At 36.9% G+C, this 72,089-nt stretch overlaps 1 long non-coding RNA gene across 2 annotated transcripts; it reads left to right on the top strand.

Moving 5' to 3' along the window:
* Positions 1 to 36,299: 36,299 nt before the first annotated feature.
* On the top strand, positions 36,300 to 52,991 carry LOC139725394 (uncharacterized). Of its 2 annotated transcripts, none has more exons than XR_011710545.1 (6): positions 36,300 to 36,536; positions 37,841 to 37,885; positions 39,875 to 39,985; positions 40,654 to 40,787; positions 41,828 to 51,697; positions 52,429 to 52,991. It is a non-coding gene; the product is annotated as an uncharacterized lncRNA (long non-coding RNA). The 2 variants fall into 2 exon arrangements; XR_011710546.1 differs by having other exon boundaries at positions 52,426 to 52,991.
* Positions 52,992 to 72,089: the final 19,098 nt, after the last annotated feature.

Raw genomic sequence — 72,089 nt, 5'->3', positions numbered from 1 at the left:
GCCATGTTAGGTACAAAATTCTGTATACACTATAACGAAAAAACAGCAACAAGTACATATGACCTTTGACCCACCTTTCCACTCCCAAGATTGCATCTGATGAAATAGTGGTTATTTTGTGAAATGATTCTCGCGACATCGTCTATACGTGTGAAAAATATGGGAAAGATAGGACAGGTATTCACTAAGATACAAGATGAAACATTTATGACCTTTGACCCTAATTTACATACCCAAGATGTTGTCCGATCTAGTAGTTGTTATTTTATGAAATAATGTACGAGACATGAACTAAACATGTGCAAAATATGGGGGTGATAGGGCGTGTTTTTCTTGAGTTATTGCAAAGAAAGTTGCAGAATGAAAGAAATATCTCAATACATAGAAGATAAGCTTTAATTTCAACCAAGTTTTTTTATCATAATCCCGACATTGTATGAAAAAACGAAGGTAACAAAACGATAGCGCAAAGTCTCAGCTACAACATATTAAAATCTGGGAGAAATTCACCGAAGGGTAAGTGAGCTAGTGCTCTATAAAGACAATCATGTCAATTTTCACATTTAAAAAAAATCCCTCCCTTAGAGATAACACGTCATAACGAAGATACAAAAAGAAGTACATATGACCTTTGACCTCAATTTGCACACCCAAGATGGCATCTGAGTAAAAAGTAGTTATTTTGTGAAATGATCCTTGTAACATAGTCTTTGCGTGTGCAAAATATGGGAAAGATAGGACATGTATTCACTAAGATACAGGGTGAAACACTTATGACCTTTGACCCTAATTTACATACCCAAGATGGTGTCCGATCAAGTAGTTGTTATTTTATGAAATAATTCACGTGACATGAACTAAACAGGTGCAAAATATGGAAGTGATAGAGTCCGTTTTTCTTGAGTTATTGCAAAGAAAGTTGCAGAAAGAAAGAAATATCTCAATACATCGAAGATAAGCTTGAATTTCAACCAAAATCTTTGACGTGATCCCGACAGCGTATGAAAAAATGAAGGGCACACTTACGGTAGCGTAAAGTCTAAGCTACAACATATTAAAATCTGGGAGAAATTTACCGAAGGGTAAGTGAGCTAGTGCTCGATAAAGATAGTCATGTCAATTTTCATTTCCAGAAAAACTGCACTCCCGTAGAGATAACACGTAAACTGGTCAAATTTGACAAGATTACTTTCAATCCATTTTTACGAGGTGATACCGTTATCCAATCAAAACTTTGTAATTTTGTGTTTGTAAGAACATTAAATAAGCTACAATATACTGAAATATGGGTGAAAATTGACAAAGGACTAGTGAGATATGCTCGAATAAACTTGAAATTTGATGACGTCATTTTGAAAATTTACTTTTTTTACTTTATTAAGAAATTTGATATCTTTTGATCATTTTGTCAGCATTACCACCCCATGAAATGACATGTACAACTCATCAGCTTTCAAAATATGTAAAGAAAATGGGGGGTCACCGTCCATCCTGACGAGTAAAATCGGATTTAAAATTGGCGGTTTTTTGGCATAGTTGCACTGTATATCGCCATTGACGCGCGCGCGGAATTTAAACTTTGATTGGCCCGTATGACGTCATATTGAGTCGGATCGACTTGAAACTTGGTAGAAATATTCCTTGACATTTCAGACATTCGATCCGTGCGATAAAACGGGAAATTTCTATTGCATATGAGCTGTGCGTGCGTATATGCGCGCGCGCGTACGCGTCCGTCGATTTTTTTTGAAATGCTGTAAATGACCTGAAACGTGTGCAAAACAATTTTGAGGTTGATTAGAGCATGTTTAAATTTCAACGCGCGCGTACGCGCTCGTTTAGTATGAACGTGACCAAATTTTATGAAATATATCAATAGACCTTGACTTGAACTATATGATATCTTAATTTCATTCAAAAATTCCGTTCCATTAATGAGATATTGATGTAAACGTGATTTCAGATAATGACGTCATAATGACGTCACGGTCAACTGATCACATTGATACACTAGATCTGTCGTCCTTAGGACATGATACATACATGGTATAAGTTTGAAAGTGATAGGTGGGGGACTTTTTGAGTTAACCGCTGCACAAGATTTGAGGAGAAAGAAATAAAGAAGAAGAAGAAGAAGAAGAAAGAATCCGTACAGATACAATAGGTGATCCGAGAGGATACTCGGATCACCTAAAAAGAAGAAGAACTAGAGATTGTAATTTGTCATTACTGACAAATTAAGGTGATCCGATTTTTTTTTTTCATCAATGATTCGAGTCCTGATCGCAATAGGCATGACCATACAGGTTTCGTCTGTTGTTAAACACGTTGGCCGTGTGATGTTTGAATTCTCGTTTAGAAAAGGGAGTCATATCTGCCATCTTTGGTACCAAATTCCGTATACACTAGATAACGAAGATACAACAACAAATACATATGACCTTTGACCCACCTTTACACTCCCAAGATGGCATCTGAGGAAAAAGTGGTTATTTTGTGAAATGATTCTTGCGACATCGTCTATACGTGTGCAAAATATGGGAAAGATAGGACAGGTATTCGCCAAGATACAAGATGAAACATTTATGACATTTGACCCTAATTTACATACCAAAGATGTTGTCCGATCAAGTAGTTGTTATTTTATGAAATAATGTACGTGACATGAACTAAACATGTGCAGAATATGGGGGTGATAGGGCGTGTTTTTCTTGAGTTATTGCAAAGAAAGTTGCAGAAAGAAAGAAATATATCAATACATAGAAGATAAGCTTTAATTTCAACCAAGTTTTTTATCGTGATCCCGACATCGTATGAAAAACAAAATCAAATTTAACGATAGCGCAAAGTCTCAGCTACAACATATTAAAATCTGGGAGAAATTCACTGAAGGGTAAGTGAGCTAGTGCTCGATAAAGACAATCATGTCAATTTTCACATTAAAAAAAATTCCCTCCCATAGAGATAACACGTCATAACGAGGATACAAAAAGAAGTACATATGACATTTGACCTCAATTTGCACAGACAAGATGGCATCTGAGTAAAAAGTGGTGATTTTGTGAAATGATCCTTGTAACATGGTCTTTGCGTTTGCAAAATGTGGGAAAGATAGGACATGTATTCACTAAGATACAGGATGAAACACTTATGACCTTTGACCCTAATTTACATACCCAAGATGGTGTCCGATCAAGTAGTTGTTATTTTATGAAATAATGTACGTGACATGAACTAAACATGTGCAAAACATGGAAGTAATAGGGCGTGTTTTTCTTGAGTTATTGCAAAGAAAGTTGCAGAAAGAAAGAAATATCTCAATATATCGAAGATAAGCCTGAATTTCAACCAAAATTGTTGACGTGATCCCGACATCGTATGAAAAAACGAAGTGCACACTTACGGTAGCGTAAAGTCTCAGCTACAACATATCAAAATCTGGGAGAAATTTACCGAAGGGTAAGTGAGCTAGTGCTCGATAAAGATAGTCATGTCAATTTTCATTTCCAGAAAAACTGCACTCCCATAGAGATAACACGTAAACTGGTCAAATTTGACAAGGTTACTTTCAATCCATTTTTACGAGGTTATACCGTTATCCAATCAAAATTTTGTAATTTATTTTTATAAAGAACATTAAAAAAGCTACAACATACTGAAATCTGGGTGAAAATTGACAAAGGACTAGTGAGATACGCTCGAATGAACTTGAAATTTGATGACGTCATTTTGAAAATTTACTTTTTTTACTTTATTAAGAAATTTGCTATCTTTTAATCATTTTGTCAGCATTGCCACCCCATGAAATGACATGTACAACTCATCAGGTTTTGAAATATGTAAAGAAAATGGGGGGTCACCGTCCATCCTGACGAGTAAAATCGAATTTAAAATTAGCAGTTTTTTGGCATAGTTGCACTGTATATCGCCATTGACGCGCGCGCGGAATTTCAACTTTGACGGGCCCGCATGACGTCATATTGAGTCGCATTGATTTGAAACTTGGTATAAATATTCCTTAACATTTCAGACATCCGATCAAAGTGAAAAAACTGGAAATTTCAATTGCACATGAGCTGTGCGTGCGTATATGCGCGCGCGCGTACGCGTCCGTCCGATTTTTTCAATTTTTCAAAAAATGCTCCAAATGGTCTGAAACGTGTGCAAAAAAAATTTGAGCTCGATTGGAGCATACAAATATTTCAACGCGCGCGTACGCGCACGTTTTAAGAGAAAATATGAACTTTGAGAACATGAGTAGAATGCGCATAATTTGAAATATATGTGACGTAAATTTCATTGAAAAATTCCATTCCATTAATGAGATATGATTGAGAATATGTTTTCATATAATGACGTCATAGTGACGTCACGGTCGACTGATCACAATGATACATTAGATTTGTCGTCTTTGGGACATGATGCATACATGGTATAATTTTGAAATTGATAGGCAGCGGACTTTCTGAGCTAACCTCTGCACAACTTTTGCGGAGAAATAAAGAAACAAAGAAGAAGAAAGAATCCGTACAGATACAGAAGGTGATCCGAAGGATACTCGGATCACCTAACTAGAGATTGTAATTTGTCATCACTGACAAATTAAGGTGATCCGATTTTTTTTATCAATGATTCGAGTCCTGATACTGCAAAGTCTCAGCTACAACATATCAAAATCTGAGAGAAATTCACCGAAGCATAAGTAAGATAGTGCTCGATAAAGAGAGTCATGTCAATTTTCACATCTAAAAAATTCCCTCCCGTAGAGATAACACGTCATAGCGAACATAGAAAAAGAAGTACATATGACCTTTGACCCCACTTTGCACAGACAAGATGGCATCTGAGCAAAAAGTGGTTATTTTATGAAATGATCCCTGTAACATGGATTTTACGTGTGCAAAATATGGGAAAGATAGGTCATGTATTCACCAAGATACAGGATGAAACATTTATGACCTTTGACCCTAATTTACATACCCAAGATGGCGTCTGATCAAGTAGTTGTTATTTTATGAAATAATGTTCGTGACATGAACTAAACATGTGCAAAATATGGTGGTGATAGGGTATGTTTTTCTTGAGTTATTGCACATAAAGTTGCAAAAAGAAAGGAATATCTCAATACATCGAAGATAAACTTTAATTTCAACCAAGTTTTTTCACGTGATCCCGACAACGTATGAAAAAACAAAGGGCACACTTACGATAGCCCTACGTCTCAGCTACAACATATTAAAACCTTAGAGAAATTCACTAAAGCATAAGTGAGCTAGTGCTCGATAAAGATAGTCATGTCAATTTTCATTTCCATAAAAATTGCACTCCCATAGAGATTACACGTAAACTGGTCAAATTTGACAAGGTTACCTTCAATCCATTTTTTCGAGGTGATGTCGTCATCTAATGAAAATTGTGTATTTAATTTATGAAAGAGCATTTCATAAGCTACAACATATTGAAATTTGGGTGAAAATTGGCAAAGGATAAGTGAGATACGCTCGAGTAAACTTGAAATTTGATGACGTCATTTTGAAAATTTACTTTTTTTACTTTATTAAGAAATTTGATATCTTTTAATCATTTTTTCAGCATCGCCAACCCATGAAATGACATATACAACTCATCAGCTTTCAGAATATGTAAAGGAAATGGGGGGTCACCGTCCATCCTGACGAGTAAAATCGGATTTAAGATTTGCGGTTTTTTGGCATAGTTGCACTGTCTATCGCCATTGACGCGCGCGCGGAATTTCAACTTTGACGGGCCCGTATGACGTCATATTGAGTCGGATTGACTTGAAACTTGGTAGAAATATTCCTTCACATTTCAGACATCTGATCACAGTGAAAAAAATGGGAAATTTCTATTGCATATGAGCTGTGCGTGCGTATATGCGCGCGCGCGTACGCGTCCGTCCGATTTTTTCATTTTTTCAAAAAATGCTCTAAATGGTCTGAAACGTGTGCAAAAAAATTTTGGGCTTGATTGGAGCATACAAATATTTCAACGCGCGCGTACGCGCACGTTTTAAGAGAAAATATAAATTTTGACAATATGAATAGAATTCGCTTGACTTGAAATATATGTGACGTAAATTTCATTTAAAAATTCCATCCCATTAATGAGATATGATTGAGAATGTGTTTTCATATAATGACGTCATAGTGACGTCACGGTCAACTGATCACAATGATTTTACTTGATCTGTCGTCTTTGGGACACGATACATACATGGTATAAGTTTGAACTTGATAGGCATAGCACTTTCTGAGCTAACCTCTGCACAACTTTTGAGGAGAAATAAAGAAAGAAACAAAGAACTAGAGATTGTAATTTGTCATCACTGACAAATTAAGGTGATCCGATTTTTTTAAATCAATGATTCGAGGTCTGATCGCAATAGGCAACACCATACAGGTTTCATCTGTGTTTAGAGACATTGGTTGTGTGATGTTTGGATTCTCATTTAGAAAAGGGAGTCAAATCTGTCATCTTTGGTTCCAAATTCTGTATACACTAGATAACGAAGATACAGCAACAAATATATAATTTAGGCATGACCATACAGGTTTCATCTGTGTTTAGGGACATTCGCCGTGTGATATTCGGAATCTCATTTAGAAAAGCGAGTCAGATCTGCCATCTTTGGTACCATATTCCGTATAACACGTCATAATAAAGAGACAGAATGAAGTATATTTGACCACTGACCTCGCTTTGCACAGCCAGGATGGCATCTAAGCAAAATGTGGTTATTTTGTAAAATGATTCTTGTAACATGGTCTTTGCGTGTGCAAAATATGGAAGAGACAGGACATGTATTCACTAAGATACAGAATGAAACATTTATGACCTTTGACCCTAATTTACATACCCAAGATGGTGTCTGATCAAGAAGTTGTTATTTTATGAAATAATGTACGTGACATGAACTAAACATGTGCAAAATTTGAGGGTGATAGATGCTGTTTTTCTTGAGTTATTGCAAAGAAAGTTGCAGAAAGAAAAGAAACATCTCAATACATTGAAGATAAGCTTTAAATTCAACCACGTTTTTTAACGTGATCCCGACATCGTATGAAAAAAACGAAGGGTAAAATACAATAGCCCAAAGTCTCAGCTACAACATATTAAGATCTGGGAGAAATTCACCGAAGCATAAGTGAGCTATTGCTCGAAAAAGATTGTCATAGCTTCATTCGCAGAAAAACTGCACTCCCATAGAGATAACACGTCATAATGAAGATACAGAAAGAATATATGACCTTTGACCCCACTTTGCACAGACATGATGGCATCTGAGCAAAAAGTGGTTATTTTGTGAAATGATTCTTGTAACATGGTCTTTGTGTGTGCAAAATATGGGAGAGATAGGACATGTATTCACCAAGATACAGGATAAAACATTTATGACCTTTGACCCTAATTTACATACCCAAGATGGTGTCCGATCAAGTAATTGTTATTTTATGAAATAATGTACGTGACATGAACAAAACATGTGCAAAATATGGGATTAATAGCCATTGTTGTTGTTCATCTATTGCACAGAAAGTAGTAGAAAGAAAGAAAAATAAAGAAAAAATTATGTTATTTTTATAGAAATTTGAAGGAGAAGCATGAAAAAATCAGAAAAAGATAAAGTTAGGAAAGGAGATTAAGACTAACTAAAGAAAAAAAAGGAAAAAAAGTGTTCAAAAAAAAAAAAACTGGCAGGGGTGAGCATCGAACCAGGGACCTTAGGATTACGAGTCGGATGCGCTATGCAATGACCTATTTCATGCTCCATAGGCCCTGTGTATTAAGCAAAATGACGCTGCATCGAAGCCACATGCAATTTTTCAACCAAGTTTTTCGATGTGATACCAACGTTGTATGAAAAAATGGAGGGCACACTTACGATAGCCCAAAGTCTCAGCTACAACATACTAAAATCTGGTAGAAATTCACCGAAGCATAAGTGAGCTAGTGCTCGAAAAAGAGAGTCATGTCAATTTTCACTGCCAGAAAAACTGCACTCCCATAGAGATAACACGTAAACTGGTGAAATTTTACAAGGATACTTTCAATCCATTTTTACGATGTGATGACGTTATCCAATCAAAATGTTGTTATCACATTGATGAAAGAACATTTCATAAGCTACAACATACTGAAATCTGGGTGAAAATTGGCGAAATTTAAGTGAGATACGCTCGAGTGAATTTGAAATTTGATGACGTCATTTGGAAAATTTACTTTGTTTACTTTATTAAGAAATTTGATATCTTTTAATCATTTTTTCAGTATCGCCAACCCATGAAATGACATGTACAACTCATCAGCTTTTAGAATATGTCAAGAAAATGGGGGGTCATCGTCCATCCTGACGAGTAAAATCCGATTTAAAATTGGCGGTTTTTTGGCATAGTTGCACAGTGTATCCCCATTGACGCACGCGCGGAATTTTGAATTTGACGGGCCCGTATGACGTCATATTGAGTCGGATCGACTTGAAACTTGATAGAAATATTCCTTGACATTGTGGACATCCGATCCGTGTGAAAAAACTGAAAATTTCTATTGCATATGAGCTGTGCGTGCGTATATGCGCGCGCGCGTACGCGTCCGTCCGATTTTTTCAATTTTTCAAAAAATGCTCCAAATGGTCTGAAACGTGCGCAAAAAAAATTTGAGCTCGATTTGAGCATACAAATATTTCAACGCGCGCGTACGCGCACGTACCAAGAGAAAATGTGAATTTTGAGAATATGAGTAGAATGCGCATAACTTGAAATAAATGTGACGTGAATTTCATTGAAAAACTTCATTCCATTAATGAGATATGATTGAGAATGTGTTTTCATATAATGACGTCATAGTGACGTCACGGTCGACTGATCACTTTGATTTTAGTTCGATTGCCGTCTTTGGGACACGATACATACATGGTATAAGTTTGAACTTGATAGGCATAGTACTTTCTGAGCTAACCTCTGCACAACTTTTGGGGAGAAATAAAGAAAGAAGAAGAAGAAGAAGACTAGAGATTGTAATTTGTCATTACTGACAAATTAAGGTGATCCGATTTTTTTTAATCAATGATTCGAGTCCTGATCGCAATAAGCATGACCATACAGGTTTCAACTCTGTTTACAGACGTTGGCCGTGTGATGTTTGGAGTCTCATTTAGAAAAGGGAGTCATATCTGCCATCTTTGGTACCAAATTCTGTATACACTAGATAACGAAGATACAGCAACAAATACATATGACCTTTGACCCACCTTTGCACTCCCAGATTGCATCTGATGAAATAGTGGTTATTTTGTGAAATGATTCTCGCGACATCGTCTATACGTGTGAAAAATAAGGGAAAGATAGGACAGGTATTCACTCAGATACAAGATGAAACATTTATGACCTTTGACCCTAATTTACATACCCAAGATGTTGTCCGATCTAGTAGTTGTTATTTTATGAAATAATGTACGAGACATGAACTAAACATGTGCAAAATATGGGGGTGATAGGGCGTGTTTTTCTTGAGTTATTGCAAAGAAAGTTGCAGAAAGAAAGAAATATCTCAATACATAGAAGATAAGCTTTAAATTCAACCAATTTTTTATCGTAATCCCGACATCGTATGAAAAAACGAAGGCAACAAAACGATAGCGCAAAGTCTCAGCTACAACATATTAAAATCTGGGAGAAATTCACGGAAGGGTAAGTGAGCTAGTGCTCGATAAAGACAATCATGTCAATTTTCATATTAAAGAAAATTCCCTCCCATAGAGATAACACGTCATCACGAAGATACAAAAAGAAGTACATATAACCTTTGACCTCAATTTGCACAGACAAGATGGCATCTGAGTAAAAAGTAGTTATTTTGTGAAATGATCCTTGTAACATGGTCTTTGCATGTGCAAAATATGGGACAGATAGGACATGTATTTACTAAGATACAGGATGAAACACTTATGACCTTTGACCCTAATTTACATACCCAAGATGGTGTCTGATCAAGTAGTTGTTATTTTATGAAATAATTCACGTGACATGAACTAAACATGTGCAAAATATAGAAGTGATAGAGGCTGTTTTTCTTGAGTTATTGCAAAGAAAGTTGCAGAAAGAAAGAAATATCTCAATACATCGAAGATAAGCCTGAATTTCAACCCAATTTTTTGACGTGATTCTGACATCGTATGAAAAAACAAAGGGCACACTTACGGTAGCGTAAAGTCTCAGCTACAACATATTAAAATCTGGGAGAAATTTACCGAAGCTTAAGTGAGCTAGTGCTCGATAAAGATAGTCATGTCAATTTTCATTTCCAGAAAAACTGCACTCCCATAGAGATAACACGTAAACTGGTCAAATTTGACAAGATTACTTTCAATCCATTTTTACGAGGTGATACCGTTATCCAATCAAATTATTGTAATTTCATGTTTCAAAGAACATTAAATAAGCTACCTCATACTGAAATCTGGGTGAAAATTGACAAAGGACTAGTGAGATACGCTCGAATGAACTTGAAATTTGATGACGTCATTTTGAAAATTTACTTTTTTTACTTTATTAAGAAATTTGATATCTTTTAATCATTTTGTCAGCATTGCCACCCCATGAAATGACATGTACAACTCATCAGCTTTCAAAATATGTACAGAAAATGGGGGGTCACCGTCCATCCTGACGAGTAAAATCGGATTTAAGATTGTCATTTTTTTGGCATAGTTGCACTGTATATCGCCATTGACGCGCGCGCGGAATTTCAACTTTGACGGCCCCGTATGACGTCATATTGAGTCGGATTGACTTGAAACTTGGTAGACATATTCCTTGACATTTCAGGCAGCCGATAAGTGTGAAAAAACGGGAAATTTCTATTGCATATGAGCTGTGCGTGCGTATATGAGCGCGCGCGTACGCGTCCGTCCAAATTTTTCAATTTTTCAAAAAATGCTCCAAATGGTCTGAAACGTGTACAAAAAAAATTTGAGCTCGATTTGAGCATACAAATATTTCAACGCGCGCGTACGCGCACGTTTTAAGGTATAGATGAATTTTGAGAATATGAGTAGAATGCACCTGACCTGAAATATATGTGACGTAAATTTCATTGAAAAAATCCATTCCATTAATGAGATATGATTGAGAATGTGTTTTCATATAATGACGTCATAGTGACGTCACGGTCGACTGATCACCATGATTTTAGTTCGATTGCCGTCTTTGGGAGACGATACATATATGGTATAAGTTTGACATTGAAAGGCAATGCACTTTCTGAGCTAACCTCTGCACAAATTTTGTCCAGAAACAAAGAAAGAAAGATTCCGTACAGATACAGAAGGTGATCCGAGAGGATACTCGGATCACCTAAAGACTAGAGATTGTAATTTGTCATCACTGACAAATTAAGGTGATCCGATTTTTTTTTATCAATGATTCGAGTCCTGATCGCAATAGGCATGACCATACAAGTTTCATCTGTGTTTAGAGACATTGGCCGTGTGATGTTTGCATTCTCATTTAGAAAAGGGAGTCATATCTGCCATCTTTGGTACCAAATTCTGTATACACTGAATAACGAAGATACAGCAATGAATACATATGACCTTTGACCCACCTTTGCACTCCCAAGATTGCATCTGATGAAATAGTGGTTATTTTGTGAAATGATTCTCGCGACATCGTCTATACGTGTGGAAAATATGGCAAAGATAGGACAGGTTTTCACCAAGATGCAAAATGCAAAGTCTTAGGTACAACATAAAATCTGGGAGAAATTCACCGAAGGGTAAGTGAGAGCTAGTGCTCGATAAAGAAAAGCATGTCGATTTTCACATTAAAAAAAAATCCCTCCCATAGAGACAACACGTCATAACGAAAATACAGAAAGAAGTACATATGACCTTTGACCTCACTTTGCACACCCAAGATGGCGTCTGAGCAAAAAGTGGTTATTTTGTGAAATGATCCTTGTTACATGGTCTTTGTGTGTGCAAAATATGGGAAAGATAGGACATGTATTCACCAAGATACAGGATGAAACATTTATGACCTTTGACCCTAATTTACATACCCAAGATGTTGTCTGATCTAGTAGTTGTTATTTTATGAAATAATGTACGAGACATGAACTAAACATGTGCAAAATATGGGGGTGATAGGGCGTGTTTTTCTTGAGTTATTGCAAAGAGAGTTGCAGAAAGAAAGAAATATCTCAATACATCGAAGATAAGCTTTAATTTCAACCAAGTTTTTTAACATGATTCCGACATTGTATGAAGAAAGGAAGGCACACATTCGATAGCGCACAGTCTCAGCTACAACATATTAAAATCGAGGAGAAATTCACCGAAGGGTAAGTGAGCTAGTGCTCGATAAAGACAATCATGTCAATTTTCACATTAAAGAAAATTCCCTCCCATAGAGATAACACGTCATAACGAAGATACAAAAAGAAGTACATATGACCTTTGACCTCAATTTGCAACAACAAGATGGCATCTGAGTAAAAAGTGGTTATTTTGTGAAATGATCCTTGTAACATGGTCTTTGCGTGTGCAAAATATGGGAAAGATAGGACATGTATTTACTAAGATACAGGGTAAAACACTTATGACCTTTGACCCTACTTTACATACCCAAGATGGTGTCCGATCAAGTAGTTGTTATTTTATGAAATAATGTACGTGACATGAACTAAACATGTGCAAAATATAGAAGTGATAGAGGCCGTTTTTCTTGAGTTATTGCAAAGAAAGTTGCAGAAAGAAAGAAATATCTCAATACATCGAAGATAAGCCTGAATTTCAACCCAATTTTTTGACGTGATTCCGACATCGTATGAAAAAACAAAGGGCACACTTACGGTAGGGTAAAGTCTCAGCTACAACATATTAAAATCTGGGAGAAATTTACCGAAGCTTAAGTGAGCTAGTGCTCGATAAAGATAGTCATGTCAATTTTCATTTCCAGAAAAACTGCACTCCCATAGAGATAACACGTAAACTGGTCAAATTTGACAAGATTACTTTTAATCCATTTTTACGAGGTGATACCGTTATCCAATCAAAATATTGTAATTTTATGTTTGAAAGAACATTAAATAAGCTACATCATACTGAAATCTGGGTGAAAATTGACAAAGGACTAGTGAGATACGCTCGAATGAACTTGAAATTTGATGACGTCATTTTGAAAATTTACTGTTTTTACTTTATTAAGAAATTTGATATCTTTTAATCATTTTGTCAGCATTGCCACCCCATGAAATGACATGTACAACTCATCAGCCTTCAAAATATGTACAGAAAATGGAGGGTCACCGTCCATCCTGACGAGTAAAATCGGATTTAAAATTGACAGTTTTTTGGCATAGTTGTACTGTATATCGCCATTGACGCGCGCGCGGAATTTCAACTTTGACGGGCCCGTATGACCTCATATTGAGTCGGATTGACTTGAAACTTGGTAGAAATATTCCTTGACATTTCAGGCAGCCGATAAATGTGAAAAAACGGGAAATTTCTATTGCATATGAGCTGTGCGTGCGTATATGAGCGCGCGCGTACGCGTCCGTCCAATTTTTTCAATTTTTCAAAAAATGCTCCAAATGGTCTGAAACGTGTGCAAAAAAAATTTGAGCTCGATTTGAGCATACAAATATTTCAACGCGCGCGTACGCGCACGTTTTAAAATATAGATGAATTTTGAGAATGTGAGTAGAATGCGCTTGACTTGAACTATATGTGACGTAAATTTGATTGAAAAATTCCTTTCCATTAATGAGATATGAATGAAAATGTGTTTTCATATAATGACGTCATAGTGACGTCACGGTCGACTGATCACAATGATTTTACAAGATTTGTCGTCTTTGGGTCACCATACATATATGCTATAAGTTTGACATTGATAGGCAATGCACTTTCTGAGCTAACCTCTGCACAACTTTTGGGGAGAAATAAAGAAAACTAGAGATTGTAATTTGTCATCACTGACAAATTAAGGTGATCCGATTTTTTTTTATCAATGATTCGAGTCCTGATCGCAATAGGCATGACCATACAAGTTTCATCTGTGTTTAGAGACATTGGCCGTGTGATGTTTGCATTCTCATTTAGAAAAGGGAGTCATATCTGCCATCTTTGGTACCAAATTCTGTATACACTGAATAACGAAGATACAGCAATGAATACATATGACCTTTGACCCACCTTTGCACTCCCAAGATTGCATCTGATGAAATAGTGGTTATTTTGTGAAATGATTCTCGCGACATCGTCTATACGTGTGAAAAATATGGGAAAGATAGGACAGGTATTCACTAAGATACAAGATGAAACATTTATGACCTTTGACCCTAATTTACATACCCAAGATGTTGTCCGATCTAGTAGTTGTTATTTTATGAAATAATGTACGAGACATGAACTAAACATGTGCAAAATATGGGGGTGATAGGGCGTGTTTTTCTTGAGTTATTGCAAAGAGAGTTGCAGAAAGAAAGAAATATCTCAATACATAGAAGATAAGCTTTAATTTCAACCAATTTTTTATCGTAATCCCGACATCGTATGAAAAAACAAAGGAAACAAAACGATAGCGCAAAGTCTCAGCTACAACATAATAAAATCTGGGAGAAATTCACCGAAGGGTAAGTGAGCTAGTGCTCGATAAAGACAATCATGTCAATTTTCACATTAAAGAAAATTCCCTCCCATAGAGATAACACGTCATAACGAAGATACAAAAAGAAGTACATATGACCTTTGACCTCAATTTGCAACGACAAGATGGCATCTGAGTAAAAAGTGGTTATTTTGTGAAATGATCCTTGTAACATGGTCTTTGCGTGTGCAAAATATGGGAAAGAAAGGACATGTATTCACTAAGATACAGGGTGAAACACTTATGACCTTTGACCCTACTTTACATACCCAAGATGGTGTCCGATCAAGTAGTTGTTATTTTATGAAATAATGTACGTGACATGAACTAAACATGTGCAAAATATGGAAGTGATAGAGGCCGTTTTTCTTGAGTTATTGCAAAGAAAGTTGCAGAAAGAAAGAAATATCTCAATACATCGAAGATAAGCCTGAATTTCAACCCACTTTTTTGACGTGATTCTGACATCGTATGAAAAAACAAAGGGCACACTTACGGTAGCGTAAAGTCTCAGCTACAACATATTAAAATCTGGGAGAAATTTACCGAAGCTTAAGTGAGCTAGTGCTCGATAAAGATAGTCATGTCAATTTTCATTTCCAGAAAAACTGCACTCCCATAGAGATAACACGTAAACTGGTCAAATTTGACAAGATTACTTTTAATCCATTTTTACGAGGTGATACCGTTATCCAATCAAAATATTGTAATTTTATGTTTGAAAGAACATTAAATAAGCTACATCATACTGAAATCTGGGTGAAAATTGACAAAGGACTAGTGACATACGCTCGAATGAACTTGAAATTTGATGACGTCATTTTGAAAATTTACTTTTTTTACTTTATTAAGAAATTTGATATCTTTTCATCATTTTTTCAGCATCGCCAACCCATGAAATGATATGTACAACTCATCAGCTTTCAGAATATAAAAAGAAAATGGAGGGTCACCGTCCATCCTGACGAGTAATATCGGATTTAAAATTGGCGGTTTTTTGGCATTGTTGCACTGTATTTCGCCATTGACGCGCGCGCGGAATTTCAACTTTGACGGGCCCGTATGACGTCATATTGAGTCGGATTGACTTGAAACTTGGTAGAAATATTCGTTGACATTTCAGACATCCGATAAGTGTAAAAAAACGGGAAATTTCTATTGCATATGAGCTGTGCGTGCGTATATGTGCGCGCGCGTACGCGTCCGTCCAATTTTTTTAATTTTTCAAAAAATGCTCCAAATGGTCTGAAACGTATGCAAAATAATTTGGAGTTCGATTGGAGCATACAAATATTTCAACGCGCGCGTACGCGCACGTTTTAACAATGCGATGAATTTTGAAAACATGAGTAGAATTCCCTTGAATTGAAATTTACGTGACGTAAATTTCATTGAAAAATTCCTTTCCATTAATGAGATATGATTAAAAATGTGTTTTCATATAATGACGTCATAGTGACGTCACGGTCGACTGATCACTACGATTTTACTTGACCCGTCGTCTTTGGGACATGATACATATATGGTATAATTTTGACATTGATAGGCAATGCACTTTCTGAGCTAACCTCTGCACAACTTTTGAGGAGAAATAAAGAAAGAATCAGTACAGATACAGAAGGTGATCCGAAGGATACTCGGATCACCTAACTAGAGATTGTAATTTGTCATCACTGACAAATTAAGGTGATCCGATTTTTTTTTTAATCAATGATTCGAGTCCTGATCGTAATAGGCATGACAATACAAGTTTCATCTGTGTTTAGAGACATTGGCCGTGTGAGGTTTGGATTCTCATTTAGAAAAGGGAGTCATATCTGCCATCTTTGGTACCAATTCTGTATACACTGAATAACGAAGATACAGCAACGAATACATATGACCTTTGACCCACCTTTACACTCCCAAGATGGCATCTGAGGAAAAAGTGGTTATTTTGTGAAATGATTCTTGCGACATCGTCTATATTCGTGTGCAAAATATGGCAAAGATAGGACAGGTATTCACCAAGATGCAAAATGCAAAGTCTTAGGTACAACATAAAATCTGGGAGAAATTCACCGAAGGGTAAGTGAGAGCTAGTGCTCGATAAAGAAAAGCATGTCGATTTTCACATTAAAAAAAAATCCCTCCCATAGAGATAACACGTCATAACGAAAATACAGAAAGAAGTACATATGACCTTTGACCTCACTTTGCATACCCAAGATGGCGTCTGAGCAAAAAGTGGTTATTTTGTGAAATGATCCTTGTTACATGGTCTTTGTGTGTGCAAAATATGGGAAAGATAGGACATGTATTCACCAAGATACAGGATGAAACATTTATGACCTTTGACCCTAATTTACATACCCAAGATGGTGTCTGATCAAGTAGTTGTTATTTTATGAAATAATGTACGTGACATGAACTAAACATGTGCAAAATATGGGATTGATAGCCATTGTTGTTGTTCATCTATTGCACAGAAAGTAGTAGAAAGAAAGAAAAATAAAGAAAAAAATATGTTATTTTATAGAAATTTGAAGGAGAAGCATAAAAAAATCAGAAAAAGATAAAGTTAGGAAGGGAGATTAAGACTAACTAAAGAAAAAGAAGAAAAAAAGTGTTTAAAAAAATGAAAAAAAAAATATTGGCAGGGGTGAGCCTCGAACCAGGGACCTTAGGATTACGAGTCGGATGCGCTATGCAATGACCTATTTCATGCTCCATAGGCCCTGTGTATTAAGCAAAATGACGCTGCATCGAAGCCACGTGCCATTTTCAACCAAGTTTTTCGACGTGATGCCGACGTCGTATGAAAAAATGAAGGGCACACTTACGATAGCCCAAAGTCTCAGCTACAACATACTAAAATCTGGGAAAAATTCACCGAAGCAAAAGTGAGCTAGTGCTCGAAAAAGAGAGTCATGTCAATTTTCACTGCCAGAAAAACTGCTCTCCCATAGAGATAACACGTAAACTGGTCAAATTCTACAAGGATACATTCAATCCATTTTTACGAGGCGATGACGTCATCCAATCAAAATGTTGTTTTTACATTAATGAAAGAACATTTCATAAGCTACAACATACTGAAATATGGGAGAAAATTGGCAGAGGATAAGTGAGATAGGCTCGAGTAAACTTGTAATTTGATGACGTCATTTTGAAAATTTACTTTTTTTACTTTATTAAGAAATTTGATATCTTTGAATCATTTTGTCAGCATTGCCTACCCATGAAATGACATGTACAACTCATCAGCTTTCAATATATGTAAAGAAAATGGGGGGTCACCGTCCATCCTGACGAGTAAAATCGGATTTAAAATTGGCAGTTTTTTGGCATAGTTGCACTGTATATCGCCATTGACGCGCGCGCGGAATTTCAACTTTGACGGCCCCGTATGACGTCATATTGAGTCGGATTGACTTGAAACGTGGTATAAATATTCCTTGACATTTCAGACATGCGATCAAAGTGAAAAAACTGGAAATTTCAATTGCATATGAGCTGTGCGTGCGTATATGCGCGCGCGCGTACGCGTCCGTCCGATTTTTTCAATTTTTCAAAAAATGCTCCAAATGGTCTGAAACGTGTGCAAAAAAATTTTGAGCTCGATTGGAGCATACAAATATTTCAACGCGCGCGTACGCGCACGTTTTAAGAGAAAATATGAAATTTGAGAACATGAGTAGAATGCGCATAACTTTAAATATATGTGACGTAAATTTCATTGAAAAATTCTATTTCATTAATGAGATATGATTGAGAATGTGTTTTCATATAATGACGTCATAGTGACGTCACGGTCGACTGATCACAATGATACATTAGATTTGCCGTCTTTGGGACATGATGCATACATGATATAATTTTGAAATTGACAGGCAGCGGACTTTCTGAGCTAACCTCTGCACAACTTTTGAGGAGAAATAAAGAAGAAGAACTAGAGATTGTAATTTGTCATCACTGACAAATTAAGGTGATCCGATTTTTTTTTTAATCAATGATTCGAGTCCTGATCGTAATAGGCATGACAATACAAGTTTTATCTGTGTTTAGAGACATTGGCCGTGTGAGGTTTGGATTCTCATTTAGAAAGGGGAGTCATATCTGCCATGTTTGGTACCAAATTCTGCATACACTATAACAAAGAAACAGCAACAAGTACATATGGTCTTTGCGTGTGCAAAATATGGGAGAGATAGGACATGTATTCACCAAGATACAGGATGGAACATTTATGACCTTTGACCCTAATTTACATACCCAAGATGGTGTCCGATCAAGTAATTGTTATTTTATGAAATAATATACGTGACATGAACAAAACATGTGCAAAATATGGGATTAATAGCCATTGTTATTGTTCATCTATTGCACAGAAAGTAGTAGAAAGAAAGAAAAATAAAGAAAAAATTATGTTATTTTTATAGAAATTTGAAGGAGAAGCATGAAAAAATCAGAAAAAGATAAAGTTAGGAAAGGAGATTCAGACTAATTAAAGAAAAAGAAGAAAAAAAAGTGTTTAAAAAAATAGAAAAAAAAACTGGCAGGGGTGAGCATCGAACCAGGGACCTTAGGATTACGAGTCGGATGCGCTATGCAATGACCTATTTCATGCTCCATAGGCCCTGTGTATTAAGCAAAATGACGCTGCATCGAAGCCACATGCAATTTTTCAACCAAGTTTTTTGACGTGATGCCGACGTCGTATGAAAAAATGGAGGGCACACTTACGATAGCTCAAAGTCTCAGCTACAACATACTAAAATCTGGGAAAAATTCACCGAAGCATAGGTGAGCTAGTGCTCGAAAAAGATAGTCATGTCAATTTTCACTGCCAGAAAAACTGCTCTCCCATAGAGATAACACGTAAACTGGTCAAATTTTACAAGGATACTTTCAATCCATTTTTACGAGGTGATGACGTTATCCAATCAAAATGTTGTTTTTACATTAATGAAAGAACATTTCATAAGCTACAACATACTGAAATCTGGGTGAAAATTGGCGAAATTTAAGTGAGATACGCTCGAGTGAATTTGAAATTTGATGACGTCATTTTGAAAATTTACTTTGTTTACTTTATTAAGAAATGTGATATCTTTTAATCATTTTTTCAGTATCGCCAACCCATGAAATGACATGTACAACTCATCAGCTTTTAGAATATTACAAGAAAATGGGGGGTCACCGTCCATCCTGACGAGTAAAATCCGATTTAAAATTGGCGGTTTTTTGGCATAGTTGCACTGTGTATTCCCATTGACGCACGCGCGGAATTTTGAATTTGACGGGCCCGTATGACGTCATATTGAGTCGGATCGACTTGAAACTTGATAGAAATATTCCTTGACATTTTGGACATCCGATCCGTGTGAAAAAACTGAAAATTTCTATTGCATATGAGCTGTGCGTGCGTATATGCGCGCGCGCGTACGCGTCCGTCCGAATTTTTCAATTTTTCAAAAAATGCTCCAAATGGTCTGAAACGTGTGCACAAAAAATTTGAGCTCGATTTGAGCATACAAATATTTCAACGCGCGCGTACGCGCACGTATCAAGAGAAAATGTGAATTTTGAGAAAATGAGTAAAATGCGCATGACTTGAAATATATGTGACGTAAATTTCATTGAAAAACTTCATTCCATTAATGAGATATGATTGAGAATGTGTTTTCATATAATGACGTCATAGTGACGTCACGGTCGACTGATCACTTTGATTTTAGTTCGATTGCCGTCTTTGGGACACGATACATACATGGTATAAGTTTGAACTTGATAGACATAGCACTTTCTGAGCTAACCTCTGCACAACTTTTGGGGAGAAATAAAGAAAGAAGAAGAAGAAGAAGAAGAAGAAAGAATCCGTACAGATACAATAGGTGATCCGAGAGGATACTCGGATCACCTAACTAGAGATTGTAATTTGTCATCACTGACAAATTAAGGTGATCCGATTTTTTTTTTAATCAGTGATTCAAGTCCTGATCGCAATAGGCATGACCATGACAGGTTTCATCTGTGTTCAGAGACATTGGCCGTGTGATGTTTGGATTCTCATTTAGAAAAGGTCGTCATATCTGCCATCTTTGGTACCAAATCTGTATACACTATAACGAAGATACAGCAACAAGTACATATGACCTTTGACCCCACTTTGCACAACCTAGATGGCATCTGAGCAAAAAATGGTTATTTTGTGAAATGATTCTTGTAACATGATCTTTGCGTGTGCAAAATATGGGAAAGATAAGACATGTATTCACCAAGATACAGGATGAAACATATGTGACCTTTGACCCTAATTTACATACCCAAGATATTGTCCGATCAAGTAGTTGTTATTTTATGAAATAATGTACGTGACATGAGCTAAACATGTGCAAAATATGGGGGTGATAGGGGCTGTTTTTCTTGAGTTATTGCAAAGAAAGTTGCAGAAACATAGAAATATCTCAATACATCGAAGATAAGCTTAATTTCAACCAAGTATTTTAACATGATCCCGACATCATATGAAAAAACAAAGGGCACGTAACGATAGCGTAAAGTCTAAGTTACAACATATTAAAATCTGAGAAAAATTCACCGAAGGGTAATTGAGCTAGTGCTCGATGAAGACAATCATGTCAATTTTCACGTCTAGAAAAATTCCCTCCCATAGAGATAAGACGTCATAACGAAGAAACAGAAAGAAGTACATATGACCTTTTGACCCCACTTTGCACAGACAAGATGACATCTGAGCAAAGAGTGGTTATTTTGTGAAATGATTCTTGTAACATGATCTTTGCGTGTGCAAAATATGGGAGAGATAGGACATGTATTCACTTAGATACAGGATGAACCATTTATGACCTTTGACCCTAATTTACATACCGAAGATTGTGTCCGATCAAGTAATTGTTATTTCATGAAATGATGTACGTAACATGAACTAAACATGTGCGAAATATTGGGTAGATAGGGCATGTTTTTCTTGAGTTATTGCAAAGAAAGTTGCAAAAGGAGATTAATATGAAAATACATCGAAGATAAGCTTTAATTTCAACCAAGTTTTTGGACGTGATTCCGACACCGTATGAAAAAATGAAGGGCACACTTACGATAGCCCAAAGTCTCAGCTACAACATATCGAAATCTGGGAGAAATTCACCGAAGCATAAGTGAGCTAGTGCTCGAAAAAGATAGTCATGTCAATTTTCACTTCCAGAAAAACTGCTCTCCCATAGAGATAACACGTAAACTGGTCAAATTTTACAAGGATGCTTTCAATCCATTTTTACGAGGTGATGACGTCATCCAATCAAATTTTTGTAATTATAAATATGAAAGTACATTTAATAAGCTACAACATACTGAAAACTGGGTGAAAATTGGCAAAGGATAAGCGAGATACGCTCGAGTGAACTTGAAATTTGATGACGTCATTTTGAAAATTTACTTTTTTTACTTTATTAAGAAATTTGATATCTTTTAATCATTTTTTCAGTATCGCCAACCCATGAAATGATATGTACAACTCATCAGCTTTCAAAATATGTAAAGAAAATGGGAGGTCACCGTCCATCCTGACGAGTAAAATCGGATTTAAAATTGGCGGTTTTTTGGCATTGTTGCATTGTATATCGCCATTGACGCGCGCGCGGAATTTCAACTTTGACGGGCCCGTATGACGTCATATTGAGTCGGATTGACTTGAAACTTGGAAGAAATATTCCTTGACATTTCAGGCATATGATAAATGTGAAAAAACGGGAAATTTCTATTCCATATGACCTGTGCGTGCGTATATGTGCGCGCGCGTACGCGTCCGTCCAATTTTTTCAATTTTTCAAAAAATGCTCTAAATGGTCTGAAACGTGTGCAAAAAGATTTTGAGCTCGATTGGAGCATACAAATATTTCAACGCGCGCTTACGCGCACGTTTTAATAATAAATATGAGTTTTGATAATATGAGTAAAATGTGCTTGACTTGAAATATATGTGACGTAAATTTCATTGAAAATGTCCACTCCATTAATGAGATATGAATGAAAATGTGTTTTCATATAATGACGTCATAGTGACGTCACGGTCGACTGATCACTATGATTTTACTTGCGCTGTCGTCTTTGCGACATGATACATATATGGTGTAAGTTTGACATTGAGAGGCAATGCAGTTTCTGAGCTAACCTCTGCACAACTTTTGAGGAGAAATAAAGAAAGAAACAAAGAAAGAAGAAAGATTCAGTACAGATACAGAAGGTGATCCGAGAGGATACTCGGATCACCTAAAAACAAAGAATCCGTACAGATACAGAAGGTGATCCGAGAGGATACTCGGATCACCTAACTAGAGATTGTAATTTGTCATCACTGACAAATTAAGGTGATCCGATTTTTCTTTTATCAATGATTCGAGTCCTGATCGCAATAGGCATGACCATACAAGTTTCATCTGTGTTTAGAGACATTGGCCGTGTGATGTTTGCATTCTCATTTAGAAAAGGGAGTCATATCTGCCATCTTTGGTACCAAATTCTGTATACACTGAATAACGAAGATACAGCAATGAATACATATGACCTTTGACCCACCTTTGCACTCCCAAGATTGCATCTGATGAAATAGTGGTTATTTTGTGAAATGATTCTCGCGACATCGTCTATACGTGTGGAAAATATGGGAAAGATAGGACAGGTATTCACTAAGATACAAGATGAAACATTTATGACCTTTGACCCTAATTTACATACCCAAGATGTTGTCTGATCTAGTAGTTGTTATCTTATGAAATAATGTACGAGACATGAACTAAACATATGCAAAATATGGGGGTGATAGGGCGTGTTTTTCTTGAGTTATTGCAAAGAGAGTTGCAGAAAGAAAGAAATATCTCAATACATAGAAGATAAGCTTTAATTTCAACCAATTTTTTATCGTAATCCCGACATCGTATGAAAAAACATGGGAAATGAAACGATAGCGCAAAGTCTCAGCTACAACATATTAAAATCTGGGAGAAATTCACCGAAGGGTAAGTGAGCTAGTGCTCGATAAAGACAATCATGTCAATTTTCACATTAAAGAAAATTCCCTCCCATAGAGATAACACGTCATAACGAAGATACAAAAAGAAGTACATATGACCTTTGACCTGAATTTGCAACGACAAGATGGCATCTGAGTAAAAAGTGGTTATTTTGTGAAATGATCCTTGTAACATGGTCTTTGCGTGTGCAAAATATGGGAAAGATAGGACATGTATTCACTAAGATACAAGGTGAAACACTTATGACCTTTGACCCTACTTTACATACCCAAGATGGTGTCCGATCAAGTAGTTGTTATTTTATGAAATAATGTACGTGACATGAACTAAACATGTGCAAAATATAGGAGTGATAGAGGCCGTTTTTCTTGAGTTATTGCAAAGAAAGTTGCAGAAAGAAAGAAATATCTCAATACATCGAAGATAAGCCTGAATTTCAACCCAATTTTTTGACGTGATTCCGACATCGTATGAAAAAACAAAGGGCACACTTACGGTAGGGTAAAGTCTCAGCTACAACATATTAAAATCTGGGAGAAATTTACCGAAGCTTAAGTGAGCTAGTGCTCGATAAAGATAGTCATGTCAATTTTCATTTCCAGAAAAACTGCACTCCCATAGAGATAACACGTAAACTGGTTAAATTTGACAAGATTACTTTTAATCCATTTTTACGAGGTGATATCGTTATCCAATCAAAATATTGTAATTTTAGGTTTGAAAGAACTTTAAATGAGCTACATCATACTGAAATCTGGGTGAAAATTGACAAAGGACTAGTGAGATACGCTCGAATGAACTTGAAATTTGATGACGTCATTTTGAAAATTTACTTTTTTTACTTTATTAAGAAATTTGATATCTTTTCATCATTTTGTCAGCATTGCCACCCCATGAAATGACATGTACAACTCATCAGCTTTCAAAATATGTACAGAAAATGGAGGGTCACCGTCCATCCTGACGAGTAAAATCGGATTTAAATTTGGCAGTTTTTTGGCATAGTTGTACTATATATCGCCATTGACGCGCGCGCGGAATTTCAACTTTGACGGGCCCGTATGACCTCATATTGAGTCGGATTGACTTGAAACTTGGTAGAAATATTCCTTGACATTTCAGGCAGCCGATAAGTGTGAAAAAACGGGAAATTTCTATTGCATATGGGCTGTGCGTGCGTATATGAGCGCGCGCGTACGCGTCCGTCCAATTTTTTCAATTTTTCAAAAAATGCTCCAAATGGTCTGAAACGTGTGCAAAAAAAATTTGAGCTCGATTTGAGCATACAAATATTTCAACGCGCGCGTACGCGCCCGTTTTAAGATATAGATGAATTTTGAGAATGTGAGTAGAATGCGCTTGACTTGAACTATATGTGACGTAAATTTGATTGAAAAATTCAATTCCATTAATGAGATATGAATGAAAATGTGTTTTCATATAATGACGTCATAGTGACGTCACGGTTGACTGATCACAATGATTTTACAAGATTTGTCGTCTTTGGGTCACCATACATATATGGTATAAGTTTGACATTGATAGGCAATGCACTTTCTGAGCTAACCTCTGCACAACTTTTGGGGAGAAATAAAGAAAAACTAGAGATTGTAATTTGTCATCACTGACAAATTAAGGTGATCCGATTTTTTTTATCAATGATTCGAGTCCTGATCGCAATAGGCATGACCATACAAGTTTCATCTCTGTTTAGAGACATTGGCCGTGTGATGTTTGCATTCTCATTTAGAAAAGGGAGTCATATCTGCCATCTTTGGTACCAAATTCTGTATACACTGAATAACGAAGATACAGCAATGAATACATATGACCTTTGACCCACCTTTGCACTCCCAAGATTGCATCTGATGAAATAGTGGTTATTTTGTGAAATGATTCTCGCGACATCGTCTATACGTGTGAAAAATATGGGAAAGATAGGACAGGTATTCACTAAGATACAAGATGAAACATTTATGACCTTTGACCCTAATTTACATACCCAAGATGTTGTCCGATCTAGTAGTTGTTATTTTATGAAATAATGTACGAGACATGAACTAAACATGTGCAAAATATGGGGGTGATAGGGCGTGTTTTTCTTGAGTTATTGCAAAGAAAGTTGCAGAAAGAAAGAAATATCTCAATACATAGAAGATAAGCTTTAATTTCAACCAATTTTTTATCGTCATCCCGACATCGTATGAAAAAACAAAGGAAATAAAACGATAGCGCAAAGTCTCAGCTACAACATATTAAAATCTGGGAGAAATTCACCGAAGGGTAAGTGAGCTAGTGCTCGATAAAGACAATCATGTCAATTTTCACATTAAAGAAAATTCCCTCCCATAGAGATAACACGTCATAACGAAGATACAAAAAGAAGTACATATGACCTTTGACCTCAATTTGTACAGACAAGATGGCATCTGAGTAAAAAGTGGTTATTTTGTGAAATGATCCTTGTAACATGGTCTTTGCGTATGCAAAATATGGGAAAGATAGGACATGTATTCACTAAGATACAGGGTGAAACACTTATGACCTTTGACCCTAATTTACATACCCAAGATGGTGTCCGATCAAGTAGTTGTTATTTTATGAAATAATTCACGTGACATGAACTAAACATGTGCAAAATATAGAAGTGATAGAGGCCGTTTTTCTTGAGTTATTGCAAAGAAAGTTGCAGAAAGAAAGAAATATCTCAATACATCGAAGATAAGCCTGAATTTCAACCCAATTTTTTGACGTGATTCTGACATCGTATGAAAAAACAAAGGGCACACTTACGGTAGCGTAAAGTCTCAGCTACAACATATTAAAATCTGGGAGAAATTTACCGAAGCTTAAGTGAGCTAGTGCTCGATAAAGATAGTCATGTCAATTTTCATTTCCAGAAAAACTGCACTCCCATAGAGATAACACGTAAACTGGTCAAATTTGACAAGATTACTTTTAATCCATTTTTACGAGGTGATACCGTTATCCAATCAAAATATTGTAATTTTATGTTTGAAAGAACATTAAATAAGCTACATCATACTGAAATCTGGGTGAAAATTGACAAAGGACTAGTGAGATATGCTCGAATGAACTTGAAATTTGATGACGTCATTTTGAAAATTTACTTTTTTTACTTTATTAAGAAATTTGATATCTTTTAATCATTTTGTCAGCATTGCCACCCCATGAAATGACATGTACAACTCATCAGCTTTCAAAATATGTACAGAAAATGGGGGGTCACCGTCCATCCTGACGAGTAAAATCGGATTTAAAATTGGCAGTTTTTTGGCATAGTTGCACTGTATATCGCCATTGACGCGCGCGCGGAATTTCAACTTTGACGGGCCCGTATGACGTCATATTGAGTCGGATTGATTTGAAACTTGGTATAAATATTCCTTAACATTTCAGACATCCGATCAAAGTGAAAAAACTGGAAATTTCAATTGCACATGAGCTGTGCGTGCGTATATGCGCGCGCGCGTACGCGTCCGTCCGATTTTTTTAATTTTTCAAAAAATGCTCCAAATGGTCTGAAACGTGTGCAAAAAAATTTTGAGCTCGATTGGAGCATACAAATATTTCAACGCGCGCGTACGCGCACGTTTTAAGAGAAAATATGAATTTTGAGAACATGAGTAGAATGCGCATAATTTGAAATATATGTGACGTAAATTTCATTGAAAAATTTCATTCCATTAATGAGATATGATTGAGAATGTGTTTTCATATAATGACGTCATAGTGACGTCACGGTCCACTGATCACAATGATACATTAGATTTGTCGTCTTTGGGACATGATGCATACATGGTATAATTTTGAAATTGATAGGCAGCGGACTTTCTGAGCTAACCTCTGCACAACTTTTGCGGAGAAATAAAGAAAGAAAGAAGAAGAAAGAATCCGTACAGATACAGAAGGTGATCCGAAGGATACTCGGATCACCTAACTAGAGATTGTAATTTGTCATCACTGACAAATTAAGGTGATCCGATTTTTTTTATCAATGATTCGAGTCCTGATCGCAATAGGCATGACCATACAAGTTCCATCTCTGTTTAGAGACATTGGCCGTGTGATGTTTGCATTCTCATTTAGAAAAGGGAGTCATATCTGCCATCTTTGGTACCAAATTCTGTATACACTGAATAACGAAGATACAGCAATGAATACATATGACCTTTGACCCACCTTTGCACTCCCAAGATTGCATCTGATGAAATAGTGGTTATTTTGTGAAATGATTCTCGCGACATCGTCTATACGTGTGAAAAATATGGGAAAGATAGGACAGGTATTCACTAAGATACAAGATGAAACATTTATGACCTTTGACCCTAATTTACATTCCCAAGATGTCCGATCTAGTAGTTGTTATTTTATGAAATAATGTACGAGACATGAACTAAACATGTGCAAAATATGGGGGTGATAGGGCGTGTTTTTCTTGAGTTATTGCAAAGAAAGTTGCAGAAAGAAAGAAATATCTCAATACATAGAAGATAAGCTTTAATTTCAACCAATTTTTTATCGTCATCCCGACATCGTATGAAAAAACAAAGGAAACTAAACGATAGCGCAAAGTCTCAGCTACAACATATTAAAATCTGGGAGAAATTCACCGAAGGGTAAGTGAGCTAGTGCTCGATAAAGACAATCATGTCAATTTTCACATTAAAGAAAATTCCCTCCCATAGAGATAACACGTCATAACGAAGATACAAAAAGAAGTACATATGACCTTTGACCTCAATTTGTACAGACAAGATGGCATCTGAGTAAAAAGTGGTTATTTTGTGAAATGATTCTTGTAACATGGTCTTTGCGTATGCAAAATATGGGAAAGATAGGACATGTATTCACTAAGATACAGGGTGAAACACTTATGACCTTTGACCCTAATTTACATACCCAAGATGGTGTCCGATCAAGTAATTGTTTTTTTATGAAATAATTCACGTGACATGAACTAAACATGTGCAAAATATAGAAGTGATAGAGGCCGTTTTTCTTGAGTTATTGCAAAGAAAGTTGCAGAAAGAAAGAAATATCTCAATACATCGAAGATAAGCCTGAATTTCAACCCAATTTTTTGACGTGATTCTGACATCGTATGAAAAAACAAAGGGCACACTTACGGTAGCGTAAAGTCTCAGCTACAACATATTAAAATCTGGGAGAAATTTACCGAAGCTTAAGTGAGCTAGTGCTCGATAAAGATAGTCATGTCAATTTTCATTTCCAGAAAAACTGCACTCCCATAGAGATAACACGTAAACTGGTCAAATTTGACAAGATTACTTTCAATCCATTTTTACGAGGTGATACCGTTATCCAATCAAAATATTGTAATTTTATGTTTGAAAGAACATTAAATAAGCTACATCATACTGAAATCTGGGTGAAAATTGACAAAGGACTAGTGAGATATGCTCGAATGAACTTAAAATTTGATGACGTCATTTTGAAAATTTACTTTTTTTACTTTATTAAGAAATTTGATATCTTTTAATCATTTTGTCAGCATTGCCACCCCATGAAATGACATGTACAACTCATCAGCTTTCAAAATATGTACAGAAAATGGGGGGTCACCGTCCATCCTGACGAGTAAAATCGGATTTAAAATTGGCAGTTTTTTGGCATAGTTGCACTGTATATCGCCATTGACGCGCGCGCGGAATTTCAACTTTGACGGGCCCGTATGACGTCATATTGAGTCGGATTGACTTGAAACTTGGTATAAATATTCCTTAACATTTCAGACATCCGATCAAAGTGAAAAAACTGGAAATTTCAATTGCACATGAGCTGTGCGTGCGTATATGCGCGCGCGCGTACGCGTCCGTCCGATTTTTTCAATTTTTCAAAAAATGCTCCAAATGGTCTGAAACGTGTGCAAAAAAATTTTGAGCTCGATTGGAGCATACAAATATTTCAACGCGCGCGTACGCGCACGTTTTAAGAGAAAATATGAATTTTGAGAACATGAGTAGAATGCGCATAATTTGAAATATATGTGACGTAAATTTCATTGAAAAATTTCATTCCATTAATGAGATATGATTGAGAATGTGTTTTCATATAATGACGTCATAGTGACGTCACGGTCCACTGATCACAATGATACATTAGATTTGTCGTCTTTGGGACATGATGCATACATGGTATAATTTTGAAATTGATAGGCAGCGGACTTTCTGAGCTAACCTCTGCACAACTTTTGCGGAGAAATAAAGAAAGAAAGAAGAAGAAAGAATCCGTACAGATACAGAAGGTGATCCGAAGGATACTCGGATCACCTAACTAGAGATTGTAATTTGTCATCACTGACAAATTAAGGTGATCCGATTTTTTTTTATCAATGATTCGAGTCCTGGTCGCAATACGCATGACCATACAGGTTTCATATGTGTTTAGAGACATTGGCCGTGTGATGTTTGGATTCTCATTTAGAAAAGGGAGTCACATCTGCCATCTTTGGTGCCAAATTCTGTATACACTAAATAACGAAGATACAACAACAAATACATATGACCTTTGACTCGACTTTACACTCCTAAGTTGGCATCTGAGGAAGAAGTCGTTATTTTGTGAAATGATTCTTCCTACATCGTCTATACGTGTGCAAAATATGGGGAAAATAGGACAGGTGTTCACCAAGATACAAGATGAAACATTTATGACTTTTGACCCTAATTTACATACCCAAGATGGTGTCCGATCAAGTAGTGGTGTTTTATAAAATAAAGTACGTGACATGAACTAAACATGTGCAAAATATGGGGATGTTAAGGGCTGTTTTTCTTGAGTTACTGCAAAGAAAGTTGCAGAAAGAGTATCTCAATACATCGAAGTTAACCTTCAGTTTAACCAAGTTTTTAACGCGATTCCGACATCGTGTGAAAAAACGAAGGAGACTCATACGATAGCGCAAAGCCTCAGCTACAACATATCAATATCTGAGAGAAATTCACCGAGGGTGTTGAAGTTAGGCAGTGCTCGATAAAGACAATCATGTCAATTTTCACATCCAGAAAAATTCCCTCCCGTATGTACGTCATAACGAAGATACCTGTAGAAAGAAGTACACCACCTTTGAACGCACTTTGCACAGACAAGATGCCATCTAAGCAAAAAGTGGTTGTTTTATGAAATGATTCTTGTAACATGGTCTTTGCGTGTGTAAAATATGAGAAAGGTAGGTCATGTATTCACCAAAATAGAGGATGAAACATCTATCACCTTTGACCCTAATTTATACATACCGAAAAATGGCAGATATGACTCCTTTTTCTACATGAGAATGCAAACATCACACGGCCAATGTCTCTAGACACATTTGAAACCTGTATGGTCATCCTTTTGCGATCAGGAAACGAATCATTGATAAAAAAAAAAAATCGGAACACCTTAATTTGTCAGTCATGACAAATTACAATCTCTATGGTTTTGTGAAACGATTCTTGGGCATTGTCTATACGTGTGCAAAATATGTGAAAGATAGGACAGGTGTTCACCAAGATGCAGGGTGAAACATTTATGACCTTTGTGTCTATACTTTACATACCCAAGATGTGTCCGATCAAGAAGTTGTTACGTTATAAAATAATGTATATGATATGAAGTAAACATGTTCAAAATATGGTTGTGGTAGGGGCCGTTTTTTAATAGTTATTGCAAAGAAAGTTGCAGAAAGAAAGAAATATCTCAGTACATCGAAGATAGGCTTTAATTTCAACCAGGTTTTCTAACGTGATCACAACATTGCTTGAAAAAACGAAGGGCACACATGCGATAGCGCAAAGTGTCAGCTACAACATATTAAAATCTGGGAGAAATTCACTGAAGGGTGAATGAGCAAGTGCTTGATAAAGGGGATCATGTCAATTTTCACTTCTAATCCCGACATCGGGTGAAAACACGGAGGACGCTCACACTACATCTCAAAGTGTCAGCTACAACATATTAAAATGTGGGAGAAATTCAGTTAAGGGTAAGTGAGCTAGTACTCGATAAAGACAATCATGTCAGTTTTCATATCTGGAAAAATTCCTTCCCATAGAGATAACACGTACGATCATGAAGATACAGAAAGAAGTACCTGGTGTAGTACGTATGTCGAACTTTGACTCCACTTTGCACAGGCTAGATGGCATCTGTGCAAAAAGCAGTTATTTTGTGAGATGATTCTTGTGAAATGGTTTTTGCGTGTGCGAAATATGGGAGAGATAGGACATGTATTCACCAAGATACAGGATGAGAAAATTGTGACCTTTGTCCCTAATTTACATACCCAAGATGGTGTCCGATCAAGTAGTTGTAGTTATTTTGTGAAATAATGTGCGTGACATGAACTAAACATATGCAAAATATTGGGGTGATGGGGCTGTTTTTCATGCGTTTCTGCAAAGAAATTTGCAGAAAGAAATAATTATGCAGACCGATTTTTCGGCCAACGGCTACCCATGAAAGGGGGAAATGTACCATTCATCGCCGCAGCTTTGAGAATATTACTAGTACATGGGCGTCACCAGGGGGGGTGCGTTGGGTGCGAACGCACCCCCCTTCAGATCCTTTAAAAAAAAAAAATAAAAAAAAAATTAGTCTGCGAGCGACCTCAACGCCGGACGCTAAATAATTATTCTTTTCTACTTTTTTTTATATTTTGCACCAGGGACACACACACACACACACACACACACACACACACACACAAACAATTCGCACCCCTGGTTCTGGCAGCACTGATTTTATACTTATCTATTAGTATTCTACAGTATTTACTATTTATCGACCATACTGTACATCCGTACGATACGGAGCACTTATACACGTTTGCATGTACGTGTGCTACTTACAAGTATGTAGGGTCTATGTACGTTATTTCTGACCAATCCATATTGCCAGCCCAAGAGCGAGCCTTAGCCTCATAAAAAAAAATAAAAAGAAATGGAGGGGCAAGCATATTAATTGCCCCCCCCCGTAATCAATAATTCCCGAAATGAGAAGATTTTCTTGCTTTTGAAAGAAAACAAAAATGTTGCCCCCATGAAAATATTGGAAGGCAAGCGCACCATTTGCCCCACCCCACATAATCATAATTCCCGCGATGAAAAGATTTTCTTGCTTTTTTGTTAGAATTCAAGAAATCTGTCCAATTATTTCACCCAAAAGCAATGGCGTAACTACGGAGAGGGGGGGGGGGGTGCGGCCCCTCCCAATGCGCTGGTTAAAAAAAAAAGGATTTCCCGAAATAGTAGTTCAAGTGTTAGTAAACTGCTTTTGAATGAAAGGGTGATCCAGAAATAAGATATCTTTCTATGATTTCTTTTAACCATAATTAAATAGGTATATAGTGTGAAACATTGTTCAAAAAGCCCGGACCCGACAAAAGATTGTGATTCCTGGTTGGCATTCTGCATATAAGCAGGATGTGCGCAGTGTACTCAGTACATCCGAACGAAGAGTCGCTACAATCAGGGGCTTCCACCTCCCTGCTACAATGTTGCGCAATGTGATGTAGAATGTACACCTTTGTACGTTACGCTTCGTTATATCAAAGCTAGATCATTGATTTTGCAGTGTTGCTTTACATACTAGTCTATATATATATATATATATATATATATATATATATATATAAATGTCTTGCATTGCCAATAAAAAGACTTGACCTGGGTTAATTCCTAACTTTTCCATGTATATAATATACACACACACAAACAAACACGCACAATTAGTTTAGGGGATGCTCTAAAGTGCAGATTTTGGACGTCCTTTCAACGCTTGGTCACTTCGACGCCACCTCGCTGGTCATACCTCCCCCAGTCATGAACATAAACGCACACCCTTGACTACCAGTGGCGGATCCAGGGGGTGGGGCGCACCGGGCGTCCCCCCCCCCCCCTTTAATTTTCAAAGCGAAAAAAAAAATAGCTGCAAACGGCAGTTTGTGGACAGTAAATAATGTCAAATTTTCAAGCTTGCTCGCTCCTCTCGCTTGCATTTAGTCGTAATGCCATTCTCCTGGAGTTGCTGCCAGTAATTGCCGGCAGTTGCGCCTGGTGCGCCCCCCTTAATTTCCAAAGCGAAAAAATATACTTGAAGCTACAAACGGCAGTTTGGGGACTGTAAAATGTCAAAATTTTCAAGCTCGCTCGCTCCGTTCGCTCGCATTTAATCTGTATGCCATTCTTCTGATGTTGCTGCCAGTAATTGCCTGCAGTTGCGCCCGGTGCGCCCCCCCCCCCCCTTAATTTCCAAAGCGAAAAAATATGGCTAAGAACGGCAGTTTTTAGACTGTAAAATGTAAAATTTTCAAGCTCGCTCTCTTCACTCACTCGCATTCAATCTTTATGCCATTCTTCTGATGTTGCTGCCAGTAATTGCCGGCAGTTGCGCCTGGTGCGCCCCCCCTTAATTTCCAAAGCGAAAAAATATAGCTACAAATGGCAGTTTGGGGAATGTAAAATGTCAAAATTTTCAAGCTCGCTCGCTCCGTTCGCTCGCATTTAATCTTTATGCCATTCTTCTGATGTTGCTGCCAGTAATTGCCTGCAGTTGCGCCCGGTGCGCCCCCCCCCTTAATTTCCAAAGCGAAAAAATATGGCTAAGAACGGCAGTTTTTAGACTGTAAAATGTAAAATTTTCAAGCTCGCTCTCTTCGCTCGCTCGCATTTAATGTTTATGCCATTCTTCTGATGTTGCTGCCAGTACTTGCCTGCAGTTGCGCCCGTTGCGCCTCCCCCCTTAATTTCCAAAGCGAAAAATATGGCTAAGAACGGCAGTTTTTGGACTGTAAAATGCAAAATTTTCAAGCTCGCTCATTCCGCTCGCTCGAATGTAATCATTATGCTCTCTTGATATTGCTGCCAGTATTTGCCAGCAATTGCGCCCGATGCGCCCCCTTAAATTCTAAAGCGAAGAAATATAGCTACAAACGGCAGTTTGTTTGTTTTTTACTGTAAAATGTCAACAATTTCAAGCTCGCTCGCTCGCTCGCTCGCATTTAATTGTTACGCAATTCTCCTGATGTTGCTGCCAGCAATTGCCGGCAGTTGCGCCCGGTGCGCCCCCCCCCCCCTCCTTTATTTCCAAAGCGAAAAAATATGGCTCCAAAAGGCAGTTTTTAGATTGTAAAATGTCAAAATTTTCAAGCTCGCTCTCTTCGCTCGCTCGCATTTAATTGTTATGCCATTCACCTGATGTTGCTGCCAGTAAAATTGCCAGCAGTTGCGCCCGGTGCGCCCCCCCCCCCCTTAATTTCCAAAGCAAAAAAAAAAATATGGCTACAAATGGCAGTTTTTGGACTGTAAAATGTCAAAATTTTCAAGCTCGCTCGCTCGCTCGCTCGCATTTAATTGTTATGCAATTCTCCTGATGTTGCTGCCAGTAATTACCGACAGTTGCGCCCCGTTGCGCCCCCACCCCTCCTTTATTTCCAAAGCGAAGAAATATGGCTCCAAACGGCAGTTTTTGGACTGTAAAATGTCAAAAATTTTCAAGCTCGCTCTCTTCGCTCGCTCGCATTTAATTGCTATGCCATTCACCTGATGTTGCTGCCAGTAATTGCCAGCAGTTGCGCCCGGTGCGCCCCCCTTAATTTCCAAAGCAAATAGATATGGCTACAAACGGCAGTTTTTGGACTGTAATGTCAAAATTTTCAAGCTCGCTCGCTCCCCTCGGTCGCATTTAATTGTTATGCAATTCTCCTGATGTTGCTACCAGTAATTACCGGCAGTTGCACCCGTTGCGCCCCCCCCCCCCCCACGCCTCCTTTACTTCCAAAGCGAAAAAATGTGGCTCCAAATGGCAGTTTTGGGACTGTAAAATGTCAAAATTTCCAAACTCGCTCTCTTTGCTCGCTCGCATTTAATTACTATGCAGTTTACCTGATGTTGCTGCCAGTAATTGCCAGCAGTTGCGCCCGGTGCGCCCCCCTTAATTTACAAAGCAAAAAAATATGGCTACAAACGGCAGTTTTTGGACTGTAAAATGTCAAAATTTTCAAGCTCGCTCGCTCCCCTCGCTCGCATGTAGTCGTCATGCCATTCTCCTGATATCGCTGCCAGTAATTTGTCGTTTCACACCGTCATTCCATAATCCATTTATAGGGGGTATACCCTAACCCTTTCCCCGCTTGGTTTCCCTCAAAAAACAGTAAAAGTCTAGGGATTGAGAGCTTCCTATATTCCAAATGTCTGTCCAAAAAATCTCGTAAACATTTAGTGTCAAAACGCACCCCCCTTGAAAAAAAGCTGGTGACGCCCCTGCTAGTATGTGAAGACAAAGTTGTGCGTAAATTGTTTCATAAAGCTGTTCGTATATCAAGTTACGAACAACTTACGAGCGACTGGTGATCACTTTTCGATTGCTATTGTTATTAGAATTTCAATAATTCAGCACAAGAACTGATCACCAGTCGGTCGAAAGTTGTTGGTGACTTTACGAACAGCTTTATGAAACACCCATGAATTCTCGGGCGTGTGCGACGGGCTTTCCATGGTAGTATCGCGTCTCTCGCAGTGCTCCCTCCGTGATCCACACAGTGCATGCCTGCGTGGAGTGTACGTACGTACCAAAGAGTATAGAAGCGCACGCGTGCTCGTACGCTTATACCATGGCTCTACTCTGTTAGTAGCTCCATGCTTTATGCGTAGTACCTTACCCACATATACAATACGGAGGTGGTGTACGTGTTTGTCAATTCGTAACCTACTGCATTGGCGTGGCAGCGCAGCGACAGGCTCACAAATACGACTTCTGAAGACCTTTGCGTGAGACTGACGGTTTGATTAGTTTGGAGTTCGAGTACCAGGTGGGTATTAGTCTGTAAACGCAGGCATGCCTAAACACAGATGTTTGGGTTTTTAGAACAAAATTTCATGTGTGTAGTCGTGGTGCTGTTAGTGTTAGTGACTATAATAAACGTTAGGGTCTATCAGTAGTTTCACTCTTATGTGTTCAGTAGTGTCTGGGGACATGCCCATCGTATCACCACAGCTCAGGCCCTATACGTGTACGAAGCTGTTGTAGTGCGTAGACCGTACGTTTAAATGTCAGGAGTATCAGGAAGGAAGTTGCGAAGTTTTTAACGTTAGACCGCGTTTCCTGAATGGACAAGGTGTGAGCCATATCATGATTTGCTATGTAATTACTAGGAAGGCTAAGTTCCAAAGAACCTACTTTAAGAGTTGACGTTGACTAAGAGGGCTTAGCGTTACTCTGGTGATTTGCTTCTGCCAAATCTGGGCGAGATGCGGGCGCCATACTTTAATGCGTAGCTAACACCACGACCAGTAGAGGGCGTATTTTACAGTGCTATATAGCGGTGATTCCTGTCCCCCTTTCCTGTCCCGTAAATATTCCCTGTCCCCCTTTCCTGTCCCGTAAATATTCAATATTGAATGATGCGCCTTTAAGCACCACCAACAACAACAACCCTTTCATTTCACCTTTTTTTATAGGGGGCATGCAGGGGAAGAAATATAACGTTACTTAGCCTGGACCTTGTTTTGTCATACAGAAGTATCATTCCTGTTTAATCATGAAATGTAACTGAAGAGAAGTCATTTATTTTCCAATATGTAGTCCCACAATTACACATCACAAGCTTGACTTTGACCTAATTTCACTGAGTTATGCTGACCGTGTTATAACAATAGGGTTTCCCTGTGCAGATGTGTGCACAGTGAAAAATGTGTTTTTAAGCAAGATTATAAGTTTAAAAGATGGTTTTCCTTTGTTATAAGAATTGTTTAGATTGCAGGAACAGTAAAATAATTTTACAAAGATTTGTATAAAAAATTTGGGTGTTGTGCCTCATATTCCTCTCAAGTACCGGTATGTATTTTCAGAATGTGTGTACCTCACATTATTAGTGGTCTGTCCTTAACACAAGGTCCTCAGGACCAGAAAAATGTGCTTGTTATAATGAAACCTTGTTATATCAGGGTTACAAAAATAATACAATACAAATTGAAATTACAATCTAGGACCACAAAAAAATTACCTTGTTATAGTGAACTTCGTCGTATCAGTGATAATTGTAGAGAGTTCACTGTATAGCCTATACAGGTATTGTTGTAACGTTTGTATTTTTCCTTTCTTTTCTTTCTGCAGGTACTGGTTGCTTTGGAAGGAGATTTATGTTGGTCTTTGTTGAAAGTACGTTTGTGTTTGTGTTTGTTATTTGTTGAATCATCTTCATCCTACATTTCATCTCATACCATTTCACCTTCATCCTTGAATATTCAGTGAATATTCACTGAGATTACATCTGGAAATTCATCCTGGAATTCACGAACTCATCCCTGAAATATCTGAAATATACCTGAAATACCTGAACTTTACCTGAAATACCTTAACTTGAACTTTACCTGAAATACCTTAACTTGAACTTGAAGAAAGCTGAGAACAGAGAACTTCTGAGTGCATGAGAATAAGACAGTATCAGAAGGAGAGAAAGTTTCAGAATCAGAGGCAGAAAGGGTTAGAGTCAAAGAGAAAAAGAGTGAAATCAAAGAGAGGAAGAGTGAGAGTTGACGAAAAAGGAGTAAAAATTAAGCAGAATAACAGAGTTTTAAAGAGTGTTTGAATGAAAGAGTGCATTCTTTAAAAGGATAGTTAAAAACTGGAAAGAGAATTGTCCTAGAGAAGGCGAGAAGTTTGCTGGAAACTTGAAAATAGAAACAGTTAATTTGAGAAAAGGTGTTTAAGAGTCCAGATTACACTGAAAGATTATTAAAGAGTGCCGTCATAAGACGAAAGCATTATAGTGTTGTAAACTAATTGGGGTAGACAAAATTTGCACCTTCAAGGATTATTTGATATTTGATATATTCTGCATTGAAAGTTGCTGCAAATAAATCAACTACAGTTGGCAAGAGCTAATAGCTAGGAGTTGAAATTTTGAAGGAATTGTTAAAAGTGTGAGAAACAATTTATGAGGTGAGGCGAGAAGTATACTAAAAATTTTATGTAAAAATATTTTTTGGTATCTTGAGTCTTGAATTTTCGTTAATTGTTAATAGGATAAAAGAATAATTGAAGAGCGCCATCTTCAGATAAAAGCATTTTAGTCATAGTAAATGAAGGGAGAGACGTTAATATTGCACCTTAAAGGGCTATTTATAAATATTGGGCTGTGAAAACAAAAGCACAATTAGTAAAAGACATACCTTTATTGCAAAAGGAGTCATCTCAAAACAGAAACATTACTGTTTCTTTAATTGTCAGTGAAGACAAAGAATAATTGGTGAAATTGAAATTTTTGTTGCGAAAGACCCTACCCTAAGAGAAAAACATATAAGGGAGACCGATTATTGTGCAGTTAAGGCAAAAGCATAATTGGTAAAATTGTAACCTTTTTTACAAAGAGCATAATCTCGAGATAAAGGCATAATTTAGTCAAATCAAATGTTAGAGAATTGAAGCTGAAATTTCTGTTGGCAGATATCGTAAAAGGAAATTGGCATAGCTTTTCTATAAAGTAGGAATTGAAGCACGTAACAGACAAAGAGTGCCACCTGTTGCTAGAAACAAGCAAACATTGTAGAAATATCCCCACCTGTTGGTAGAAACATTATATGGATCGGTGTTGCAGCTTACTGCTGGAATTTGTATTGCAGTGAAATATAGTACATGTACTGTACACATGTATTAGTGCAACTTTCAAAGCTATTCAATCCGACAATTTTGTTACCAATCGCAGTACTAGTGGAGTAGGTGTGATTCATAAAAGTATAGTGATTCAAGGAATATAACTGTGTTGATTGACAGTTGATTGATATACATTTATTTAGTAATAGGTACCATTATACTTTCAAAGATTCGAAAGCCCTGTAGTTTGACAATGGAAGCAAGTGAATTCAAGATTGTTATTGGTGATATCCTAGATATCCTCCATAGTTGTGACTTGATGAGAAATGTAGAGGTCAGTGAATGTGATGCATGTTGCAGTGTGATCAATGAAAATGAAAGCAGAGTACCATGTGAGGATTGTGGCAAGCAGTTTCATGTGATGTGTACAGGAACTATTTCTCATGAGGCTAGAATGTGTGATGCAAGGTTGATTTGGATATGTTCAGCATGTGGAAGCAATAATATTGCCCATCGCATCTTTGACAAAATTGGCATTCCTTGTCATTTCAATAGATACGAACTTCTCGAAGACCTTGGTGATGAAGATTTTCATGTTGATGTTTCACTTACATCACGCAAGAGCAACCAGAGAAAGAAACCAACGAAGATGAGACTGAAAAAGAGGTATGTGAGAAGAAAGAACAAACGTGGTGTTCTAGAAATGACAAATGTGTGTGTGGAGGAAAGAGCAAATTGTGACAGAGATGAATCAGATCCGACATTCATCTCAAATCTCACTAGGAGGCAATTTGAACCATTAGAAACTGCAGTTGATGATGGTTGGACAACTGTGAAATCAAGGAAGACAAAAGTGATTGAGAAGGCCAAACTGACAACATCCCAAACAATGACTAACAATCCTAAGACCAAGACCAATAACAAGAGCACAGTGAGATCAGTAAATGGTGTGATTCTCCAACCTGGCGTGACCTACATTGGCAAAGCAATGAAAGGCTACTATCTTGAAAAACAGAGAAGAGCCAAGACCAGCAAAGGCAAAAAATCAAAAGTAGAAACAAGGCAAGAAGAACATGGTGAACTCGTGAAGCGAAATATGAATCGAAACTTGGACACAGAACGAAATGATAGTCTGCAGGTGTATACTGAATCTGTATTGAATGTATATTCAAAGTGTGTTCAGTCACCTCATGTTATGGCAAAATACTCTGAGCAAATCTATGCAAAAACACAGAGAAGTTGGGCTGATGTGGCTAAAAGCACTCCGAATATGACTAATGGATGTTTCGTACTGAGTGGTGATCAGGCTACATGTGTCTCTGTCCTTTCCACAGACATTGAAAAAGAAGTTTGGAATGTAAACAGGCTCTATGGAGGTGGAAATGCACGGCAACCAAGAAAGAAAGGTCGTTTCACGAAGATCCGCAACAAACAAAGTGTGCCAGTGGTTAAAAATGCTGACTCACAGGTGCGTAACAATGAAAAGGTGAAACATGACATTTTTGAAGGAGAACATGCAGCAAAGAATGAAAAGTTGTGTAAGAATGAAATATCTGACCGTGAGGACAGTAATTCCACAAATAGAGACAACACAGGCTCGAATGATATGTCCAAAGTGAAGTGTGACAGAATCCACGATATGCATGAACTAAACCCATGTTACAGCGAAACAAAAGATGTTGAAGGTGACAGTCAAATATCAGTGAATGAATTGTTCTCTGTGAATTCTACTACAAATGTAAATGTTCACTCTCCGTGTCACAAACCTGTTTCAGGTATGCAAAACATGTGTGTTCAAGTTTGTAATGAATCAATATTCCTGCCTGAACGTGAAAAAACTATTAATCCATCTGATTGCATAGTAATAAATGCTGGTTCTGCAAATAGTGTTGACCACCATAATTCATATGATGTTCAAGAATCGTCTGTACTTATATTAGATGGTGAACCAGCTGCAAATGATTTAGAGACTGAAGAACGTGTCTGTAAGCCTGTTTCTCTTTCAGATTCAGAATATGATAGAAGGCAATCATATCCTCTGACTAAAACAATCGCACAAGGAAATTTTAATCAAGGTGATCAACGATTTGGTTATACTGCTGGCAAACAATGTGCATGTAATTCTATTGTGGCAGTTCTCTACATTCAAACAAAGAATGGAATCGAAATGAGACCTCGTGATCTTGATCAGATTCTGACACTTGGGAATGAGTTGTATTATTACATAAAGAAGGATTCACAACTGAATGAAGAGCTTGTAATGATAGATGAATTACCGAAGGAACTTCATATTCTGGATGAAAAATTTCAAATAACCTATGGTGAATCGAAATATGGAGTGTTGGAAGGAGATCAAAACAATTTGTCAAATTTTGGTGCTTTGCCATTGAGTCAAGCATTAGAACAAGAACTGTGCCGATATGATGCATGTCTTATGAATTTTGCTGAGAGTACATTTGCAATCATTAGGCATCACAGTGGTTATTATGTGTTTGATTCTCATTCCAGAAGTCATGATGGATACTTGGTACAAGATGGATGCAGTGTCTTGCTTAGCATTTCATCATGGCAAGGTATACAGGTACACTGTTTGAATTTGGCAAAATCTATGGCATGTGATTTACGTACTACTCAGTTTGAATTAACCGGTCTGGCAGTAGAATTCAATTCTAAGAAAAATGTATTGACAACTAGTGGCTCTAAGAGATCAAAGACCCTAAATACTGCGTGTGGGAATATAAATGATCAAAACAGCGACTATTCGCAACATTGTCATCATATTGAAAGAAATCTGAGTTATAGTGATGAGACTCAAAATGTAACAATAAAGGAAACCAGAGTTAATGTAAGCAGTGATGACTATGGAAGTGAGAATGAAGTTGAATTTGTTTCACTTGAAAAGACAACACAAAGAAGAGATAGAAACTTCAAATTTGCACCAATTACATATGTAGACAAGCAGTGTTTGTGCAATAGATTAAATGTCAATTACTGTGGCGCAGCCAGTGAACCAGTGGAAGATACAAATGAAAATTTGTGTATGAGGAAACCTGTAAATATCAAGAGAGTTATGGGTGATGGCAACTGCTTTTACAGAAGTATTTCTCATGTAGTTACTGGCAGTGAAGGAAACCATTTCATGCTCAGGAAATCCAATGTGGCACATTTACTGGAAACGGGTGATTTATTTAAAAATTTAATTAACACAGTGAAATATCAGAATGTCAGGGACTTTGTACTTCAAGAGAAATTGATGGATTTAGGAACATGGGCTGGTCACACTGATATTAGTTCAATGGCACATATGCTAGATTGTGATATATATGTGTATGATGATCGTACAAAAAATTGGCAAATTTTGTCTGCAAGGAAACCGGGGTACTATAACAAGGTAACAACTGAAAGAGGCATATATATTGTGTTCACTGGAAGCAATCATTTTGATGTAGTTGAAAGTGTAACTGCTGTTCAGTCTAGTACTTTGGATGAAAAATTAAGTGTGTTTCATGTGAATTCAGATGCAAATGTGGAAAGTAAAAAAGAAAGTCATCATGAATCATCTAAGGCTACCGAAAACTTGACATTGAAGAAAGGCAGTGTTAGAGTGAAGAAAATGATGTCCAAACAAATAATGGTGTCAAACTTGCAAGAGACACAAATTCCATTACAAAACACATGTCAACAGACAGTAGTCGATGTTGATGCATCCGAGGTGAAGCAAGTGGGAGAAATTAAAAAGATTAATCTCATGTACACACCTGTGAATAAATTTGACAGAGAGAAGTTTTGTTGCAAATTAGGCATAAAGGTTAATGACAAATGTAGCAGTAATGATGTGCCAAAAGATATGGTGGAAAATGGTAATATTACTGTCCTGTCACAACCATTAACTATCTATAAAATTAGTGGTGATGGAAATTGCTTTTACAGAGCTATGTCATATGTCACATGTGGCAAGGAAGATTCACACCGTGATGTTCGAAAAGCAACAGTTATGCATATTTTACAAAACAAGCAAGATTATGTAAGCCTTTTAAAATCAGGATACACAGATGTTGTAAAATACATTGCAAAGGAAAGAGTATTCAACAATGGCACATGGGCTACAGAATTGGAAATAATGGCGTTATCAAATCTACTAGATACTGATATTTATACATATGAAGAAAACTGTTCAAAATGGAAATTATTTGGTGCAAGCAAACTTCAGTTTGGAATTGTTACATCACAAAGAGGTGTTTACTTGCAACACACAAATGGCAATCATTACGATGTTGTAGAGTCTGTATGTCCAAGGATCCAAACATTAAGTTCATGCCAAAACTTGTCAAGACCACAAAACATTACCGCTATGGAAACGCCTGTGACAAGAAAGAGAAGACTCACAACTGAGAGAAAAGTTACGAAACAAGTCGGTGATTGTCAAATAAATGTATTGAACAATGAAGTTTTAGAGGATGACATTGAACGTGCTGTTAAAATGAGTAGGGATACTGAAGAATCTGAAGAAGTTGAAACTACAAGGCAAACTACAAAAAGGAAAAAACAAAGAAAAAAAAGTAATGCAAATATTACCAGACGAAAAAATAGAGATCGAATGAGAGCACAGAGAGAAAAGAAAAAAAATGAGCAAAGACAGTTAGAAATAGAATGTTTATCAGATGTTCAGCCTTTTCTATTCCGCAAACTAAAAAATGCAGCTGCAAAGAAAGTAAAATATCAAACAGATGAACCTTACCGGTTCGAAAAGAGAAGAGAAATTAAGGAGAGACAAAGAAACAGGTACTTGTTCGATCCTACTTACAGAGAAAATGTCAAGAGAGCAATGAGCAGAAAGATGAGAGCTAGATATCAACGCAATGCTTTATTAAGAGAAAAAATCAAGAAAATGATGAGGACAAAGATGAAAGCTAGATACCAAAATGATGCTTCATTTCGAGAAAAAATTAAGAAAAGGATGAGAACAAAGATGAAAGCCAAATATCAAAACAGTGCTTCATTCAGAAAAAGGCTGAAGACAATGAGGAAAGTAAACTATGGGTGCAATGTTCTACATAGAGAAAGGCTTAAGAAAATGAGGAAAGCTAGATATCAAAACAATGCTTTATTCAGAGAGAGGCGTAAGAAAATTATGAGGAAAGTTTCAAACATTAAGTACAAGACAAATTTTTTGTACAGACAGCAGGTTGCAATGAGAAACATGAAACGAAAAAAACAAGAAAAAATGAATATGAGAAATTGTGACCATGTTTTGAAAAAATTTAGGGAAATTGTTTCACACGGCCCTGAATATGTATGTTGCGTATGTTTGAAATTATTATTCAAGAATCAAGTATTGAAGTGTACAAAAGCAAAATATAACGATTTGAGGTGCTTAAAGGAGGAGTATTTACATACATGCAGCGATGACTGTGATATTGACTGTCAAATAGTAAAGTCATCAAGAAATTTTTTATGGGTTTGTTACACTTGCCACAGGAAATTATTAGCTGGTAATATGCCTGCTGAAGCTAGCAGAAATAATTTAGAATTACGTGCTATTCCTGCGGAACTTGGAAATCTGAATCAGTTGGAAACACATTTGATTGCACTAAACATTCCATTTATGAAAGTTTTGAATTTGCCTAAAGGAGGACAATATGGAGTGCATGGCCCAACAGTTTGTGTACCTTCACGCACAAATGAAACTGTAAAGATATTACCTCGACCGGAGACTGATGATCAATTAATTCGCGTAAAGCTAAAGAGGAAACTGTCATATAAAGGACATTATGAATATCAGTTTGTCAAGAAAAACAATGTCCTAGCTGCATTGGAATATTTGAAAAAGAATAATAAGTGGTATTCTGATATTGCTATTGATAGCGAATGGGACTCTGATTTATCAGACAAAAATAGTAAAACAGCTTGTGGTAAACTATTTGATTTAAGTGAAACTAATGATGATGATGATGATATAGAGGATGATCAAGATGGACGATTACAAGGCATTCAGTTGGGCACATGTTTGCAGAAGGTCGATATGAGACAAGAAGTGCTTGATCAGTTTTTTGATGATATTATATGCTGTGCTCCTTGTGAAAAGAATAGTCCTGTGTCACTATTGATGGATGAGAGTAATGAGGCAAAATGTTTTCCTGCTCTGTTTCCAACAGGCCAGCCAACATTTCATGATACCAGGTACATTAAAGTAACACTTGGTCGTTATTTGCATAATCGTTTGATGCATGTAGACAACAGATTTGCAAAAAATACAGAATATATTTTCTATGCTCAGTGTATTTATGAACTGCAACAAATACTTTCTAGTGTTTCTATAGCTGTCAGAAAAAGCTCAGAGAAAATAGATAATTCCACATTGATGCGATGTTCAGATCTAAAGGATGCAAGAAAACTTCATGAGATACTGGATTCGAATAAAGGATATAAATTTCTGAAACAAATACGAGGAACACCTCCATACTGGCAATCTACACAGAAAGATGTATTAGCAATGGTTAGACAACTTGGAAAGCCTACATGGTTTGCATCATTTTCATCAGCTGAAATGAGATGGCCTGAAGTTATTAACACATTGCTAAATCAACAAGGTGATGGGAGAAAAGCAAGTGATCTGGATTGGACAGATAAGTGTAATTTATTAAAATCAAATCCAGTGACAGTAGCTCGTATGTTTGATAAACGCTTTCATGCATTTTTGAACAGAGTGATTCTTTCTGAGGCAGAACCTATTGGCAAGATAATTGACTATTTTTACAGGATTGAATTTCAACAGAGAGGATCTCCACATACACACTGTTTATTCTGGGTTGAAAATGCACCTAATTTGGGTGTCGAGAAAGATGAAACTGTCATAGATTTTATTGATAAGTATATTTCATGCAACATTCCATGTGAGGATGAAGATGAAGAACTGTATGAAATAGTGAAGAATGTTCAGCTTCACTCAAAGAAACATTCAAAATCATGCAAGAAAAAGGGAACCTCCTGTAGATTTAATTTTCCAAGACCACCTTCTGAGAAAACATTTGTTGTGAAGCCTGATGATAATCCAGAAGTTACAGATGAGGCTCAAGATGTTCTGTCTGCAGTAAAGAATTCATCATGTGTGGAAGGCAAATATGATAATGCTAGGCAGCTCTTTGAAGCTCTTGGGATGTCTCAAAAGGAATTTGAAGATGCCTATAATGCTGTAGCTACAAAAGAAGATGTAGTCATGAAAAGAGATCCAAAAGATATATGGGTTAATCAATATAATTCATTCTTACTCAGAGCTTGGAATGCCAATATGGATTTGCAGTATATAACAAATGAGTATGCCTGCATTGTTTATGTTGTGTCATACATGTCAAAAGCAGAAAGAGAAATGAGTTTGCTCTTGAAAAATGCTGAAAGTGAAATGAGAGAGGGCAATGAAGATGCTCGAAAGAGTATGAAAGAAATAGGACATGTGTATATGCAAAACCGTGAAGTTTCAGCACAAGAAAGTGTGTATCGTGTTTGTGGCCTGAGATTGAAAGAGTGCTCAAGAAAAGTAGAGTTTATACCTGTTGGACCAAACCCTGTGAGAATGAGTCTACCACTGAGTGTTATTCAAAGCAGACGAGACGATGATGATAGGAGCCCATGGATGCCAAGCAGAATTGATAAATATAAAGCCCGACCTGATGGTTTTGAATTTGAAAATATGTGTTTAGCCACATTTTGTTCAAAGTATAGACTACTCAGTGAATCTGATATAAAGGGTAAGAAACAGAAACAGAGTGTGTTTAAATTGAGAGATCAGCTGGGCTATATACAAAAAAGAACAAGAACCAATGATGCTGTAGTGAGATACCCTCGTTTTTCACCGACTGTAACCCCAGAAAAATATTATCAGAGTATATTGCAACTATTTTTGCCATATCGTACTGATAAACAGTTAAAACCTGACCAATTTTTGACATATGAGGAATTTTATCAAAATGGATCTGTTCGAATGTTTAATAAGAATTTGGAAAGTGTCAAAAGTATTGCCAATGAAAATCTCAGGCAGTATGAAAAAAACGCTGATACAATTGATCAGGCACAAGAATATCTTGAGAAATTTGGTGCACAAGAAGATGCATGGGGATTACTCTGTCCAGAAACAGAAGTTGAAAGACATGAAACAGCTAAAATCCATGTAGAAGTTGAAGATGCTGACAATGAGTTTAGAATCCCAGATCTTGAATCTAAATCTCAGGAGAAAGAGTCATATGGCATAGAATTTCGATCATGTAGCATTTCGAGAGAAGACAGTAATGTCTTATTAAGAACTTTAAACAGCAAGCAGCAAAAAGTGTTCTACAAAATACGACAATGGTGTCTTGACAGAGTTAATGGAAAAGAAGCCACACCGTTTCAGATATTTGTGACAGGTGGTGCTGGAACAGGAAAAAGTCATCTGGTGAAATGCATATGTAATGAAGGGACAAGAATTCTAGGTAAAATGATGCATAATCCAGATGATCTTTCAATTATGAAAGTAGCTCCAACTGGAATTGCAGCCTACAATATTGATGGTAGTACTATTCATAATGCACTGTCCATACCCATTTCTGCTTCATTACCTTATCAACCCCTTGGAGAAGAAAAGATAAGTCATTTACGTACTCAGCTGGGCCAATTACAGATACTAATAATTGATGAAATATCCATGGTTGATCAGAAGCTACTGTGGTATGTACATGGACGTTTAAGGCAAATAAAGCAGACGCGTGATGATGCTCCATTTGGAAAGGTTTCAGTTATTGCAGTTGGAGATTTTTATCAGTTACCCCCAGTAAAAGGTACTCCTTTGTATAAAGATACATTGCAAAGTTCTTTATGGACAGACAACTTCTCTATGATTAACTTGGATGAAATAATGAGACAAAAGGATGATGCAGACTTTGCTGTTCTTTTGAACAAATTAAGGGTAAAAGAAAAGAAAGATGAATTATCAAGTGATGATTTTGCAGTTCTTCAATCATGCCAAACTGGAGAGCAATGTGAGGATGCACTGCATATATATTCTTCAAACAAACAAGTAAATGACTGGAATAAAATAATGCTTCACAAGAAATGCACAAATATCATCTGTCTTGATGCAGAAGATTTTGAACTTGGCGATAAGGGTAAAAACAAAGCATGTGACAAGCCACGGAGATGTACTAAAGCTTCTTTGCCAGCATATCTTTGGGTTGCTGAAAATTCTAGAGTGATGCTGATCAAAAATGTGAATGTGACCAAAGGTTTATCAAATGGCTGCATTGGCACTGTAACTGACTTAGTAAGAGTAAATGAAAATGCCAGACCCTCAAGTGTGCTTGTGAAATTTGACAATGAAAAAGTAGGAACACAGTCAATAGAAATGCAACAGGAATCAATTGGGAAAAAATATACGAGGAAACAATTTCCCTTGAAATTAGCATATGCATGCACAATACATAAAGTACAGGGCATGACAATGGAAAAAGCTGTTGTTTCTCTGAAAAATATATTTTTGCCCGGACAAGCATATGTTGCTCTGAGCCGTGTCACATCAATACGTGGACTAACTATTGAAGATTTTGATCCCAAAGTTATATATTGCAATCCAACTGTTAAAGAAAGTTTAGAAAACATGCCAACATTTGTTGATGAAAAGAGCTTTGATAATGATGTTTCTGTTGCGACTCTGAATATAATGCTACATAACATTCAAGGTCTTAAAGCACATTTCAAAGATATCCAATCAAACCTCCTATGTAGAAATTCTGATATTATTTGTTTAACTGAAACTTGGCTTAATGATGACATTTTTGATGTGAATTTAGATCATTTTAAAATGTACAATCAACCTCGGTCAAAATCTTATTCAGATGAAAGTCCCTTATTTTCGGCACTGAAAAATCAAGCACATGGTGGAGTTGCAGTGTACAGTAAAATCAAATCTATTAGTAGGCTGGATTTACATGTCAATAATCTAGAATATATTACATTTGCAGTAACTTGTCCTTCATGTCTCATTTCTGTGATATATAGACCTCCCAGATATGATAAGAAACAATTTTGTGAGAAACTGAAGAGACTACTCGTAGAATTGCAGCAGAGAAGTACGAAACGCATAGTTATTGGTGACTTCAATGAAAATCTCAGACAAGGTTCAAGTGATTCATGTGTGCATAAATTGATGTATTCTTACGGATATCAACAACATGTACTTGATGCTACAACAGAAGGTAATACATTGATTGATCATGTATATAGCACAGGTATAGACTCACTTCATGTTGAAGTTATTCCACTTTACTACAGTTACCATGAGGCTATCAGAATACAGTTCTGATGAGTGATGTCTTGAGTTTACGCAAAGTAATGTGGCACATATATTCAAATCAATTGATATTTATTTTCTTTTGTCATCATATTTCCTTTTGTAATACAGAATGAGGAAAATAAAAAAGTGTGAATAGGACAGAGCATACAGCAATTCAAAAACAAATGAGTAGAAGTGATACTTATGATCAATACTGAGGTGTTTGAAGTTAAAAAAAAAAATTGCAATGAGTAAAACATGTGAAGTATGGAGGGTTCCACTGGGAAGATTATGCTTGTGAATATGAAACAAGACTTCAACAAAAGTATGACTACTAGTACTACAGAAAACAGCGACATTATGAGACAGAAAGTGACAATTCAGTGATTATAGACTTCCTAAATATGACCCAAAAATAATGTGAGAAATTATGGAAATTAGTTGTTGAATTGCACCAAATAAGCACAAAAAGCATAGTTATTGGTGAATTTAATGAAATTCTCAGACAAGGTTCAAGTGATTTGCTTGGCATAATTTGATGTGTTCTTATGAATATCAACAACATGAAGTTGATGCTACAACAGAAGGTGGCACATTTATCGGTCATGTATGTAGTATAGGTATTAATGATCTCACCATTGAAGTTATTCGCCTTTACTACAGTTACCATGAAGCTATTTGAATACTGTTTCACTGAACTTGTTTTTACTAATAACATTAGATGTTTATTCAAGGTTTTTTTCACAATGCTGAAATCAAATGAAATATATTTTCATCTTTCATCATACATATTTTTATGATGTTATGGAGAATAGATGAAATATGATGAATGAAATGAACAGAATGTTCAACAGTAGTGAAACCTTATGATAATATTAAATTGTAATGAATACTGAAGTGATTGAAGTGAGGAAAACAGTGTGCCATGAGCAAAGTGTGCAAAGGGTGGAGAGATCCACTGAAGCGACCTTGATTGTGCACAGGAAACAAAACTTGGGCAACAATAAAAGTACTACATAACACATTGACATTATAAAGAAAAAATAAATAGACAACGACAAGAGCATGCAACAGAAACAATGATCTTTGATTGCTTGTTGAAAGAAATGTGGGCTTGCATGTCAAGAAGAAGGAAAAACACATAAATTGTGTAATTGCAAAAATGATTTAAAGGACTGTAATTATAATGTTACATGTATGTCAGCAATAGTGGTGATATTAAAAATTTATGAAGTGGTAATGCTGAATCTAGGTGAGAATTATCAACCCTTTTCACAAAGCAGTAGCTGAGCTGGTAGTTGCTCTTCTCTAAATATCATTGTTGGAAATGTAACTATAAAAGGAAGATACAAGTTCAGTATGGAACAGAAATAAAACAAAAGACAGAAAATGGAATTGAAATAGAATAGACAAAGAATAAAAATAGAACAGGCACAACAGAAATAAAACATAGCCCAGAAAATGACAGTGCAGAAAGGTAGATTTTGGCATAATAATCATTTTGAAAAATATTTTTTTTCAGAGAATTAAATGCTGATAATGATAAGTTTGTGTTACTATTTGATGAGCGTTTAGAGCTGAGGAAAATCAAATTGTAAATGCTGATGAAAGTGCTTTGAAATAAATGGAAAAAGTAGGAGTTGCATTTATATGTGCAAAACCTGATCAATAGGCATATGTTGTAATTGATAGAAATGAATATTTCACCAGAGAAGATAGAGTGAAATCCATGAGTGATCATGTATGTGGTGCAAGAATTGTATTTATTACGTAAACATTATGAGCTACATAGCACAAGTTTTGATTGATTTCATGCAAATTTATGAAAAATGTTTTGAGTTTTCAAACCCCTGTTTCTCAAACATTTGCTTTCATTGATTGATGTCATTGTTTCTCTTTAGCACCCATGGTAGTGAGAATAAAGCACTGGCCAAAATGAAAAAAGCATCAATTAGGTGTATTTCATCTAGGTGTTTATGGCTAACATCTTTATGTCTTTACATTTGCCTGGTGAATGATGAACTGGTCTGTGCTTGTGCCGCAATCATGTCCAGCCTTGTACCCAAGTGTTTCCACCGGTGAGTTTTATTTCTTTTTTGCTTTTTTTTCCCCCTACTTTTTGTCAGATTTGTATGCATTTAACTTTTCACACAACTTTTTGACAAAATCAGGCTCAATCATACTCAGTGTTCAAATTAAATTCTCACAATAATCTCTCCAGGTGTGTTTTTAAGCTGTATTAGCATAACCTGTAGAATTATGCATACACAGGTGTTTCTTCAGAATTATTTTTTTTTCCCCTGAAATGTTTGTAATATATGTTCTATCATCTAAAGTCTGTGATCTGAAACAGTTTGTTAATTCCATATTACATTTATGAAATGTTATTCACATATTCCTTATTCTTATAAATGTGACTGTACAAGTGTAGTTTTGTTCTGTCCAATTTACATCGTAGCTAAACATGATATACATCCAGAGAACTATGATGTATATGCTGTACTCCTGTAAGAGAAATAGGTGTATGTATTCATGAAAAGAAAGGTTAACATAAAAGGTGATGTGATGTTATGTGAAGTTGTGAATGTTTCAGTACAGTTGTGTTCGCAAGTTATGACTACAAGAAATTGGTTGTATCTGTCTAAAATATGTAAAACATAATGTAACTTTCTTCGTAACATTTGTGATAATGATATTTATGTTCTCCCATTCTAACAACACATATTTCAGTTCTTTCATTTTATCGATGTTAAAAGATAAGCAGTGTACTTCATTTGTAACAGTATGTTGTTTATGTATTTTAAAGCAGGGTCTTGACCAACAGAGAGAACACACCAGCTTTGCTTTGCAGCGTTGGTGTAGCACAGGGAGTAGAACTCTACTGGTTAAAGGCTCAAAACCAGTCAATTGGACCAGGTGTGGATCGCATCTATTTCAACTGTGTGGACAGCTGTCAATCTTGGATCAAACTTGGTTGACATGCAAGCACTTCATATCAGATGATAACAGATGAGCAACGTAATAGTTTCTCAGGACTTCCACTCTCTTCCATCTACAATAATTCTAAGCACAGTGAACAGTATGCATGATAAATGCAAAAGCAAAGGGTATAAATGTAATTGAAGTATTGTGGAATGATTTACGCAACATAAAATACCTCAATAATTATTAATTTTATGTTTATGTGGTGGTAATCAGATCATGTGTAGTATTGGAAGGTACGGTAAGTTAGCCATAGTGGCATGTTAAGCCACCGTCCCTGGAGACACTCAAGTGGTAACGTGTTAATGACCCATAGCATAATCATTTACACCACCATATTGTTTTCGTGATTGACACAGAAACGTCTTTGATTAAGGGCAAAACCAAAATGTAGACCATAAAACTAGAAGTATGTGAAATGCAAATGTGCAGTATTTTTACATTTTTCCATTATGGATCAAAGCTATGACTTAGATATTAGATGATGATTGTGAGAAGCAAGTGTGGGTCTTTTTTTCTGTTTTATCCTTTGAATAATTGCAAAGATGCAAAGTTTAAAAAAAATTAACAACAAGATTTTCATGACTTAGTGTCTTTGCGCTCGCGCAAACGAGAAGGGTATTCCCCCTCCCACAGTAAGGAGCCTTTTTTAAATTTGTAGCTGTTAATAAAGGATCTGGTGCATAATTAAGTGACTATTGTTTGCTAATTTGGCATGATGAAGGGAAATACACCTTCAATTGCAAGCATCACTTCAATCCTTTTAGCTACACTCCTCATTTTTGGTTCAAGTTGCAATTTCACTTGATGTCTGAGAAAAATGGGTACTATGTGTGAAATCGTGAGACAGACCCTAAATGCATGAGTCTCACCATAATGAGAGACTTGGTCTGTAATTGATGCATATATTTTGTGTATGCACATATATGTAAACCTTCAGTAATGCTCTAGGTGTGGGGTTAGTTGAGGAAGACTCTATGACCCTGTTTACAGTGTGGGGCTGCACCATGCTGCGGCCAAGCCGTGGTTGAGCATAACCTCAATTGCGAGGCCAAGCCCCGCAATTTTGTTCCTTTACACTACTGGGCTCGGCCGCGCTTTTATTTCAAACCTTTTAATATTTTGTCATAGTGGCGCTCTACTTGTAAACAAACACAATTCGGTGTTGTCTGGTTTTCAGACCCTTTGCCAACTGAATTTCATGGCAACGAAATCACCGTTCGGGCAAAGGCCTTTTCTGAAGGGAAAGATCCTTTGCAGGACAAGATCACATTAAACTATGCTAGTTTTCGATGTTGAGGGGGTTAATATCCTGAATAGTGAAATAGTACAAGTACGGGGTTTGGAAACCAGAATAAAATTGGCAGCGCATTTGGCCCCATTTGCGTTTACACAGAGAAAAAGGCCAGGCTCAGCCGCGGCTTAGCCACCTCCAGAGCGAGGCCAAATGCAAGGCCAACTTTGGCCTTGCATTTGGCCTTTTGCACGTTTACACTGAAATGGAGGTTGGCTGGGCTATCGTTGAACTGCGGCCAAGCCTCGCATCGTAAACAGGGTCTATGTGGCAAATTGAGCTATGGCTCAACTTGCCCTAAAGACCTGCATTCATGTCCATGGTACAATTGAAAACATAGTTGAGACCATGGACAATTTGTATGGAGCACTAGGCGTGGTGTGGCCTATTTTGTTAGGAAATTAGTCATTTGTCAACGTAATGACCATTTCTTTAAAAAATGTTCATTTCATTCAACATTTTGAAACATTACAAAGTGACTGATTTTGTAATGAAATAGGCCATGCAATATTTAAGGCTCTATTCAAATAGTCCATGATTTCAATTTTACCATCTTCATAAATTTATGCCATAAAGTCTAGCACATTTTACTAAATATAATGCGTGTAATCACTTCATACTTTTAAATACTTCTGAGATATGAAACTAAAAAAAAGAAGTCCATTTGATTTATGTTGGATAGTAAAAAACAAAACAAAAAACAAAAACATGTTTTTTAAAGAGAGTTTCAAAACTTACACTGCTTCTCTGTGTGGGAGTAGCAAGTAAGCACTACATGTAGCTACCTCGAATTTTTCCAGAGGATTAATTGCAATGGCATGACACAAATTTCTGCAAGACACTCAGTTATTTCTGATGCATCATGCGAAAAACAAAAATTGACCCATAATACCTTACATTCACCAAGTGCAGATAAAGTAAAATTTTAAACCATTTGAGGGTTTTCATGAAACAAGAATGGAATTTGTGTGTAGAATATGTTTCAGTGGTAATTCTAGATGCTGCATTTTTCTGGGGAAAAATATATTTGAAGAGGTTGCTTTGTCATATTTAGAATTGTTGAATATTGTCATTTGAATTGAATCAAATGATGGAAAAATCTTTTGTGTTATAAATTGTGCATTAGGAAATTTAGTGTCCATATAACATATTGTCAATGTGACTTGAAAGAAAATGATGGCCATGTTGAAAGTAGCTCTCATTGCTTATTCAATATTTTGTTTCATTGTAAGTGTAATCAATTCCAGCAGTATTGATGTTTTAGTTATATGTTTTAATAGATATTTATTGCCTACATATCAGATATGACCTGTGACAAAAGTGGTGCCATTTTTGTAGCTGCTTGCTTTCTTCAAGAAAGCTGCCATTGTTAATTGATGTTTTTTGATATTGTTTATAAAGGTTTAAAGTTGAAGGGAAGAAATGTTTCTCTTTTGTATTATAAATCACAGATCAGCAGTTTCTACTGTTTTTATATTCAGCTGAGCATTGGTTAGTGTCAAAAAAGGCTGCCATTGTCATAATGATTGCCATTGTTTATTTGAAATTCTTTGACATTGTCAAATCAATTTAAGGATTGGAACTATTTGTATGTGTGAGTGTGTGTGTGTGTGTGTGTGTGTGTGTGTGTATAAATCAGGAATTTCATTGTCCATGTTTTAGTTAAAGTGGCAAATAATTGAGTCAATATTGTGACAAGTCAATTTTTAAAGCCATGATGCGCCAAGTAATGGACATCATGAAGACTGTAGTTGATGTCCTGAACCCCGGTCAGATTCCAGTCCTTACATGTAATCAAGCACTCTACACTATGGCAAAGGGGGTCCAATGGAGCAGCCCTAGAAGTTATATTCCAGGGATTATTCCATAGTGATTTTTGGTTGACGATGCGTTTTGAGGATATCCTGACTCATATCACATTGTGTCAGATCTAAACACACATTGCAGCAGATAGGATCAACCCAGTCCTGAATGCAGTTTGCAGAGCTATCTCTGGATGTCTGCGACCAACAAGAGTAGATGACCTTTATTAACTGTGTGGTATTGCCCCACCACACATCAGGCGAGAGGTCTCAGCACAGATGGAGAAAACCAAGCAAGAAGTTAACCCTCGCCACCCACTCTACAATCGCGAACTTGCTAAAAAGAGACTCAAATCCAGACGCAGTTTTCTCCATTCAACCGAATCCCTTGATGGCACCGCCCACGGTCGAAGGATTACCCTATGGTCCAACCACCTCCAGTCTGTGACGAATAAGCTCTCCTATGGACCAAGTGAATCACTCCCTCCGGGTTCAAGTGAGGCATGGCCCACCTGGTCATGCCTGAATCGCCTACGGACAAGAACAGGACGATGCAAAGTCCTCATGCAGAAATGGGACTACAATAGGGATGGAGAAACTGCTTGCAACTGTGGGCAGGATCAGACAATGCAACATCTTTTGGTCTGCCCCCTCCTACCAGAGCCATGCACTGTCAATGATCTGGAGACTTTCAACACCAAAGCCGGATCCTGCACTCTGCACTGGGCAGGACTTGTGTGGTGACTCGAGAAGAAGAAGAAGAAGAAGCAGATAGGTTGCAGACAGATTCTTGCAGCATGAGAGCAAACTGAGCAGGAGACAATTTGAGCTATCAACTGTGGTTACTAAAATGGCAACATTTTTTGCATAACATAATTAAAACCAGACGACTCTGCTGTACTTCTTGGTCTCTAATGGAAGAGACATTAGCACCAACAAAGATCTCATCACCACACAAGGTAGTGACATTCTTTGCTGCGATTGTCCGGACATGTCAGATGATAGCACCGTGCACGTGTGAGGAGGCAGACACTGGTACATCATATACTTGTGCACCTATAGGATGCCGTACATTCGCAGATTAGCAACGTGCCAATATGCACTGTTCATACAAGTGTTGCACCCTTTGAGCTTGTCCTAGCAGCAGCCATCACCGGAATATCCATGAACAGTGGATTGCCTTTGGAGCTGGGAAGAACTTCAGGTTCATAGCTTCTTTATGGGATCACCAAAACTTGGCTGATGTGTTGCCATGCCAATGTTTCATGTTTTTAGTGGCTGTGGCTTAGCGTCTTGTTTTTGTAACAAGGCAGAAAGATTGCGTGGGTACCTGGACTACCTATGAACAAATCACAACCGTATTCAGCGCCTTCTATGCTATGCAGACTTACATACTATTGAGGAGTAGATGCAGCTCAATGGAGCAATTTGTAGTTTGTTGGAGTGTCGCTGAAAGAAAAGAATAGATGCAGAGTGTTAAAGTTGACAATGCCAGAATGTGACTTTGCAGTGTGCAGCTCCTTATTTGTTGTTGTTGTTGTTGTTGTTGTGTTTTGTTGTTTGTTTTGTTTTGTTTTGTTTTGTTTTGATTTTTTTTTTTTTTTTTTTTTTTGTGCAGGGGGAATTGGCCTGAGTTTCAAACCCACAAAAAAAAAAAGGGTGCTGGCAAGCATCTTGAAAGGTAGCTATTTTTGTCACAGGTCAAATCTGAGATGTTATGCACACAGTAAAATTACTGATGTTTGACTGAAAATACCACAGGAAAACATTTGCACCCAACAATGTATTTAATCTCTAATATCAAAAACTTGCTAATAAAGATATATAGCCATTTTCATAATGGTCACCATTTTTGTCAAAGTCAAATTTGCCTAGCTCTACATCCGTATTTAAGCTAGTATTTTCACGTACAGTTATTTTGGTAATGAGAAGATCACATGAAGTGTATTAACAGGGTATTATACAGTAGAAATCAGTGTGTGACCAGTTGGACTGTCTGTTGCAAATGTTGCGTAGAGAATTCTTACAGTTTTGAAGCAATCTTTATGGAAATAGGGATACATCATGAAATTGAGGCTTCTTGGCTGAGCAAAACTGGAAGGGTGTCATAATTTTCTTGTTACTATTTGCTGTGTTTTTCACTTTATATTGAAAGATACAACAGAGGTTAATGTTAATTGGGCAAAATTGTATACCTCATTGGAAAACATCGAGTGTTGTTGTCTGGGAAAGCTGATTTTTTTTTTTCAGCCTTTTTTTACAGGAATCTGCCACATATTGTCAGTTGAGAATGATAAGGGCTTTAAGGTGCCACTGAATCTATAATGTTCAAGACAACTTAATGCCCTTCTCATTCTCAACAGATGAGTATGATGGATGTGTGTCAGTTGAAAGTTCATGTCACAGAAGGAAATCCCCCAAATATGCAAATGGAAGTGATAAATCAAGGGTCTTTTGTTTGATATTGGTATGTAAATGTTACATGTAGAATTGCACAGATGCGAATTATGAGGTATGCAACAATGGAATGTTGTGTGAGCAAAACATGCCATTCTAAAAATGTCTGTCAGTGAATGTGCTTAGACTGTAATTGCACAGGTATTATTATTGTTATTGTTACTATTTTTGTTATATTTATTTGTTTCATTCATTTACTTATTTATTTATTCATTTATTTATTTGGCCATGCAATTGCAATTTAAAGTACAATTTCATGTTACATACAGGGTATAAAGACTCATGTATAAACCCATAATTGCTGGAAATTGCACATGTAAACATAAATGTCAAAGTTGGGTTGAAGCAAATTGACCAAGTTTGCAACTGACATGAAAGAAAGTTAAGTCACATGGCACAGAAATTAGGGCATGAACATTGCATGTTTTGTAGACATGGAAATGGAAAAAATGAGACTTCCTGTGATGCAGCCATAAATAATGAATGAGTTGATGAGAGTTGAGAATAATTGCAGAAATCAATTTAAAGCTCTGTTGTAGTTGATGCAGCTGTATTGTGTCAGTTTAGTTCAGATTTCAGAGTTCTACGCTTATTCATACAGTGGTGAAAATTATGGATAGATATTTCCCTTGGAGCAAGACTGAAGGTGTTATGTCAACGGAACTGTAACACACAAACTATGAATCAGTTTGAAGCTGACATGCACTTCAGAATGTGGTAAAATTATTAATACCGGCACATGTATGCAAAAGTTGCAGCTACCGTACAGTGTAATTGTGTACTTGCAGCCTTATTTCAATAAAAATTGGATTAGTTTCATGATTTGAGAACAGACACAGTGCATAAATTATGTATTTAGTGTTGATATTTTGGGTGCTTGTTTGTTAAAATTATTCCCAAGGTTCGCTATTCTGAAGGGTCGTTAATCCGAAACACAGAAATTTCCTGCACCGAAAGGTTCGTTAATCCGAAAATGAAAAAGGGTTCATTATCCGAACATTTGTGGCGTTATTCCTAAGGTTTGTTATTCCAAAGATTCATTAATCCGAAATGAAATTCGGAACAATGAACCTTCGAAATACCAAATCTTTTGACTAAAGAGCCTTCGAAATAACGAACCTACACAATAACAAGCTGTAACCAATATTTTAAGTCTTGAGATCAAATACTTGATTAGTTCATTTTGTTCATTGCATGCAAGGCAGGTAGTGATATAACAGCGGAGTAAAATATACCTGTACATGTGCCACTTTGACGTAGAGATACAGCAATACATACAAAAAGTGCATTGGCTGTTAATCCCCAACCATTGTATGTGACAGTGTAAAGGGATGGCACAGTATTGGTGGAGATGAGGATCGTGCTTTTAACTTTTCGCAGGATACCTAGTAACTTATGAAGTAGTATGTAGCACACCATTTGAAGAGGAATTCAAAGTTTAATTGAAGAAAATCAGGTTTGGAATGACTGAAACTTGAATTTTTCATGGATTTACATGTTCTTTCATATTTCATAAAAGGTTTCTCATTATCTTACCAAAAAAAAAATGTTAGAAAGCCTGAAATTAGGTCTCGAATAAAACTTTATTGCACAATCATTTTAATGAGTCAGAGCATGCATTCATCAAGAGTAAGAGCAAAAAAGCTTACACACGTATGCACATAAGAGGTTGAATGTGTGGTTACAAAGTAAACTATGCTTTTTTCATGTGACAACAAATATCTGGTGTATCAAATAGGAATAGTAAGATAATTTTCAGATGATAAGAGTAGCCGGTTCAATATCATTCATAAGAGCATGCATTAAGCACACAATGGTGATTGTGCTAACTACAGGTATGTGGGTGGATAAAAAGGAATACACTGTATATGCAATAGCAAAGTACAGTTGTATGAGCTATACATTGTTTAACAGGCAAGTGTTAAAAGAATATGCACACAACAGAAACTGTGTAACACGAAAGCAACATTATTTATGGAATATGAATATTTCTGTTGTTCACCTATGTGTACGCAGATGGAATTAACCATGACCATGACCATGAGAGTAACCAGAGTAGCTGACCCTTGGTGAATCTTTTAAGAATGCAATAAAGAAACATATCACAACAATCAAAATATGATAAGAATCTACTTTCTTCCTAAGCTATTCAGAGGCGTAGATATGCAAGGCAAGTTGCTTTTGGGGTTTTTTCAAACGTGTGTGTCTGTGTGTGTGTGTGTCTGTGTGTGTGTCTGTGTCTGTGTGTATGTGTGTTTGTCACAAAAGATGTTGCTTTGGTAATCACAATTGTCCAGAACCTTAGCTTGTGGAGCAAAATTCTTCTACAGTATTAAAACATTTTTTTTTTTTAAATACAAATCAGTGATTCGAGTCTTGATCGTAATAGGCATGACCATACAGACTTCATCTGTGTTTAGAGACATTGGCCGTGTGATGTTTGGATTCTCATTTAGAAAAATGGAGTCATATCTGTCATCTTTGGTGCCAAATTCTGCATACACTATAACGAAGATACAGCAACAAGCACATATGACCTTTGACCCACCTTCATACTCCCTAGATGGCATCTGAGCAAAAAGTGGTTGTTTTGTGAAATGATTCTTGCGACATCGTCTATACGTGTGCAAAATATGGGAAAGATAGGACCGGTATTCACCAAGATACAGGATGAAACATTTATGACCTTTGACCCTAATTTGCATATCCAAGATGATGTCCGATCAAATAGCTGTTATTTTATGAAATGATGTACGTGACATGAATTAAACATGTGCAAAATATGAGGGTGTTTTGAGTCATTGCAAAGAAAGTTGCAGAAAGAAAGAAATAACTCAAAACATCGAAGATAAGCTTTAATTTCAGCCAAATTTTTTAACGTGATCCCGACATCGTATGACAAACCAAAGGGAACACATACGATTACAACATATTAAAATCAAGGAGAAAATCTCCGAATGGTAAGTGAGCTAGTGCTCGATATTTAAGACAATCATGTCAATTTTCACATCTAGAAAAATTCCCTCCCACAGAAATAACACGGCACAACGAAGATACACAAAGAAGTACATATGACCTTTGACCCCACTTCGCACAGACAAGATGGCATCTAAGCAAAAAGTGATTATTTTGTGAAGTGATCCCTGTAACATGGTCTTTGCGTGTGCAAAATATGGAAGAGGTAGGACATGTATTCACCTTGACCGAAAGATCGGTCTGTATCTGTCCGTCGGGGAATGTTCCGCGGAGACTGCGTCTGGCTTCACGGATCCCCTCCGACAGCGTTAATGGCAAAACATAAAAGAGTCCTCCGGACAGACGGATCTTTCTGTCTAGTATTCACCAAGACACAGGATGAAACATTGATGACCTTTGACCCAATTTACATGCCCAAGATGGTGTCTGATCAAGTAGTTGTTATTTTATGAAATAATGTACGTGACATGAACTAAATATGTGCAAAATATGGGGATGATAGGAGCTGTTTTTCTTGAGTTATTGCAAAGAAAGTTGCAGAAAAAAAGAAATATCTCAAAACGTCTAAGATAAGCTTTATTTTCAACCAAGTATTTTGACGTGATCCTGACATCGCATAAAAAAACAAAGGGCACATTACGATAGCCCAAAGTCTCAGCTATAACATATTAAAATCTGGGAGAAATTCACGGAAGCATAAGTGAGCTAGTGCTCGATAAAGACAATCATGTCAATTTTCACATCTAGAAATATTCCCTCCCATGAGATAACACGTCATAACGAAGACACACAAAGAAGTACATGTGACCTTTGACACCTGGGGCTGTTTTTCTTGAGTTATTGCAAAGAAAGTTGCAGAAAGAAAGAAATATCTCAATACATCGAAGATAAGCATTAATTTCAACCAAGTTTTTTGACGTGATGACGACGTCGTATGAAAAAACAGAGCGAACATTATCGATAGCCCAAAGTCTCAGCTACAACATATTCAAATCTGGGGGAAATTCACTGAAGGGTAAGTGAGCTAGTGTTCGATAAAGACAATCATGTCAATTTTCACATCTAGAAAAATTCTCTCCCATAGAGATAACACGTCATAACGAAGATACAGAAACAAGTACATATGACCTTTGACCCCACTTTGCACAGACAAGATGGCATCTGAGCAAAAAGTGATTATTTTATGAAGTGATCCTTGTAACATGGTCTTTACGTGTGCAAAATATGAGAAAGATAGGACATGTATTCACCAAGATACAGGATGAAACATAAATGACCTTTGACCCTAATTTGCATACCCAAGATGTTGTCCGATCTAGTAGTTGTTATTTTATGAAATAATGTACGTGACATGAACTAAACATGTGCAAAATATGGGGGTGATAGGGCGTGTTTTTCTTGAGTTATTGCAAAGAAAGTTGCAGAAAACAGAAATATCTCAATACATAGAAGATAAGCTTTAATTTCAACCAAGTTTTTTCATCGTGATTCCGACATCGTATGAAAAAACGAAGGGCAACTTGACGATAACGCAAAGTCTCAGCTACAACATATTAAAATCTGGGAGAAATTCACCGAAGGGTAAGTGAGCTAGTGCTGGATAAAGACAACCATGTCAATTTTCACATTAAAAAAAATCCCTCCCATAGAGATAACACGTCATAACCAAGACACAAAAAGAAGTACATATGACCTTTGACCAAAATTTGCACAGACAAGATGGCATCTGAGTAAAAAGTAGTTATTTTGTGAAATGATCCTTGTAACATGGTCTTTGCGTGTGCAAAATATGGCAAAGATAGGACATGCATTCACTAAGATACAGGATGAAACACTTATGACCTTTGACCCTCATTTACATACCCAAAATGGTGTCCGATCAAGTAGTCGTTATTTTATGAAATAATTTACGTGACATGAACTAAACATGTGCAAAATATGGAAGTGATAGAGGCCGTTTTTCTTGAGTTATTGCAAAGAAAGTTGCAGAAAGAAAGAAATATCTCAATACATAGAAGATAAGCCTGAATTTCAACCAAAATTGTTGACGTGATCCCGACAACGTATGAAAAAACGAAGGGCACACTTACGGTAGCGTAAAGTCTCAGCTACAACATATTTAAATCTGGGAGAAATTTACCGAAGGGTAAGTGAGCTAGTGCTCGATAAAGATAGTCATGTCAATTTTCATTTCCAAAAAAACTGCACTCCCATAGAGATAACACGTAAACTGGTCAAATTTGACAAGATTACTTTCAACCCATTTTTACGAGGTGATACCGTTATCCAGTCAAAATTTTGTAATTTTATGTTTGAAAGAACATTAAATAAGCTACAACATACTGAAATATGGGTGAAAATTGACAAAGGACTAGTGAGATACGCTCGAATAAACTTGAAATTTGATGACGTCATTTTGAAAATTTACTTTTTTTACTTTATTAAGAAATTTGATATCTTTTAATCATTTTGTCAACATTGCCACCCTATGAAATGACACGTACAACTCATCAGCTTTCAAAATATGTAAAGAAAATGGGGGGTCACCGTCCATCCTGACGAGTAAAATCGGATTTAAAATTGGTGGTTTTTTGGCATAGTTGCACTGTACATCGCCATTGACGTGCGCGCGGAATTTCAACTTTGACGGGCCCGTATGACGTCATATTGAGTTGGATTGAGTTGAAACTTGGTAGAAATATTCCTTGACATTTCAGACATCCGATCAAAGTGAAAAAAACGGGAAATTTCAATTGCATATGAGCTGTGCGTGCGTATATGCGCGCGCGCGTACGCGTCCGTCCGATTTTTTCAATTTTTCAAAAAATGCTCCAAATGGTCTGAAACGTGTGCAAAAAAAATTTGAGCTCGATTGGAGCATACAAATATTTTAACGCGCGCGTACGCGCACGTTTTAAGAGAAAATATGAATTTTGAGAACATGAGTAAAATGCGCATAACTTCAAATATATGTGACGTAAATTTCATTGAAAATTTTTATTCCATTAATGAGATATGATTGAGAATGTGTTTTCATATAATGACGTCATAGTGACGTCACGGTCAACTGATCACATTGATACATTAGATTTGTCGTCTTTGGGACATGATGCATACATGGTATGATTTTGAAATTGATAGGCAGCGGACTTTCTGAGCTAACCTCTGCACAACTTTTGCGGAGAAATAAAGAAAGAAAGAAGAAGAAAGAATCCGTACAGATACAGAAGGTGATCCGAAGGATACTCGGATCACCTAATTACATGTATTTTCCCCCCTATCTATGCCATACATCTGTAATGTAGGTGCGTGCACGTGTTGTTACATGCGCTACAAGCACTGACTTCCCCGGGGAAGTGCCAGCGTATTGACACAAATCTGTCAACGGTGGTCTCTCTCTCTCTCTCTCTCTCTCTCTCTCCCTCTCTCTCTCCCTCCCTCTCTCTCTCTCTCTCTCTCTCTCTCTCTCTCTCTCTCTAATCACGGAGCATACACATTTTTATGCAGGTGTGGTTCGGATGAGAGAACGCCATCGTCTGCGGTCAGCGGCAGCTCTAGTAGCCTCTGCGGGGGGCTCACATGGGTAAATAATTCCCCATAGAGACGTGTGTTAAAATTCAAATTTCAAAAAATTCTGTAAAATAGCTGGGAGAAATGAGGTGTTTCATCTTTACTAACCTGGATAAGTGAGATATACCTTTTCATCCATCAAATTTCCAGGGTGGGTTCTTCGGCTCAAATTCTGTCCAAGGGTCCGCAAAGCCAGACTACGAGTTCTTTTCACTCAAAAAATCACCTCTTTTTTTAATACATGCAGCCAATGAAATATAGTCCCCTCAAATTCCATCAGAAAAGCTTTCATCTTCCAACCAAAATGCAGTTTGTAGAGGAATTCATACTCAATATCTACAGCTATTCAGTTTTTTTTGCCAAACTGCATCATTGATTTTTAATCAATTTTTTCTTCATTTATTTTGGTATCTTAGGTACGAATTTGTGAAGGGGTCTGGGACATTCCATTTTATTTACAGGTGTGAGCCCTGTAATGCTTGCTCCATCAGTCACCTGTTTGATGTCATCAAGCCAGCTTGCTGCAGGTCTTCCTCTTTTACGTTTTCCCTCAACCATTCCCAGGGTGATTGTTTTCTGAAGGCAGTGATGTCTGGTAGCATGGCCAAAATACATGTATGTCCATTTTCTGGCCACAATATCAGCCCGTAGTTTCTTTTCCACTCCAAGCTCCTCTAGCACCCTAGCATGTATTTGTTCTTCTTTCTTTCCAATGGTGGTAAAGGTTGTTTATTCTGAAAAACTGTACTCCGAGTTGTATGAAACTTCGGATGCACGCCAAATTCACAAGCCAATCGTATAAATAGGTCGACGTAAACGTTGATAATTTATTGTTATATTTCTTTTAAAGCACCTAGCATGGTAACCGTTGATGTATCTGGAAAAAAAAAGAGATCCTCGCATTATCCTTTCTCTCGCAAATTCTTTCCCCCTATTTGTTGTCGTTGTTGCTGTGTTGACGTTCTCAAAACCTTGCTTCTTAATCATTCACAATAGCCATTGACATCTTGGAATGACACAAAAATCATTTGCTTTCCAGTAGTCCCACTGAGAGAAGCAAACGTTGTGAAGCAATGTTCAAAATTAGTATGAATCAAACTCAGCAATATTTCGAGTCTTGATGGAGTCAAAAGGGGCCTGAGCTTTCGATCCGAGCAGAATCTTCATCAGAGGCAAAATGCCAGACAGGCAGAGAAGGCAATCACAGGACTTCACACAAGAAGAACAGGAGGGACTGGCTATAAGGACACGTCACAGAACAAAGAAAACAAAAGGGGAGGGTAGGGGACAGGTAGGGGGTCATGGGCAAGTATACTAGCCCAACAGGTAAAGGGAGGGGGATTAGAGCAGGAGGGTGGACAGACCGGGCAGAGGAGGGCCAGTAATGATCCCGAGGACCAAGGGGGGGGGGGGGGGGGGGCGACCTGTGAAGGATTTAAGGATGAATAGGGAGGCAACATCAAACAAGATAAGGAACAACAGAGGGTAAAAGAAAGGAAAAGAGTGAAATAGCAACAGCATGGGGGGGGGGGGGCTGAGAAGCAGCGAGCCCTATAGGTGTATTCCAAGAGGAGACAACTAAGTGAAAGTGAGAGTCAACCAAATGCAAGTTATCAGACGTATCAAAGCATATATAATGATAATAATAATAATGATAATAATAATAATAATAATGATAATGATAATAACAAAAATAATGATAATGACAACAATAATGATATTGATAATAAAAATGAAAATGATGATATAAATATGTATAAATATGCATTATATAAAATATAATATATATATATATATGATATAATGTATATATATATATATATATATAATATGATATAATATAATATATATACATATACATACATATACATAACATTATATATATATATATATATATATATATATATATATATATATACTTTTTTTTTTCCTTGTACGTACCTGCCTGTGGGCAGGTAGTATCCTAGGATTATTATTTATCACATGCTTTAATTTGCAATGGAAATAAAGTATGCTATACACAAATATATATACGAAAAGGGGAGGGGGACACAAAATCCAAGGGAGAGAAAATGCATATGTTGATATGCAAGCATGAATATGCATAGTAAGCACAAACATTGTAGACACAAACAAATACAAGTGTGTGTATGTGTAGGTGGAAAAGGGCTGTATAAAAGAGACTCTGACAAGAGGAAGGAATCAATCGGGAATAAAAGGGTCTGAAATAAGAAAAAACGCAAAGATAGAACAGGCTCGAGTCTTGAAAAACCCATTTATAAGGCAGAGCGTAAGAGTGAGCAACACGCCAGACGACAGCTATTATAGGGGTACAATGGGGCCTATATAGTATACCGTGTGTTTGCAACGTACTGTTCCTTGAAATTGAAGTTCAAAGTTTATTTCACACCAAAAACAAACATGATTATATAATCTGCGATTACATAAATCATTGAAACTGCTTACATAAAAATACACAAATTTCGTATGAATGGCTTCCTGTAAGTCCAGTCTTGTGAGCGGAGCCGTATTTACTATAATATACAATTAAACATAAGTTTACAGTGAGATAAGCTGGACTTCATGGAAAATGAAGACCAAAACAAAATTTGAAGACCTACTTATTTTGATGTCCCTATATGTGCACTGGACTTGTACTGTCGCTGCCTGGTAATTTGTATTGCTCCTATTGCGACCAGGGCCCTGTTTCATCTGGCTGTTCGTAAAGTTACGAACAACTTACGAGCGACTGGTGATAAGTTCTGATGTGCTATACTTATCAGAATTTCCATAATTCAGCACAAGAACTGATCACCAGTCGCTCGTAAGTTGTTCGTAACTTTTCGAACAGCTTTATGAAACAGGGCCCTGGGATGACATCTCATAGCGCGTTGTATCCAGTGGAAAAGGCGCTCTAAAATGTCTCTTATTATTATCATTGTTATTATTATTATTGTTATTATTATCATTATTATTATTATTATTATTGTTATTATTATTATTATTATTATTGTTATTATTATTATTATCATTATCATTATTATTGTTATTATTATTATTATTATTATTACTATTATTATTATTGTATGTAAGCACACAAACACACACATCCGCACCATAACAGAACACGCAAGACTACTCTCTAAAAAAAAACTCGAGTGAAAATATTCATTCTTGAAGGAGTGAATACAAAAAAGAGTATATTTAGAGTGAAAAAGTACATTTTCACTCGTTTTGGAGTGACCTCAGGGATCACTCCAAAATCTTCGAGTGATCCCTGAGGTCACTCCAAAATGAGTGAAAATAAACATTTTCACTCAAAATTCACTCCAATTTCACTGTAAATTCACTCTTTTTAGTATTCACTCCTTCAAGAGTGAGTATTTTCACTCGATTTTTTAGAGAGAGTATACTATGTATAGGCTCGTAAATCTACATAAAATCACTTGAGACTGCATGCAGGGCTTAAATAGTTCACTTCAAATTGTTAAATGGGTATTTTTACATTGAACCTTGAACCTACAGAATGTTGCGCTGATCATATATTGTCATCTGGCAGTTGGTTCCACTCTTTAATACAAGTGATTCGGAAAGCATAACATTAATCCTTACAAGTTATATAACATAAATGGAGGAGGTTTCTTTGATGCGTATTGTAGCTATTAATCTGTGAGTTAAGGGCAAATAAGTTTTTCACTATTTTCTTTTAATTTGCAAGATTATGGAGAGGATTGGAGTTAGATCATAAAACTCAAACTGCTAAATTATACATATTTATCAAGTGGCAGCATCTCTAACTGAAGTAATAATGGTTTACTCGACTGTCTGAAGTCTGAATTGGTGATAAACCGCGTATTATAGGTTTTCCCGCCCAATTTCTTCAGATTTACATTCAAATTAATGGAAAGACGGTCAAATTCAAGCAATTTTGGTCACTTGATCTGATACCACGGTCCATTATCATTCTGTGAACATTCAAATTCGTTTCATGTCATTCCTTTTAGATTCTATTTCATTCAATTTAGAGGGAAGTTCATTCAACTTAACGACTCAAAGTTGCCATTCAATTTCACTGCAGATATACGTTCAATTTAGTCCCAAATATACGAATTTCAATTACATTTATATAAGAACACAAGTTCGTACTTTGAACGTTAAGATTCAATTCGCATAAACATATAAATGCGTTTTCATCGGTCCTTTTTACCCTGTGATATACTAGATTACATCATTTCATTTCAATGTCAGAGTTTCATTTAATCTATCAATTCCAGTTGTATTGTGTGTATTTCTTTCCTTTCGACCTTCATTCCACTTTCAATCTATCCCCTATCAGTATTATGGATTTAACATTATTTTGTATAGGGAATGGCCATATCTCAGAATCGCTTCTATGTCCACATTCATATTTGAATTCTGGATTCTAAAACAGTCCCACTGGCTTTAAGGTAGCAGTATTTTGATGTAGATTATCATTGAACAATTTGCATATAAAATGTTATCATTTAAATGAATTTCTTATTCTAACGATGATTATCATGAACGCTGTCTGTTAAAGGGGATGGCTAGTAACTGATCAGTGGGAATCAGTGGGAATGCTGGGGATGATTGTTCCAATTCTTGTGGGATTCATTTAAGAGTACATTATCTATTGTTGTGTGAAAATTATTTGCTTCAGAACGGTCTCATATTCAAGTAATGTGCAGTTTAATGCCCTGTCACTGTACAGGCATGCTAACCTGGAAACCTTAACTGCACATTACTTGGATATGAGACCATTCTGATGCAAATAATTTTCACACAGCAATAGATATATAATATACTCTTAAATGAATCCCATAAGGATTGCAGCAATCATCCCCTAGCATTCCCACTGATTCCCAATGATCAGTTACTAGCCATCCCCTTTAAGCAATCAAACAGAAAAAGCATGAAAACGAGGGTGTAGGAGAGGGATATTTCTCCTCCCACACGAGGGTGATTTTGCATTTTCAGACCCAAAATTCAGCGATCTGGTGCAAATTATTACTTAGAATATTTTTCCAGCAAATAAGAATAATAATATAGATAAATAAATAAGTAATGGAAATAAATAGGGTTTTTTTCGGGGAAGTGTTAAATTACGGAATTTAGCTCTTATTCAGCGTGTGCATCATCACTGTGTATGTACAAGGTCTATAATGAGGTGGAGGGGGAGGGTGCATGTGGGAGGGGGCTTCCCCCTCCCGCTCGACAGAGCTTTTGCGTTTTTAGAACTGAAATAAAGCGATCTGAAGCACACTTTTTTGTGGAAAATTTGGAAATTGTCATTCCCCAAAGTGCACTTTGGGGAATGTCCATCTGTAGAGGGGACCAAGCAATGGGAGGGTGGCAAGATACCGCTCCCATATTCGAGGGAGCTTTTTTCATTTTTAGAACTGAAATTCAACGATCGGGCGCATATACTTTTGTTGGAATATCTGGAAACTTGTTAGTCAGAGAAGTGTAGCTAGTATGTGGAAGGAGACAAAGCAGGAGGATGTGGGAGGGGATAAGCCCTATTCGCCCTCCTACACAAGGGAGATTCTGTTTTTTTATGATAGCAGTTAAACGTTCTGGTGCACACATTTTGTGGCATATTTCGAAAACTGTCTTATGTTCAAAATGTAGCCATAGTCTATGAACTAAATCTGATATGGGGGAACTGAGCAAGGAACGGGTTGATTCAAAGGGGACATTCCCCTTGTACATGAGGGAACTTTTGAGTTTTCGGAATTTAACTGTTAAGTCTTGTACACTCAGAATTATTGAGATTTTTTTTTCTTGTCAATTTATGAATGTGTACTAAGGTTAGGGAAAGGGACACAGAGGGGGATGTGGTTTGGGAGGGGGTATCCCCCTCCCAAGTAAGAGAGATTTTGCAACTTTAGAATTTAAATTAAACGATCTGGTGCACACTTTGAGTGAAATATTGAAAAATTGTAATCTTACTTGATAAGAGGTTGAAAGGGAGCGGCTTCATGCACATGCATACAGTATACACGCATTTTTGAAGTTGTATTTCCGCCTTCCAAATCCCCCCCCCCCCCCCCCCCCGTCTACGCCGATGCATATATTATTATCAAAAGTCACCACAATCGGCTCAGCTGCGTAGTCCTGTTTCACCCAGGGGTATCGCCAGTGGTTTGTCTTGCTTGTTGTCAAATGCTTCACTCACTAAGGGTGGGATTTCACGGAGCACGCGAACGATTTGCGAAGGACGCGAATGACAAAATCCAACATTCGGAAAAGTTTTTCTCCGAATGTTTTCCGACAATGAAGCCGAAAACTATTCTTGCGCAATTTGTGCGAAGTTTCCACGACGTATGTGCGAATGTCGTGTGTATCATTGCTAAAGTACAGCATGTTACGTACACGAAGAACACGCGACGGAAATGCGAACAACGAAAAATGTTCAATAATCATGGGAGAAAATGTGCCCAAGGAGAGGTGGAAGCTGTCTTGAGTTGAATTTTTATCTTTCCTCTATTTCTCCTTTCTTTTTCTCTTATTGATCTATTGCGTGCTTGCCTATACATTTTTTTATTAGGACGTATCTCCACTAGTAAAGCATTTGATTTTCTTCTTTTTTTGGCAGTTCCTCCAACACATAATCTCTATAGTTCAAATGAAATTTTACATACTTTAGATTAATTTTAAGTGTATTCTGCGTTTTTTTTTTTTTTTTGGTATATCAAACATTTCTTTCTCTTTGCTAGTCTTTAATTTTTGTTACTATAGTTGTTAATAATTGTTTGATGTTTAGATGTATGCTACGATTTTTATTTGTAGAAAACGTATAGGTCATACATCTCCCAACGTGCGCTAAACATTCGCGAGAATGTCTCAAAAGGTAGGCGAACAGTTTGCGATTACGTCGTAAAATGATCGGAAAAACTTCGCAGATTTCGCGTAACATACGCGAGACATTCTCCAAAGTTTCGGAGTCTGTTTGGGGTTTCACGAACATTTTGCGAACATCGCGCATGTCTTGCGAAGGTCTTGCGCATATGAGGCTTTAGAGACACTTTCGAGAACAATTCACGAGCAAATCACGACCAAGTGTGCGGAAAAGGTTCGCAAAAAATTTCAAACTTTTCTGAAATTCTCGCCGAAGTAAAAACGACATTCGCGAACAATTGACGACGCTTCCGAACCCTCACGTTCGTTTGGCGATCTTTTGCAGACTAAAATGCGAATGCTGGATTTTGCCATTTGCGTCTTTCGCAAATGGTTCGCGTGCTCCGTGAAATCCCACCCTAATTCTGTCCGTATTCGAGATATTCATGTAAACTCTGCTCTAGCAGCCGCTTGAGCTGTGTATGAAAAAATGTACATGTATATGTTTAAAAGTAGAGTTATTCTAGCTAT

This window comes from Diadema antillarum, unplaced genomic scaffold, assembly GCF_040938485.1.
Source record: "Diadema antillarum isolate AM-2024a unplaced genomic scaffold, OU_Dant_1.0 seq00000036_RagTag, whole genome shotgun sequence".
NCBI classification, from domain to species: Eukaryota; Metazoa; Echinodermata; class Echinoidea; order Diadematoida; family Diadematidae; genus Diadema; species Diadema antillarum.
This window is presented reverse-complemented; position numbering and strand designations above follow the sequence as displayed.